Raw genomic sequence first — 72,089 nt, 5'->3', positions numbered from 1 at the left:
CATTGTTGCAAACAATAGTATAATAAGATTTGTTAACAACCCAACCCACGTGATAATTGTTTTTTTTTAATAAAAAAACTAATAATTATCAAATGCAACTCTTAATTACTTTAAAGCTTTCATTGAATAATATTTTATTAAATTCAAATGAAAAAATACATTCGTTGGAGTATGAAAATTGTTCATTTAATTATTTTAAGAATTTATATAAATAAATACTGGCTAAAATATTGATTAATATTTTTATTACTTTGACAACAGTAAAGTATAATCTAAATAGAAAAATAAATTCAATTTTTTCGTTCAGTTGTCTGTAAGAGAATTTGTATTACGTACGTACATTTCTGGTATAGTTATCTAAATTATCGTAAATTGTACAAAGTTTTGAGATTACTTAAGAGATCATTACGTTTTCTCCATAATGCCAAGCATGAAAAACGGAAAATGTAACGAGGATGAATCATTAGCGTCGAACTCACAGGCAAAGAATATTTCTAGTGGACATAATTCAGTTGATCCGAACACTGACCATTCCAACGGCAAAAGAAAAATAAACGATGATGATGAAACCACAGCTTTAAATTCACCGCCGAAGAAGTTAGCAACTGAAAATTATATAATTGAATCAAGTGCTAGCCATTCTAGTTCTAAAAGAACAATTAGCGATGATAACAATGAATATCAAAGAGCTGAAAAAAAACCGTAATTATATCAATTTATTAAACTATTTAATTTTCCAAAAAGAAGTTAAATGTTTAAAATTCTACTTTTTATTTGCAGTCAGTTTCTTTTAAGTATTATATTTAATTTTAATATTTTAATTTTTCGATATTAATTTCATTTCAATTATTTTTAATACACTGCAAAACAAAACTTGCACTTTTATTTATAAAACATAAATTTAACTATGATTAAAAAATTAGATGTTGGGATCATCAAAATAACGTTAATACAACCGCTTTTAGTTCAGTTTTAAGCAATTCACAAGATGAATATTGTCAAGTTGAAGAAAACGGCTGCAGTAATGTTTCGGGACAAAATCCAATCATTTTGGGCACCTTCAGTTTAGTTAATAATGAAGAAATATTTCACGACGAGATCATATACAATACAATCGATATGAACTCCGATGAAGATTCCACTTCAATATTAACAGAAGTAAATTATTATGAATCGGAGTCCAATGTGTTAGAAATGTACTGTGGTAGTGAAGTTGAAGAAAACGATCATGTTGTTCCTGAACATTTTCCAGTCATTATTCGTAGTTTTTCTTTGGATGATGATTATGAACATTCCTATGAAGCCATTCATAAGAGATCTAAGACGAACTCTGAAGATATTTCCTCTTCGATGTTAATAGAAGAAAATGGCTACGAATCTGACTTGTACGATACACTAGAAGATCAAATTGATCACCACACTTATTTAGAAAGAAACAGCTCAGTTGATTTCGTTGACCAACAACTACCTGTTATATTAAATACCTTTACTTTGGATGAGCATGACAATGTTGAGAACTTTGATGACAGTTTTTTTGGAGAAGATGATACAATGAGTTTTCAAATTGACTTCGACGATCCGCATGTTGTTGAAGATAACTATTATGTCGAGAATGATTATGACCATTTTAACTATATACATATCGACTCCGGATATGATTCGATGGTTCTTAATGATTCTGACAATACGGAAATGAACATTCCCATTCAACCATTTGAAAGTTACCTATCACAGACTTTGGTAGACGATGATTGGGATATAAGCAGTATAGATTCGGAAGAATCTGACAATGACTTCAACAGAATTTCACATACTGAAAACCTTATAAACGTTGAAAATGAAAACGTTATGGTTATTGATGAGTTCAATGAGACAATTATGAAAGATTAGTTAAATTCATATAACTTAAATCTTTTAAATACAATAGAAAAAATTTTTGAATTTTTATCAAAAATGTTTATTTACATTCATTAATACGTTCTAATGACATTATTATTTTTTTTATGTTTAATCGAACTTTTTTTAATCAAAAGTATTTATTTTTAATATCTGTAATATTCTTTAAGCAATACATTTTTGTTCCATATATTTCTTTTTAAATTATTGCACTTTTTAGTAAATTATATGTATTGGACAATTTTTTACTATACTTTGTTATATCTTAATAAAATATGTTTCTTTATAATTCTGTTTTTTTTTTTTATTATTGTAAGATTAACTTTATTTTTAATTTATATTAAAAATATTTATAATTAAAATAAGCCACGGGTGATCAATTTGTATTATATGTTATTAATACATTATACATTTATTATTAATAATGAAAAAGTTATAATTTTATTTCAAAATTAGCTGTTATTAGCATATGAAAAATATTGTATTAGATATTATAATGAGAACCATTTTAACTTTATTAAATACATTAAAATAGAAATTTTGTGAAAATTTGAGATTTTTAAAAAAAAATTTACTGGTTGCTCAACATGTTTTTAGTATTTTTATCAAAAATACTCCAAAAAACGGCTTTTGTTATTCAATTTTTGGTCAAATATTATGATTAATATATCAAAATAGTTTGATTTTTACTGTAGAGTTCAATTTTTTTAGTTTCAAAATTTTAAGTCGAAAATTGATAGCGAGGATATCATAATTAGCGTCATTATATGGTATATTTCTAGAAGGTCTCAAATAAACTTAAAATTAATTTTTTTTTATGCAGTTTATATAATTTTAAAAAGATATACCTTTTTTCATAATTATTGCATAAACTAAAATATATTATAATATATTGATGAAAATATTAATAAATGACGACTGTCTCATTAAATACTTTTCAAATATATTGTTATCATTAAATAATTCATTTTTTATTAAACATAATACAATATAAAAGTAAGTTACATTATTTAAGTAACATCAATACTGAATTTCAGTTTAGATAATCATTGCGATGCTTTTCTACAACTTGTAGTAAATACTTTCTTTGGTCCTCGTTAGTTGTTATGCAATTATTAAATTGCATCAATAAAGCTATCCCTCTTTCTGCTGGATCATTTACTACAAATAAGGATTCAACTTTGGTTTTTGTCACAATATAATTTGAATTTTGATGCCATTTATCGTGTTAAAAATCATAATTTATTTTAAGAGCTAAAAAAAATTGTTTAGTGTTTTCTGTGATTAATTAATTTACACTCTTATTATCTTTTACTGTTTCGATTCCAATTCGTTTTTTTTGGATGTGTTCTCCTTTTTTATTTAATGCTTGCACCATTATAATTTTTACGTCTGTCGATAAATCTTCGTCAAAAAATGATAATTCAACAATTATTTCATTGAAGTACCATAAATGCCCATAAAAAACTTTTATGGCTACCTCACTTACATACTTATTAATATTATTATATTGTTTTAGTTTGCGTAGTAGTTTTGTTATGCCACCGACTCGAAACACCTCTTGGTCGGGGCACTCAGTATTTTCGCCTGTTATGGACATGACTTGACTTTTACTTAACTAACAGTTAATGACAATATTCTTTGACAGAACAAATGTAAATTTTATTATGGATAAACACAATATTACATAAATTAATATACCATTACTACACAATTATATATTTAAATTTTTTTTACCATATTTTTTATGCAACCTGGTTACTTTGTTTATTTCGTCTTCATACAAGGACCAGACACGTTCTTCACAACATGAACCAGCGGATGGGCATCCAAAATTTCTCTTTGCTATCGAATTGGCGATCACGGAACTTAGCTGTGGGCTCTCAAGTTGAGGCACTCCACTGTCCGTCATAGGATCGTTTTAATAGCATAAGCGCCAAAACCAGACTCGCCGTACACACTCAACGCACAACAAAACTCGATCGCGTGAACGCAAGTGGCGCTATATCCGATCGGCGGCCAAACAAGTTTAAGGTCATTATTTGTGATTTGATGGATATGAACTTTCGAACAAATATCTTATATAAATGTTTAAAACAAATGAATTGAAATACCGAATACTCTTTCATTTAAATTGCGTACGGAAAATATAAATTTTAATACAATATATTATTTTTGCCATCCATTTTGCTCTATGAATTGCTCCTGGTGGATAGATTCTAATTTTTTGTTTTGTACGGTTTTCTAATGTATAACAAACAAAGTTCTAACAACTCTATAATCGTCCCGTGAATAATTTAAGTTTATTTTATTTTCACAAGATTGAAAAATTATCTCTATATCTGGTGCTAATATTTTTAACATAACATCAAATGTCAAAATATAACTATATAATTCTTTATTTATTTTTACCTAACTATTAGAAAATCTTTTGAATAGAATTATGTTTGGGCCAGTTGATGCAGGCATTAATTTATCAAACACTTTACTTATAATTATCTCATGTATGTGGTGCCTACAAGCAAAACTCAATAGTTTTTTATCAAGTTGTTTTTCGATTAAAGTACATGCACCGTGAAGTATACCAATGTTAGGAACTGTAGTATCAAAACACATCATAGTTATGCGTTCAATCAAGTTCCGATCAATTATTATTTTAATAACAGCATTCGCTTGAGATTGGCCAGTAGAATTCAATAATTTTGGCACTCCGAGAAGCAGGGCCGGATTTGACGGAGGGTTTTAAGGGCACTTGCCCCGGGCAACAGATGTTTGGGGACATCCGGATACGGAATACTATAAAAAAAAATTTTTTAATTTTTTAACCCTCGGCTTATGAAAAAATCAACTTTAAAAAATAAATATTGTTTTGTATTTATATAGTTTGGGGTGCAAAATTGATACCGACATACGTCACATGATAACAGAACGACATTAGGGCATACAGCAAACACAATATAATACTTTAGTATATTGGTACAAACGTTCGAGTGATTATGTCATTTTTTATTAAACAGCGTGGTGGTAGTACCCGTGTTTGATAAGACGTGACTTTGATTTCTACGAATCTCGATACCATATTATAATAGCGATTAGTGCAGGCTAGAGATGGGAATTATGGTTCACCTAAGTGATCCGATTCATTCGAATCAGGTCAACTAGAAGATCCGGTTTAAAGACCCGTTCGCGATTTAAAAGATATTTTGAGTCAATGGAACATTCAGTATAGTTTTGATTCTTTTGCGGTTCTCGATTCGCGAATCGCATGTATGATTCGCGATTCGGATTAGGGATGTGTCGTATAAACAAATGACATATGAATATGTTATCATGTTATCATTGATATTTGGTAAGCGATCAAATCGGTACAGTGTGATTTATACGGGAAAAAATTAGTTTTTGGGGGATCTGGATCACTACGGTTCGGCGATCTGAATCATTTCGTTCACTATTTTGACCCGTTCAATTCGATCCGTTCGTTCGCGAACGACACATCTCTAGTGCAGGCCGTCCGTCGTTGTGTTATTTTGTTTTCACGTATCTTGGTTATCCTTTTTATTATAAACAAACTTGAAATAAACACGTTTTAGGTAGATAGTTATAAAGTGCAAGTTTGGAAATTTTAAAACTTTTTTCCTTAACTACTTCGATAATGAGTATTTTTTTATTTTACTGTTAAGGGCCTCAAAAAAAAAATTTGCCCCGGGCATCCAAAAGTCTAAATCCGGCCCTGCCGAGAAGTTTAGTATTACCTTCACCAGAAACGAATACCGCTAAACGCTCAACGAAAAATTTTTTTGTTTTCTGACAGCAACATTTTTCAGTCTCAGTTGATCATTAAAGAAGTATCTGGTTGAAAAGATTTTACTATTTCATCAGCAATAATTTTCCTATTGGAAATACTAGCTCTCCGGATTGAATCTTTACTTGTAAAAAAAAATTATTAATATTTTTATCAGTAGAAGTTAAATCAGCCGCCAAAATAAACGTTGCATTACGGTTAGAAACGTTTGTTCTATTTAATGTTGACTTCATTTGTGTTGTCAAAATATTACTACGCATTTTACTTATAGTTGGTCGATCGAGACGACATTCAAAATCTGAACAACTAGTATCTTGTAAACTATCGTCAGCGCTATAAAGACTATAATTTTTTTCGTGTTCTCAGTTCAAGTTCTTAAAAATCATTATCTTTCATATCTCTAATCGAACGGATAGTTCTAATGGGAATTTTGTTTAATTTTGAAGTTGAAATACTAGAAACTGGTTTAGAAATAAATAATTAACAGTCATTGTTTAAATAATTGGCCTATAAAGAATTAGCGATTGAAATATTAAAAACGGTATCTAATGACTCCATAAATGTAACTTTTCTATTTTGAACAGAAGTATTTATTTTTATATATTTTTTTAACCTTATCCACTGCGTATAGACAAGTATTATTTGTGAAACGATTTTACATTTAAGTCTTATTGGGTATTAGTTTTTGACCACAGCTGTATTAATTACTCAGAACACAGATTACCACTAAAAGATATTGGGTTTTTGGCCACACTTTGAAAATATAAGAAATGAACTAGAACAACTTTTGATGGAACCTGTTGACTAATGTTTTTTTTTTCGCATAATCATAAGGCGATGCGTTTTAGTCTTTGAGTTTTCCAGTATACACTAAAATTAAATTGAACATAATTTTTACTATAAATTCATGTAATAATTGCCGTCAAATGTAATTCAATATATTGACTAAAAATTAAATTAAAATGGCATTTTACATAAAAAAAATAAAATGTTATCGCTTAAATTACAATTTATATTAAAACTGTATCAGTTTTAAATAGTTATATTATTTTAATAATTATATTTTTATAAGCAATAATTATATTAAAAATTATTTTTATTACAACTATATATGAGCTAATTTTCTTTACCTAATATTATAATGACCACTGGAAATAAAATTATGATTAAAAATTATTTAAATAAAACGTCCAATAGAGTACTAAGGTTACTAAGTATAGAGTACTACAAAGGTTTGCTGATCACAACTGATAGATATTAAATTGACATTAGATTCAATTCGATAACATTATTATAAATTTTTCAAAATTACAGATAGCACAATCTCTAATATAATTAGATATATATAAAGTGAAATAATTACGGTACTTGAATAAATATGAATCTTCATGGAAAAAGTTATCAATAAAACCCAATATTTTATTTTTCTATTTCATAATTTTTAATTAAATTTATATTGATGTATAATTTTATTACAACATAAAACTGTATTCTTATATTATTTATTACATATAACAAAAATCGACCAGTAAAATGTATTTTTTAAAATCTCAAATTTTTACAAAATTCCTATTTTAATATATATAATAAAAACAAAATGGTTTTCATTAAAATTTTGAAGATAGACTTTTTTTTATTCCACCCTTATATGTAGTCAATAACACCGTATGATTTTAGTATCTGTCATTTATTTTTTTCAGCTCTCACTTAAACAATTATGACCTATACATCAAAAGAACACGATTTGAATCATGTTGGCTTGATATCAGCTCAACTTGCAAGTTTAGAATTTATAACATTAAATAGAAAATTTTATGTGAAATAAAATATTGTATTTTTAGAAACCTTTGGGATTTAATCAATGAATGTGGTTTTATAGTAAATCAAAAAAACAATGTAAATGTAAAATGGTAGTTTTTCCAAAATTAGTATAAAATTAGTTATTTTTTGGTCTTGTATGAGTATGAGAATAATTAAGTTACTATATATTTATTGAATAAAATAATATAAAATAATTTTCTTTTGGGATATGAGTACGAGGGTTTCATGAGAAGATTAAAATATAGAAAATCAAAGTGATGTTTGAAAATTGATTAATATAATAATAATTTGAAATAGAAATTATAGTGATTAATTATCCCACATAAATTATCAACAACGCCACTCGTACCAGTAGATATCTAAGCATGTATTGATTGTGAGTTGTGACAATAAATACCTTAAGTAGTATAGTGTATACAAGTGGGTTATCTATCTTCGCAAGAAAGCCTTTATTTGTATTAACTACATAGGTAACTCACTCAAAGATTGGACTAGAGTGGCTAACTCGGTATAAACGTTATTGATTTTCTTTATTTATTTAAATAATATTTTATTCTAGAGATCACTTAATTGCTCTGGTTCCCTACTTAATTTATGTACCCATTATACTAAACTTTAAACCTTATAAATCTTCTGTGAAATATGAATTTACCTTAATGATGTCAGAAGTAAGGTTGAAAAATAAATATACTTCAATTTTCTGTGTGCAATCGTAAATTTGTCGAGCCACTTCTTGAACTTGTTGAAAGTTCATAAATTGAAGGAGCAGAGAGTCGAATTGACAGTTATTATGCCCTTTTATATAAAATTTAATTCATCTATATATGCAAGAAGTGTCACGACCTTTAACTATTATCTGTTTATTACTCAATTGTGTTAGTTATTACATATTATTTTACTTAAAATAGATGATTTGGCACAACTAAAGAATTTCTTATAGTTATTACATTAGATTTGTATAAATGCATTTTTATACATATTTCTCGGGATAGTTTAAAAGATTGAAAAGAATAATATATATTTGATTTGATGACTAATAGACAATAATTTATAAACTACTGAATAATGTGTGGTGTATGTATTATAACAGTTTTCTTTTAAGTATCAAAGACAATCCAATTTCTATGTTACAAACTTACAACTCTCGGAAATTATTAATATAGTTAAATAGTGTTTATAATGAGAAGATTAATTTAAGTATTTTAAATTAATTATTTGTATGAAATTATTAATAATCAAAATTATTTTAAATTAAAAAAAATAAATGGAAACATATTTTTTATCAGTGCATTATAAAAGTATTTTTTTAATTATATATTAATGGTGGCCACAAGGATTCTATTAAAAAGAATCCCATTTTATTAACTTTTTAACTAAAGAGTTTTAAGTGACTAGAAAAATAAACAAATAAGTTAAGTTATCCCTATCAATACCGCATTCAAAAATGCAGAAAAGAATTTTTTATAATTAAAATAGTATTTAAAATATAAAAAATATAATGAAATTCTTTATGAATCTTCATTTACTAAAATTAAGTTGTTGAGATAGTAGATACACTTGTTAACTTAAAAACTTATAATTGGTTGACTTTTTAACTTAATTATATCCATAACTGTATATTATAATATTTGTATATTGACATAACAAGAATATTAAATTATTTCAGTTAAGATAAATTTATATTAAATTTGAATTTCTTTAATGAAATAATGTTACAAAGAAAAATAAGATTAAAATAAAATAACAAAACAACAATTAAACATAGAAAAAGTAAAAAAAATGTTTAGTGGTATACAAATAAAAATTTCAATTTATAATGAATATTAAGAAAATTGATATAAAATACAAAAATAAAATTTCATTCATAAAAATATTAATAGAATAGCTCGCCAGCAATAATTTCATTTTTGTGTCTTAATCTTATAAAAGGCATAAAATTTGCATTTATTGGTGTTGTATCTCCTCGAGACATTTTTTCTGCCAGCTCAACAGTAAATGGCCCACAATCATGTCCATTGGTTTGGCGAGATGTCTCGCCTATTTGTAATGTCCATGTAGAAGCTTTTCCTTTTTTGTCCATCTCCCATTCAATTAAGAAATTTTTTAATACCATTGGATAAGGACCCTTATACGACTTAAGACTATCATATGATGTCACAGTCTTTTCAGGTATATTAACCACTGTCAATATCCAATGACTCCCATATACATTCATGGGCACAAAAAGTAATTTTATTGTGTGAATATCTTTTTTTATCCATCTTCTTACAGCTGGATAACCTCCTCGAAGATACGCTACAATAAAATCAGTGACAACTGCATAAACTTCACCTTCTGACCGTTTTACTATCATTTTAATGTACTCATTAATTGTGTCTGAAGTATACCATGATGTGGGCGATTTAAATGAAGGTGCATTATACTGATCAAGAGATTTTGTGTTCTGATCTTGCATTACTTCTGCAAGTGTAACCATATTTAAACATTTTTCATAAAATTAATAAAAGACTTTGTTGAACAGTTTACTATTATTTAGGTTTATTTAAGGTTTTGGAATATGAAATTAAACACGTATAATTACTTTTGTTTAAAACGTCCATGGACCCCCTTAATGACACGCCTCTGCAGAAGTTATATTAATTTAACTCGTATTATTATAATTAATTATGTTTAATAAATAATCTTTTTTTATTTTATTTTACATAAAATAAATAGATTAAATAACTAATTACCTTTTTCTTTCTCTGGTACTTTTATTACTTCAACAGTGGACAGAGCAAGTAAATTTACGTCATTCGGCGTATTTAAGGTCAAAGGATTAGAACTAACTTTTGGCTCTAAAATAATTTATGTTTTAAAATATTACATATTTGTTTCAAAAATCAAAACGTTTATTATATTATTTTTTAAAAATGAATTATATTTTAAAAGTTGTATACTTTTTATGACTTTTTCATCTTCTTCGGGTGAATGTCTTTTTAAATTTGGTCGAGCAGAAGTATTAGAAGATATCTCAAAGAGTTGTTTTTTTATTTCGGAATTTTTGCGTTCCAAAATTTTCTTATGAAAACTCTAAACGGATCATAAAAATATATTTAATTATTTCTAGGCAACCAAAGAGATATTTAAATAAACAAATAAACTATATTTAATATTATATTATTATCTTCGATAAAAATTGAATTTCCCATAAAAATCTTATTGAAAAAATAGCAGAATAATATTAAACATTATGTTATCGCATTTATATTAAGGAGGTTAATAGTTTATTTTATATTTTTGAATCAGACAAACTCCAATAACATAGCTAAATCGAATAAATATATTAATATATAATTATAGTTACCAATTTTTCTGGAATAATTTTATCATTTTTATTCGTTTTTCGATACGTGCGTTTTTTTGGAATAATGGAATTTGTTATAGGATAAATATTTTTATTAATAATTGCTGCAAATTGAATATCATTTTAATAATTATTAATTAAATAATCAATTTCGAAAAAGTTTTTTAATATTAAAATAGTTAAATTAAAGTAAAGCGACTGAATTATTGTTATATATGAATAAGAGAACTTATTATTAATTGTTCTTATATTTTATATAAAAAAACTTTTTCTCTATTCGAAATAGTTAGTTTAATTATTAATCTTAATAGTGTTTACGGATAATTCTTCCATCTTTAGATGAATTTTTTGATATTTGTCCTTTATTAGTATTATTTAAAACATTATTGGAATACATGAAACGACGATTCCATATTTCTTCAACTCTGCGTATGACCTTATGTAAGTTTGATTCATTTGTTTGACCAAAAATATTTTTTTCACTTGCCATATCAAGAACTAATTAAATAAATCTTAATAATTACACAAGACGATAGTTTATTCTTCACGGGAAAAAACGGAGTGAACTAAAAAGTCGATAAAATCAACATTTACATCTAATTGTCAAGGAAACTTAATTGTAAAAATTCATTAAAAAAATGTATAAGCCAATTATAAATAAATTTAGTATAAACAATAATTATTTATTTTTATTTTATTATTGGTCAAGGAATACAATGTTAAGAGTTTATTACAGAGAATTATCAAAATATGTATATATTTTTTAAAGATTTTTTGAAGAAAAACCTTTTGTATTTGTTTGTTCATTTATTACATTAGTTTACAAATGATACAGATTTTTTTATGAAAGTTCAAGTGAAATAAATTTGATATCGGTTAACAGAATATTTATACATATAAAATTTAATCTGTATGAAATAAAATATCAACGTTTGGGGATTTATTGTCTTATATCTATTAAAAATTTTACCAAGGTGATTGCTATTACCATTTAAGATCGTGTCAAGTGGAAGTTTGGGATAAGGGTGGCCGACCCCAAGTAGTTGAGATTAAGAAGAAGAAGAAGAAGATATAGGTTGACTATTTTCGACTGATGATGAATTTAACAATATCCATAAAAAGTGTTATGATTTATTTATTTTTATGAATTGAAACGGGCAAAATGTGCAATAATAATATATTAATTAAAGTAATATATATATTAATTGATAAGCGTTGCTAATATTTTTTTTTACTTTATTTAATATCAAACGCCAAAAAAAGCAATTTACAAAAATAATATACATGATAATCTATATCAAAAAACAAAAAATATTGTAATAATGATTATTTGACAAGAAAACGATTCTGTACTTAGTTTATTTTATCATTTTATTTGAAACCAAATAGAAAACATTAAATAGATTAATTTTAGAAATATCAAATACCCCTCCAATTAATTTACAAAGTATGATTAAATTAGTGCAAAGTATGTAATCGATGGAGGATTTCTCCTTTATATAGTTATTTGATAAATGTATCAAACAACATTTTTTTCCATTTTCTTATTCATTTTCCCATTCTAAATTTTGATAGAATATATCTTCAAAAAAAGTACAATCTTCTTAATCTTCAATCTTTATTTCTATTGAATTTGTACGCCATTGATCTTTGCAATGTTCACATATAATAAAACATTTAAGCCCTGTTTTTCGGCAGCCACAATTTTTACAAGTTCCAGCACCTGGCTAAAGGCCAATACGCTTTATGACAATTATCTTTTTCATTACCAGAAATTCTGGTGGCAATTGACATCATATAATTGTTGTTTGGGAATGTACAATTTAGCGTTTGGTTGGGTTCAAACAATATAGCGTCAAATCAATTATCTACTCAATCGGTTGTATCTTATTATACACTACACTTTAATGATACAATAAATAAATAAACTCATACATACGCGCATATGCATTTATAACATTGTGTCTTATGTCAGTATAACATGAAAAAAAGTAACCATAAAATGAAAAAAATGAAAAATAAATTTTAGTACTCATATTAAATATAATGTAACTCTAAAAATATTTATTTAAATGAAAAAATAAAAGATACCTTTTTTGTTTAAAATTGTCTTTTAAACAACTTTTGTATGAAACTCTTTTTTGTAAGTTAAATATTTTTTGAGAAAATTAAAAAAGCTCATATTTTTTAACTTTTGCAAGGCTGTAAAAAAAAATGCTCAATTCCAATCAATGAGGACTTTTACTATGTCATTATACATATCTTAATTCAACTTTTAAAAAAAAAAAATTTGGTTGGGAATTTTTTCCACATATTCGACAAAATTACTCCTTCGTTGACTGGCCTATTATTAATATATCTTTTTACGCCGTTGTAATGATTGTAAAAAAACCACAAATTATGTGAAATTTATATGGATTTTATATAGTTTGAATAAAAACTATATGTTTAATCCTGTACAGTATATAATAATTCTAATTCATATAACACATTATCATTATATACAACGTTTATGTTAAATTATTTCAATTAATGAGGACTTTTAGTATGTTATTATACATATCTTCATTCAACCTTTTAAAAAATAAAAAATTTGGTTGGGAATTTTTTCTGCCATTTTTCCTTTATTGACTGGACTATAAGGTCATGTTATTATTTTATGACACACCACATTTCATTTGGTTGCGATTCTTGGGAAATGTGAAAACATATATATATAATTTTTATTAATTAATATAGATATAAAATATAAATTAAAATAACTATAATAGTAATAATTAACATGAAAAAATATAAAAAAAGTCGAAATTAATTAATCGATCATACTTAAAAGTACGATGAGTTGCTATTATCAATCTTTGAAGAAATAATCGATGGAAAATATTATAGAGGAATACTAAGATTGCTATACATAAGTCAGATAATAGAAGATCAAAGATGTAATTCATATCAAAGTTGAATAGGAAGGCTAGTGATAGAGAAACATAGAAGTTGCTGCAAAACAATCATTAAATTGAATACTGCGTAAGAAAAAATTAAAATAATAAAGCGGCGTATACCGTAGGCATCGGGTATAAAGCAGAGAGCTTAACTTCTCCGTTTGCAATTTATTCCCCCAAAAAATTGAGTAAAATTATATACATTGTTATATAAAATTTATTTTTTAGGGAGGGAATAATTAAATTGAGTCACCATTAAAATACTGAGCACCTACTCTTATAGTGTACATAGAGGGTAAATATGACGTGTTTTGTACAAAAGCCACGAGGATAGTTGGGTTTGATTTGTTTTTCTAAGTTGGGTTGGATTGAGTTTATAGAGTGTAACGCCAAAAAGGTAACGATCGAAAATGTTCACTCCAGCGGAAATACTCAGACGTAACTTAAGATTTTTCCACATGAAAAATTATAGACCCGCTTCTCTTGTATTAGCCTTACTCGAGAATTTTATCAGTTACCTAAAAAATCATAGTAAAACTATATATTAATTATTTAGAATCGTATTCATTGTATTCGGACTAAATACTTATCGGAGTATTAGTACTCGGAATATAATAAAGTCGTGGCAGTACATAGAACCTTTTCCTTTCGTGTGTCATCGTTAGTTGTCGCTTTTAGGCTTGCAACAAAATTTTATTATCTCTACCAAGTACCAACATTTCCGACCACTACTTCTCCCCTATCCAACACGACACCTCTTGTTAGTTGTTCATGTCATAGTATATACATCCTTGTCGGCTTTATCTTTTTTGTTGTGTCTATTTTTATTTGTGAAAACATTAAATATTAACTTGTCATTATTTCGATCACCTACAGAGAATTTTATTTCCGTATATCAGTGATTCACATTTTAATGTCTGAAGACTAAGCGATAAGAAAGCAAAAATCACTCTAAATTTGTTAGTTTTTAATTCCTTCTTCTTAGTCAAATTTAAAGTGAGTTTTAACTTTAATTTATAATACAAATTTACTATTATAAACAGTTATTTAGTATACGAGTGTAGTGACCTATCAAATGTTTTTTTAATGATAGGAAATTCATATAATATAGAAGGGTTATATGTTTTTGGGCGTTTTAAATTGTTTGATTCTAAATATATCATTGATAACTTTAAAAAATATTCAAATAAATATCACAATAATATTAATATTTAAAATTACTTTTATATATTTTATTAATTATATTGAATTTTATTTGCAGATATATTCATAAATTTGACACTTGATCATTTGTGTTATGTTTGATAGAAAATTCCAATAGTAATAATATCAATACCTAAGAAATTTACTTAGGTATGTCACGTAAACAAAAATGGCGATCCAAATCAGAAGATTCTTTTGAAGATATTCCAATATCTCTGACAATTGAAACTTTGACAGGTACAGCTTTTGAAATAAGCGTATCACCCTCTGATTATGTAAGTTCACTTAAGGCAAGAATACAACGAGTTGAAGGTAAATTTATTGAATTATTTCTTGTAATTTGTTTTTTAAAAATTTTAAATTAAAATAATTTTAGGAATCCCAGTCAATCAGCAACATTTACTTTCAGGAGAGAAAATTTTATCTGACAATACTACAATAGCCTATAATAACCTTTATAATGGGGCAACATTGCGATTGGTATTGTCATTACAAGGGGGACCCATTGGAACAAGTCGAAGAATGTTACCTCTTGATAACGAAACCATTAAACAATTGGTGGATCTTAATAGGTGAATACAAAGTGTTATATTTTATGTATAATTAGTAATTATGGTATGATTGATATATATCTATTTTGTAGTTCTTAATTACTTACCTTTAAATTACATTTTTAAGAGATTAAGAATGATTTAATAGGGCAGGTATATACTATTTTAATTAAAGTAAAACTATATTTGATTTTGAAGACGCACCTTTTGAGCTCCCAAATCATAAAAAATGATATAATATTATTTAATAATTTATATATATTTTGTATATGTCCAATTAGACCAATCTACCCTTATATAAATTAAATTTAAATTAGTAAAAATGCTGAAAATCTTTAAACTCTCAAACATTTAGTAATGTTTGTCAATTATAGTTAAGTGAACTAAAATATTAATTCTGACTTATATCACAAGTTAAGTATTTTGTGACTTAATAAAATTATTGAATTAATTGCATTTTAATTTATTTTATTTCTCCGTTCTTTAAATGTTATTATCTGTTTGTGATATCTTACTTTATAAAATTAAAAAACTTTTGGGTACCAAATTCTACTGTATACTACATCAAAATCATATATCATTATATTTTAATTCTTAACCTTTTATTTATATTTAAATTAAATAACTGAGATCATATTGAAAAGATTAAAGAGAATTTTCAAAATGTATTTTTAGAAAAGAAATATTGGAAGATGCCCCTCCAGGAAGTAAACTTGCAGTATTAATTTTTCGTGAAGGAGAAGTTATTAATTTACTTCGAGTGATTGAAAACAATGATGGTTCTATTACGAATTTAATGGAATCTCCCAGGTAAGTTTTTATCATATTTACTTCCAAAATAAAAAAAGCCTTAACCTCATGTTATTTGGATTCAGAAAAATATCTACTGAACAAACAGAAAAGAAAAAATGTAAGCAATCTGTTGACAATAATGTAACATATCGAAAAATGATGCAGTTAAAACATAAATTAGAATCACTTTCTATTTCATCTAAAAGCAAAGTAAATATTTACAAAACCAAAAATTTTTATCACATCTCTTAGCAAAAAAAAAATTATATAACCAAATATAAATTTTTCCTATAACAGATTTCTTAATATTAAATTATATGTTGAAATGTTGAAAAATGGTATTCATGGTATTTTGTTCAATAGGGATCATATCATTTAAAATAAAAATGATGTATTTGTCGGATAGGTAAATTGCTAAAAGAGCATTCATAAATATTAAAATAAAATAGATAAGTGGTTTTAAAGTTCTTAGGTATGATTTAGAAAATTAAAAAGATTGATCAGTTGTTTTAAAACTATATTACTAAGAATATGTGTTCTAAATGAAACAGAAAAATTTTATAATATCTAAGTAAAGAGAGTATTGATGTAAAAAATTTTGTGTTGAATATTTTGTTATAAACATAAAATTTATTTTATGTAGAGATCTTATGATCTTAATTTAATTAAATTAAATTTATAATATACAGATAGCCTAAAACTATGGTTACTTTTGTTAACTTATATATCAATTTTAATTTAAAATATAATATTTTTTTAGAATGACAGTTATTTTTTCTATTCAATTAAGGTGAATCTTATTTTTTAATATTTAACAAATTTAAACACAACAAAACTGATTTCAGTTGAACATTCATTAAAATTAAAAAATTAAAATTACGTAATATACCTAAATTTATCTATGTGTTTAATATAAATAATTTAAGTATACAGTTATTAAGTATATTATAGAGTATAGTTTTGAATATTAGTTTTTAAAATTAAATTAAATATTATGTAGTTTGGTAGAAAATATTATGATATATTAACAATATATATATTTATTATTTTGTTACCATAACATAAATTTGTTATAAGTCAAAATATTTATATGCTTTATAGTTAAAATAATTTAAGTGCAAAAAAATTAATTTTAATAATTTTATTAAATAATTTAATGGCTTATTACTATGACCAAATTAAAATGGTAAATCTTTTTATTTTTCTCATTTTTCAGTGTAACAAACTCTAATTGCAGTGTAATATTTTTCCAAATCTCATTTTCACTCTATAGTTATTTTTCACTCTTAATAAACTTCTAACTCCATTAGGATTATGTGTGTTTAATTTAAAGTTTAACACCTCAAAGGCGTAATAAGTACAAATATTTAAAGTTTTAAAAAAGATTACCTAACAGCAACTTGTTAAACTTATTTTATGAGCATAAATATATTAATCTTTGTAAATTAATTTTTTTAGCTAAAAAAAACCAAACCTGAGAATCGAAAATCTATTACAACTTCTGATAGATCACAATTAAATACTGAAAAAGATAATAGTAAACGTCATACTTGGAGATTACCTAAAATTGTTCAGCCTTCAACAGGCTTGGAAAAATATGTGCATAGTGCAGAATTTTCAAGAATACCTGTTTTACCAACAATTGCTAGTGCATGCTCTGAAAAAAGTACAAAAACAAGTACAACCAGACAAATTTGTCATTTAATGAATGATCCTAGACACACTGGCAGTACTTCAAGTATTGACAGGTAATTTTAATTGTATAAATATTTTGACATAAACATTTTTAAAAATAATTTTATTTGATAGAATTTAAGTATTAAAATAGTAACTAAAAAATTTAATTAAATTAATACATAGTTATCAAAAAAAATTATATTAAAAATACTTAAATTCAATGAAAAAATGTTTAATCATATTATCAAAATTAAAATTGTATAAATTAATATTAATGTTTAGTGTACAATAAAAAGAACAAATAAATAAAATTTGAAGCATCATCATACTCAACATAAAAAATTATATAGGTTTCAATAATTTTTTTCTATAATGAATTTTTATTTCTTTATTAATTCAAAGATTAATTTTTAACAAATTGTTCACAATAAATTCCTTCTCCATTCTTCTCTATCATTTGTCATATTTTTGAGCTCTCTGTAAGAAGTGACTTCTGCATTATTTGGCTAATGTATCTTGTCCTAGGTCTTCCTTTTGATCTTGTTCCTTCAATTATTGCATTTACATTCAATTATATGCAATTCATCTCCATGTCTCAATGTGTGTCGTATCATCTGCCATCTCTTTATAATGTCTATCAATGTTTGTTTTTCATCTATTGTCTGCATTTGATTTTCTATCAGTCCAGCTTATTCTCTGCATCTTTCTCCAACACCACATCTCCAGAGCTTCTAATATATCTTTCTCATTCTTGTTAATTGTCCAGGTCTCACTTCCGTATAATGCTACACTCCAGACTTATGTTTTTATGAGTTTTTCTTTGTTACTATGTTCAAATTTCTTGATGTTACTATTTTTCTCTTTTTAAGGAATATATTCTTTGCTTGACCTATCTTGCTTTTGATTTCTTTGGTTGATTTTCCGTCATCTATTATAATGCTGCCTAAGTATTTGAAATAGTCTACTTGGATAATTTCTTTTTTTTCTAATGTTATACTTCTAGATGGTATGTTTTTCTTGTAGCATACTAGGACTTTGGTCTTAGCTGCGTTTATTTTCAGACTATAATCCTAAAATGTAATATTCATTACATTTAATGCTGTTTGTAAGTCTTCCTCAGATGTTGCAAGAACGACTATATCATCAGTAAAGCGAAGTATTGTTTTATTAGTACCCCTCCTATTCACTCCAATTTCTTTTTGTTCTAACCAAAGCTTTATGGCGTTTATTGCTTTTTCAATAAATACGTTGAACAATACAGATGAAAGTGGACACCCTTGTCTCACACCTTTTTGGATTCTGGCACTCATTGTTGTTGCATTAATATTAATAATTTAATGTTAATTTTTTATTATATGTACTTATTTAAACATATTTATAATATGTTTCTTGTTCTTCATAAATCTTATAGAGAATATGTCTGTCTTTAAAATCTAACTCTGTTTCTTCCAAAATTAAAGAGACTTCTGTAATGAATTATATTGATTATTCTTTTCAATATCAGTATTTCAGAATCTGGTACAGACGTTGAAGTATCTAGTGCTGATTGGTCTAGACGTCCAAGTACCTCATCATTGCTGTTGTCACATAATATACATATTAATGTATCTAGACAAACATCACCGACTGAGCAAATGGCAACTATGTCTCTTACTAACAATACAGGATTAGGTGCTATACACAGAATTTTAAATAGGTCGGATATGCCTATTCAATTGGATGATAATGATGAACCAATGGGAACTGAGCATAAAAACGAAGAAAAACCTACTTCAATTGCTGTAGTAAAGGATCTAAGCAATACCACTACTGAAACTCAAACTGTTGAAAAAAAGAAAAAGCGATGTGCCCAATGCAATAAAAAACTAACAATTAGTGCCCAATATACATGCCGATGTGGACTTATATTTTGTCCAGAACACAGGTAAATAAAAATTAAATTTTATTCTTGTATTTATATTCTTTATTTGTTTGTAGATAAATTGGTTAGATTATAATTAAATCTTATTCATTAGTTGATAATATACATAAGAAAAAACTGAGCTTTCCATAAATGAAATTAATTTAAAAATAATAGAACTAATTTTATTTTTATAATAAAAAATATTTATTGAAAATAATGTCAAATACATTTACTGATAATAAATAGCAATTATCATAATTCCTTTGTTTTATTATAGATTAGATTTTTATTAATGTAATTGAGATAAATTACAAAAGTATAAGTGAAATAAAAAAAAATTTCACAACCATTCCTTTTCTTTGGAATACTATATATTTTTTGTTATAAAGTTCATTAAAATTATAAGATGCATAGTTAAAAATAAAAAGTATATACAAATTCTTAACCAGCATAACTAGTTAAAAAAAGTCCCACCATAAATGTGTTAACTTCAAGTTCTTTAAAATGAAAATATATTACTAAATGATTTTTATTATGTATCTCTCGTTGTCATACTTATCATAGCATGATACCCAAATATTAAAAGGTTTTTTTTTTGTCAATAGCATTAATGTTATATTAACTTTATTCATACTATAATTATTATCATCTTGGTATATTTTTTTAATTCTTTGAATTATTTTAGGTATTCAGAGTCACATAATTGTTCTTATGATTATCAAAAAAATGGTCGTGATTCAATTGAAAAGAACAATCCATTAGTTGTGAGACCAAAGTTACCAAAAATTTAATAGATGGTTGAAAATACAATATTTAAATATATCTCTGTAGTTAATAGCTGTATAGATATACACTGACACGCAAATTTGTATGAAAATTTATTTGCAAATACGAGTTATAAACAATTCATTTATCTTGTTTATCCTTTTTCTTGACGCTGCAATATTTATTGAGTATTATATTTGTGTAATCACTCAAAATGTTGTAAGTGGATTCTAAGAGCTTTTTATTGTGTTTAACACCAATCTACTAATTTAGTTATACAATGATTATCTTCCATTTAAGCAATTTATAACTATTTCTAAAAATTAATTATATTTATAGACATTTTTTGTTATTAGGTATATACATAACGGGTAAAAAATTAATTATACTTGAAAATGTATTTTTATTTCTAAACCTCAAATTATCCTGTATTTCTTTGAGTATAAAAAAAAGGGCTCGTTATTTATGAAATTATATATTATTATATTTTGTGTATTTGAGTACAACAAATTATAGACATACATAAACAATAGATATTGATCAGAGAAGCACATGGCTTCAATTCAATGTCATAAAAAAAAAGTATTTAAATTAATAAAAAAAAAAAACAATTTTTATCACACTTCAAATTTTCTTAAGTTTTTATACATAAAATATAGATTTCAAAAAAAAAAAATTATTTATGCTACTAAAATTCAAAGTATAATTATTTTTGGTAACTTATAACTAACAAGAACAAAATGAAATATATACATTAAATAATAAAGATATGTTATTGTAATTGTTATGTCTATCTTAGGATATTAACTAAAGATATTCAACTTGAAGTAATATGATAAATAAATACAAAGCTATTTCTAGGTTAAAAGAACGGTAGCGAATAACAGTGTTAAAATTAACATTAACGTTAAAATTAAAACTAATGTTCTACTTTGAATTATATTTCTCTAGCTCTTGAAGTATTAATCTTGCTTCATTTGCACACATATATTTCATACGAACTTCAGGTGTTAGTAGAGAAGCTATATATTTAGTATAAGTAGATCTAGCGACATGTCCTGAAACAAATGGAATATTTTTTGTATTAATGATATAAAATATTTTATATAAGTGTTGTGCTGTAAAATTTTGACTTAAAAAAACTAGCAGTGGATTACATAGTTATAATTTATTAATTAATGCAAATTAAAGAAAACTATTAGAAATTGATAAAAATATTATGTCTTAATTTTATATACTATATTAGATAAAATATTTTCTGAAGTCAACAAAACTCATAGTACTTAATATACAACTCAGAATAATGTATTGTTTACCCAACAAAGTTTCTTAGTTTATTTAAACAGTTTAATTTTGAAAATTAAAGTATTTATTTATATGTTTTTATTAAGAAAATTTAATTATTAACATCAATTAGTTTTTACCTATAAATATTTTTAAATTGCTTTTACTGTAAGCAATATCTAGAATATAATCAACTTAAAAAAAAAAAAAAATTATAATTATTATATGATTGGCTATTTAATCAACTAAATTTATCTTGTCAACAATTTGATTCGACAATAAAAAACAAAAGGGCAAATTGAGTTTGATGTTTTGGTGACTTACTAACAAAATATAGGTCTTTTTCTAAATATGAGATTTATTGAAAAAAAGAAATCATTATTAAAAGATTTTAAGTATCAAATAGGTTATATAAACAGTTTGCCTACCTTAAAAAAACAATATATACATATATATAATAAATAATATTGAATTTTTTAACTGAATATATTTCATGATTAGCTATTAATTACTTTTCAGGATTATCTCTTATAATGAATAAAGGTGTTAACATCATTTTTTAAAGGATAACATACATATTCAATTAACTAATTAATAAAATGACTGGTTGATAACAAATTTTGGACAAATAATTTGAATGTTATTCTAATTTTTATACCTAGATGAGACGAAAAGTTTGATTGAGAAATGATTTGTAATAAAAATAACAACACCCATTACTCACCTCTAGTAATTATTTTAAATTATTTATAATTTCTAAAATACTGGTCTAAATGTTGTTATCAACCAGTCATATATTTAATTAGTTTATTTTCTATTTTTAAAAACTGATTAAATATGTATGTATTACCATTAAAAAAAAAATTGACAAACCTATACGTTATAAGAGATGATCATAAAAAGTAATTAATAATTAATAAATCAAGAAAAAATGTAACTAAAAGAAATCAAAACTTCTTTTGTGAATATTATATTTATTTTAGAGTAATCGAGTGATTTATGATAAACCAACTACCATGTATATATATTTGATGTCCCTGAAATATTGTGATTTGAAAAATATCAGAGAAAAAAATAAATGGCATCTTATTATGTTATAAAAATTTTTATTCTTGAATTTTTAAGGAACATGAAATATTTTTTTGTTGAAATAATTTGATTTTCAAGTTTAATTAATTTGAATAAACAATTCTAAGCGATCTTTTTTTTTTAAATATCAAATGTATACCTACCATGATTATTTTTGAAATCTAACCATAATTGACTAATGTTTGGATGCCCAATTTTCTTTGCACATTTAAAAATCTGAAAGAAAAAAAATTTAATAATAACATTAAGAATGGTATTAGGGTGTGTATTGAGTTTATTACTTTCCTATGATCAAGATTTTGTATAAATGATCTACATTTGTCAATTTGTAGCATATTAGGTATTAAATAATTTCACTTTTTTAAATTTATAATAAAAAATACAGTAATACTTACTGATGGAGATTCCAAAATAGAGAAAAAATGTACTTTGATTTTTTCTTTTTTTTCATTAGATATAGTTAGATGATTGTCATGTCTACCACGTTCGTCATTAGGAAACAAATATTTTGCTTTTATTTTTTGACATAAATTACGTACCAAAGCCATTGTTGTGCCATGTAAAATAACAAATGCGTTTTTACAAACATCACGAAAGATACCAAATTCTTTTACTCGGTATTGAAAAAATTTAGATGATTTTCCTTTATCGTAGTAGTTTAATTTCTTTTGTTCGTTCATTGATATTAAAGCGAATAAATAAATTCGTTTTTCTGACATTGTTAACTTCGACATTTCTGTTTTAAGACGAATTCGAAAATCATCTTCAAACATTTTTAAACAGTTGCATGAGCAACACTGTTTTTCATTTATTTCATCATAATTTAAGTCTTTTTTGTCATCTAAATTTTCGTATTCATCAATTACGAAGTCTTCATCTAAACAAAAATGATCTTCATCCATTTTATATTTTAAAGTTTTACAAAATAAATCTGAAATTAGTTTCGTTGATTTGAGTTAAAAAAAAAAAGTTTAAATAATTCTACAACCTAATAATAGAAATTAAAAAACTCTAGACAAAAATGAACAACAAATATTTTTAAAAATTACAAGCAGCAGATTTGTACAAAAATAACGTCTATTAAATAAAAAAATATTTAAAATTGATAAGATGTAAACTTCCCTCGTATTTTAATAACTACGAATTTATGATAAGAAGAAAATTTAATGTTCATAAGCTACACATGTTGAACACGATATCACTAATTTTATTTTATTTATATAACAATAAAATGAGTGAAATATTAGTTAACAAAATAGAACCATATATGTATAATCAAATCGTCTTAATTTACTATTGAGTAATTTTATTTATTTTGTTTTTAATACATAGTTTGTAGTGTAGAATTTTGTAACAGTTGGTAATATAACGTTTCGATTTTATAATACTTAAATATAAGTAGCAAACCCACAATATTTATCTGAATATCTTTTCAAGTGAAAGATTTTCTCTTCTAAGAAATAAAAGTATGTAATTATTAAAAAACATAAATTTAATAGTATATATATTATTACATATTTTTATATAATCAATAAAAACTCAAATAATTGATAAAAAAGTAATTATGTTCAATGCTTTGTTGAAGTATGCCAACCTATTATGGTTCATATCATTTAGGAATACTCTATGGATTATACGCTTAATATTCACTGATAACAGATGAAATTGATAACACTGCACAATATTTTACTCGCTAAGAAAATAAAAAACCACACATGAAACGAGTGATTTCGGTCTCTGCATCAGACGTGTGTTCGTCGTGTATTCTCTCAAGTCTTATTAAATTTACATAATTTTTACAAAAAAAAAATGTTAATTTCTCTTCCCTTTCAATTTTTTATTTGTGATGTAATAATGATAATAAATGATAAATATTTTATTTAAAAGTATGCTGCCTATTAGGAGTTTTTCTAATTTTCAAACTATTTCTAGTTTCATCAGTAATCACAAGTGATAGAGTCACATGTTATATATTTTGAAGAACGGCTACAGTTACCCATGTTATAAACATTATTGTCAAAAATAATTATGGACGGAAAAATAAAAAAAATCTACAAAATTGTTTTAACTGGTGGTAAGATTATTTTTTTATAAAAAAAAATTACTCTTAGCCTATACAAGTCAAATTACTTTGCACTCTAGAAGTGTTTATATTTATTATATAATTCAATTTATAAATTAAAAAAATTACTACATCAGTAAGAGTTATCAATATAAAAAAAATATTTTATACAAATAGAGTTGAAACTAATAACAATACTTGTATTTTCATTTAACTAGTTATGTTTAATGTTATCAGTGATAATTTAAATGATGTAACACATGTTTAATAACGTATAAAAATTACATAACAAAAGTATTTAAATTTATCTTCATAACTTATAAAATGTAATTAACGTTAAAAATTCATCATTAAAAATTAGAATATTTGTTAATATATTTTTAAAATAATTTTTTATGCATTGAATAGTTTTTAAAACGATTTAATAAAAAATGATTTTCAGTTAAAAAATTAAAAAATGGGTAACTATTAAAAATGCATGTGTTTATTAATTAATTAATAATATTTAGTCAATTTTCTTAAAAAAAATACGTAGATAAATAAATCTACTGAAAAAAAAGTAACTATATAGTTTATATTTGATTCAAGTTAACTAAAAAAAGTACATTATCTTACAAAATTAATGTAATATTGAATTTGACTTAATAATAACCACATTAAATTTTTTATCTCAAAATTTTTTACTTATATTTGCATATAAGATCACCGTCAGTTTTTATTTTTTAGAAGGTTATAAAAAATGTATAAATTCTCCACGAAAATATATCATGTTTAACCTTATAATTATATGTAATTTTGATCAATTTCGGGAAGGACATACATAAAGTTTTAAAGGTCGAAATATTTCGGGGTGATATTACTAGGTTATGTATGAGTAGTTCTGTTAATTTAATTTGTGCTTGTAAATATTAACTAAATTATGTGCTCTGAAACGCATTTGACGGGTTTTTATGTTATTACAATTATAAAATCTTGTTATTTAATTAGTTATTAATCATTTCTAATAAACATCAATAATTCTGTTAATTTTATTTGTTAATTGTTTAGTCGATTTTCATATAACTTGCTCTCACAAAAGATTTGATTATGTGTTATTCATCTAACACGTGGATTCTAGTTGTACAAAATNATTTTATTTGTTAATTGTTTCGTCGATTTTCATATAACTTGCTCTCACAAAAGATTTGATTATGTGTTATTCATCTAACACGTGGATTCTAGTTGTACAAAATGATAAATATTTATTAAGTAGTTTTGTAACCGATTTACTATCAATATTAGCAAAAGCAAAGGTTTAATAAACAATGAATGGTGCTATTTCATTGTACTTTTAAATTTGTATTTAAGAGTAAAAGAGTTGATTACAATAAAAAAATGAACAGTGTAATACACTATCTGAACATTTGCGTAGTAATTAAAAAATTGTTGACTTAAATTTAAATATGTATTCTTGATGTAAAAACGACGCAATAGTTATTTTTTTCGTATATATGAAATTTAATCATAAAGTCATATGTAATACTCTTCTGCAATAAGTAAAAAGCAAAATAATTTTAAACTCTTCTTTTTTTTTTATAAATAATATAATTTTTAAGTCAATGCAAATTAATTTAGTGGTTTATAAATTACCATGCTATTTGTTTTCGTTTAATTTTCAATCGTGAATATTTGATTTAGGAGCTCCTCTAGGCGTAGTTCTAGGTAGTTCTGAGCACAATCCTTAGGATGTGTTAACCAAAAGCAGGTCTTCTCTATAAGATTGTCACCCAAACAAAATACTTTTTTTTTTGGTCCCCATAAAAAATCTAGATCCGTCCTTGTTTTGGTATTTTATTTTTTGAACATAGCTGTAATCCAATTTTGATTGGTTGAAAGGACATGTGCAATGATTTTCTATAACCCTTTACATTATGATGTTAGCAGTTATTATAATTATTTTTTAGTGGCCCATATGAATGTTAAAAGGACAGTTTTTAAACATTTTGGAAGCTTTTATGTATTTATTGCGTGTTTCGTGACCCATTATTGACTATTATTTAACAGTGAAAAATTAAGGTTACTTAAATAATTTGATTAATGTGGTAATCATATACAGTAGTCTTACATTAATTTCCCATGACACCGTAGTCTTTATTTAAGGATAATATGAAGCCTTATATTACCTATTTGATTTGTTAGGTTCAACTTTCAAGGATTATATTATGACAGCAAAGTTCAAATTAATATAATTCTACTTATAACAAAGTTTAAAAAAAATATTAAAAATAGTTGGTATGTATAAAAAAAATTATATTAAAGAGACTTTTTGATGCAATTTTTACTTTTATTTTGGGATTAAAAGGTTTTTATTATGAAATTTAATGTGTTTTTTTAGCTACTCAATTTTGCACGTGTAATAATTAGAGTAAAAATATTAAAGTAAATAAGTTGAATAATGTCTGTTAAATATGTTAAATGAANGTAATAATTAGAGTAAAAATATTAAAGTAAATAAGTTGAATAATGTCTGTTAAATATGTTAAATGAACACATTTGTAAAATGTTTACAGTTCTTCATAATTTGCCCAACTATTACTGAGTTCTGTAGGTTTATCTCATTTATATTTTGGCACTTGAGGCTGTTATTATTATTCCCTTTGCCATAAAGACATTAATCATGCATCGTGATTTATGGCGGTTGCGGAAAAATAATAATTAAAATAGGTCTTAAGGTACGTAGTGGGTATTTTTATTAATAAATTTTAATTTAAAAAATAATAAAGAAACGCTGTTATTTAAAAAAATCTTCAAGTTTTAGAATTCTTTTTAAAAAATAAAAACTGTTTTCAGTTCTCTATTTTTTTTTTCAAATGACGAATTTTGATTAATCTAAAAAAATGTTAACAAATTTCACATATCAAAATGTTTAGCTGAGACGAGTAATAATTTTTATGTTAAATTCTATGTTCTATATATATAAGCATAGTTATATAATATATATAATTTTATATAATATATAAATTGTCAAGGTATCAGTAGACATTTAAATTATTAAATGGTGTTCTAAACAGTGGTGCGTTATTACATTATGTATGATACATGTCTTAATAGCTTTAAGGAATGTATAAGTACTATGTGACTGAATATCTTCCTTTTCCTCATAAAAAAAAACTGGACACTATTGTTGTAAAATACGATAGATAATGAGATTCGACGGATGATTGGGTATCAAGATACTGGTGTTTTTTTTTTATTTCTATTTTAATAGTAATTATTTAACATATCAGTGAACTGATTTTAAAATTCACTATAATTGATTAACTGAAAATTACAATATTTAATGAACAATATATAATTTACTTTTATATTATTTTTAAAAAAACTTCATATTGAAGTTGAAAAATATTATTTTTTAGAAAAAGCTGTATCAAAATTATCTCATTTTACGTTAATGGATACGGTGTTTTTTTACATTTTTGTGTACATAATAAAAAATATATTCGTTAGTCGGTTTGTTGATGAGGTACCTATAGCCACTACGAATCAATATTTTTAAGGTTGTATACGAACTGGTGTTCTACCTTTTCTTCTTAATGTTTATACATATGTTTAAAACAACAAAGAACCATCTGTTTTTTATAACTATAACAATAAAAAAGATATTGTTGACCATCCTAATGATATATTATGTACCTAAAACAACCATTACTTGTAAATATATTTTTTAGTGCATCAATATGTGAAATTTACATAACTAACATATTGTTTTTAATTGTTTATAAAAATGTTAGTATTGTAAATTTGTTTACTTAACTCCAAAAAATTTTATAATTTTATAATTTAAGCAGTTTGTTGTTGAATAGAAAAATGAGTGTTTTTAACTGTCATGGATTTTAACAAGATACTAATAAACTATAGTTAACAACACGTTTTCAATTTAAAAAATATCAAAATAATAATAATTCGAATGAATTCATTAAAAATTTACATAAATTTGATCATAAAACATATTAATGTAACATTATTATTATTATATTAACAAAATTATAACAATAATACGTGTGATAATAAAATTAAGTATTTTTTTCTAAATAAATACTTATACTCTTAATGCATTAAAATAGATAAAAAAAAATTATAAATTGAAAATCTAAGTTTCACATTAGCGTAAAGGATAATTTTCTTTATTCGACTTATACTAAACTCTAAACTGGCACTGCACTATTATTTTTTGTATTTATAAACTGAAAATTATTCTTCTGTTTTTTTTTATCTAACCAAAAGTAGTTGTATTAATTATTAATATTGTATAAATATCAAGAAAAGTTGATGAATTAGTAATCAGTAATCATTATCAGTATTCTTTGATATGATAATGCTTACGATGCAATTTTAGTTAGTTTCTTTTTAATGAATTAACTATGTATAATAAAAATTAATTGATGTATAGAACTTATGATACAATGTAGTATACTGTTGTTTTAAAAGTTATTCTAGACGTGTCGTAGGTATATTTAAAGGGTTATCTACGGCCAAAGAGATATGTTTTGACTTTTTACAAAGTAGGTTATTTTTTTTCTTGGCGTCAGTGACAATCATATTACCAGTTATATATTATGCCTGTAGTACATAATACTTTAGTATTCTGCAAAGAATCACATTTATTTTTATATGAAATAATGCCACATAATTATACCGTATAATTATACGCCTTTTCTCAATGAATTTTTATAGTTTGAAATTTTAATCATGAGAATGTTATCCTAACCTAACCAAAAAAAAATTGTTGATTTTTTTTTTATTAATCTGAAGGTTTAGTTGATACTTGCTTGCTGTTTTGATTTTAAGAAGTTCAATTTATAGAAATAAATTATTTAGAAAATTAGTAAATTAATTTTGCCTTTTCTTACTCTAACGGTTATGATATTTGCTACTATTAAAACTCCCTTACGATCAATCACCAACAGTGGCAGTTCGTATCTGTTATGTTGTAGATTTTAATGTTCTAAAAATAACATATAAGTGTGTGCTGTTATTAATACATTAGAAAAAATAAATTTAAATTATTCTCAGGCTTCTTAGTGAATAATTTTTTAATTGTTCAGCTAATTATAATAATTATATGTTAATTGTTTATTCTAAAAAATTCTATGTATTTAACAATTTATAATTAATTTTAAATTCAAACTTCCTTGAATTATGATAGACTGTGCGTGTTATGAGTAATTTATTTTGATATTTTACTTCAAAATAACTGTATATTTACATATAGATATTATAATTTATTTAAATTATATTAATAAATAAAATTGGCAAAAACATTTAATTTTATTCATATTTAGACTAACCTAATGATGCAAAATCACGCTAAAATCATAAATTTTTTGAAAATATGTAAATTATGAATAGGATTTTCATGCCAATTTAACATTGTAGTTTTAACATAATTGGTTATTATAATTGATTTAGAATAATATTAACAGCCTAAATATAACAAAACCATTTTAGTTAGTTCCAATTTATTTTTTAAAAAACAAACAATGTTTGTGACAAATAACTCAATTTTTTAACAAGATATCAATAGACATTTTTATCATGTGTCAGGAATTAAAGTATGTGTATATTTTTGGAATACTCAAATATATCATCATTTAAAGCTTAGTTGCTCGTGATTATTTCTAAATAATAATTATATATTGTAAATTATAATTTTTTATCGATGTTTAATTGTAAAAAAAAAAGTTTAAATTACATTTGTAGCTCATCCGTATTTTTTTTGCTGAATTCACTGCGCATTAATAAATAACTAAGTTTCAAGGTTTTTGTTTCAACTACTTATTTTCATTGAAAATATTAAGGCCGAAGTCAAACTACTATTTAAGTCTTTTATGACTCATTTATAATTTAAAAATCTTTAAAAAAAGTTAAACGCTATAATATCAATTATTTTTATAATTCAAAAATATATGTCGAATAGAAATTTTATATTTTAATTACATTTCCAGTCACAGTGTAATTAATCAATTTTAATCTTGAAAATTTATCTCTTAGTTAATTTACCAACTTGTATCAAATTATTATAATTTATTTTTGGTCACCAAATAATATTGTTTACTATATTATTAATCACTTATTGAACGAATGATTTTATTTTGTGGATTTCAAAGTTTGTGTGTATTATTTTTATATTATTATATATTTTTAGTAATTGCCGTGATAATTAAACTAAATATTTAGACATTAAATTATGTGCAGTACGATGAACCATGATACGCAATATTATAAAACACTTTATAATAGTGGATCATATCTTTGAACATAAATAAAACTTAATTCCTCGGTAATTATTACTTGTAAAAAAAACATTTAATTATTTTTTTTATTTATTAAATAAGCAATTTTTCTTGTTATTGAAATAATTACTCTTGTTGATACTAACTTATTAATAGCTTCTATATGCGAGAACACAATAGAACATTATCGCCTCATTTTATCTTAATTACATTTCCAAAATATGACCAATATTATTCAATTAGATTATTTTTATATATAAATTAATAAAACATCTGCTCTAACACTCGGAGACCAAACTTTTAGTTTTAACCATTAATTAAATTGAATGGAGATTTTTTTCAAGATTATAAATATCAATATTTTTATAAAATAATTAACATTTCTGCCATTCTTGTGGGAAATCCCAAATAGTTTAGATAAAGGCGAGGAAGAAAAATGTGCTTGCTAAACTAAGCATGTTTCGTAAAACGAGATAAATATTATTCAAAACATGAAAACATGTAATAAATCTTATTAAAATTTGGTTGAATAATTGTTTCAGGTCCATGTGGAGGTAAAACTACTGGTCAATCGAGATTAAGTACCTTTTTTGAAAATTTAGGATGGAAGGTAAAATTTAGTCATTTATATAATATGTACTTTAAAAAAATTAGTTATATTTCGTCTTTTATCTATTTAGGTATACAGAGTTCCAGAAACTGCCAATGTCCTTTTAAGGTAGACTTTATTTTATTAGTTTAAATTTTTACTTTTGTATAATGTGTATGATTCAATGGCGGCCTTTAAAGTTAAAAATATATAAGAGAGACATAATTGTTTCACTATCTAAAAAATTTTTTGGAGAGTTAAATAAAATAATTTGATAGCATAATATGTATTGAAAAATCAACGATTTTTAGTATATATATTTATATGTAATAGTGTTTTAGTTAATGTCAAACTTCTTATATTTACAATTTTTACTCATAGAGCTTATTTATGTTCATATTTTTTCAGTGGTGGAATCAAATTTTCGGAGCTTAGTGATTATGAAGGTAATTTTAATAATGATTGTATTTATTTTTCAAAAATTTTTCCTTATTAATTGTTTAAATTTATATAATGGTTATATTTTAACATAAAACTCAAGTTGTTTTTCACTTTAAACTAAATATATTTTATGAAACTATTTAATATAGAATGTAATCTGTACTTTAATACATAATCTAATGAAAATTGAACATTTATACTTAAGTTTTGTTATAAGTTATAATTTATAAATGCATGATAATCATATTCTTTTGATATCATATGAAGCCAGATATTAGGAACTTAAAACAATTACTATTTGAGGTTATAACATGTTTTATTTTAGGTTTTATTGTTTTAAAATCTATTTATTTGTTGATATTAAAGTTTTTTTTGTTAATGGCAAATTAAAAAGAAATTATCATTTACCTTGAAATTTAGCTATTATAAATAGTTAATTTAAGTAATATCAATATCTTGTGAAAAATCATATTTTATCTTATTTGTGTGTCAATATGAAATCGTTCTTTTCTTTATAAATTTATTTAAAATAAAAACAGTGCTCCTCTAATTCATAAATGTCCTAAAAGTATGTTAATTAGTTTTTTTTTCAAATTTAAAAACACTTTCTGGTCTGGTCTATAAGTCATTCATTTTATTTTTATTCTTTTAAAAAACATTTAAAAATAAAATTAAACAACTCTTCTAAAAAGTATAAGCAAAATGTATTTATAAAAATATTGAACAAATTAGTAGTTAGATGGATTTAAAATTAAATTTAAGTTATAAAATAAAGTTTTATAAAAAATATTTAACAATAAATTAATGAATTTTATTTATTTAAATAAAATAATGAATAAATCATCTAATTAAACCTTAAGTATATTAATATAAAATAGTTCTGGCTAAAAGCCATCAATAGATTACTGTATGAAATATGATATAAGCTCATATGAAAGAAACTATAAATTTAAAAAAAAAAAAAACACTACAAAAAATACTTATAAAATCACAACTAAAAATTTTTTGGTAAATATAAAATTAGGCTAAAATAACAATTTAATAAAAGTAAAATAAAAATTTTTATAATTTTAGTGAAAACATTTATTTTACTCGTACTATTCAATAATTCTATTTTATTCCAGCTACAAAATTTCAAGAAAACTTGCTGAGATCTATGTTACATATAGAAAATACATTTTTTGAACTTGGTGAAACATGTGAACAAGATTGTTTAATTATTTGTGATAGAGGAGCTATGGATGCAGCAGCATGTGAGTAATTTACAATTTTTTTTTTAATCTTTTATTCATTGTTATGAAAATGTTCGACACTATATATATATATATATTTTAAATTAATAATTTTATTAAAAAAAAATAATTCAAAGCAGAATTATTATTTAAAAATTACTTTAATTTAATATTAAACTAATGTTTGATAAATTTATTATTTAAAATACGACTTATTACTTCTTTGTATGATTGATCAAAGTTATGTGTAATTTTTAAACTGTATGGTATTATTGAGTAAACAGAACTTGAAATTCATTTTTTAGATATAGCCAGCAGTAAGTGGGACCAAATTTTGAAAGACAACAATTTAAACATGGTTGATTTACGGGACAATCGTTATAATCAAATAATACATATGGTTTCTGCTGCGTGTGGTGCTGAAGATTTTTATACAACTGAAGTAAAAAACATAATTTTACTTTTAAATTCACATTAAAAGTTTATGTATTCAAGGATCATTCATGCAGAAGAGAAGATGTATCATTGGCAAGAAGTTTAGATACTAAAGCTTCAGCAGCATGGATAGGTCATCCTTACTATGATGTCATTGATAATTCATCTGATTTTGAAAATAAAATATGTAGAATGATTGCAGTAAGTATAAGCTCATTAGTGTACCAATCTATCATATTTAAAAAGTATTTTTATAGGCAGTATGTCAGAAATTAGGCGTTGACACAGGTGATCGTTTAGCAACTAACTCAAAAAAACGAAAATGGTTAGTAAAATATTTACCTAGAGATCAATTGTTTCCTCCATTTCAAGATTTTGATGTTGTTCATAATTATTTACAAACATATACAAAAAACATGCAAGCTCGTTTGCGAAAGAGAGGTCAAAAGGGTATAATAATAAATAAATAATAAAGTATAATCCATGTGTGTTATTAGTATTTTTTTAAGGTCATTGGAATTATACTCATACTATTCGTAGACCTAGAGTTAGAGGCCAAGTGATTGAAGTGAAAACCCAACTAAGTCACAGAGATTATGTAAATTTACTATCACAGAAAGATGAAACACACTATCCAATTTACAAAAAAAGACGTTGTTTTATTCATAATAATCAGTATTTCCAATTAGATATATATTGTAAGCCATGTCATCCCAGGTATAAAAAATAGATAATGTTATATTTATTTATTTTTCTAGTACATTCAATATATTTTTTAGGTGTGAAGGATTAGTATTGTTGGAAACCTATTCTGCTCTTGACGATCAAGAACTTCTTGATCGCTTACCTAAGTTCCTAGATATTGAGGCAGAGGTGACAGGAGATGCAGCATATTCTATGTTCAATTTATCACTTGTTGAAGAATGGGACAAAACTAAACATTTCTGTCACTATTTAAAAGGTTCTTAATTGTAAATTTACGTTTTATTTTAAAATTTTATTTTTGTAAATTGTTTGTATTAGGACCTGATGAAGATCTGAATATTGAACATAAAACAAATCAAGTTAGTTATAATCATACTAACGGAAAGATCAGGAAATAGTATCATTCTGAATTATAAAATTCAATATAGTATAACATTTCAGAATATAAATATTGAGAAATGTTAAATAATATGCTTTTAATATTCATGCTGTGTTATACAATATAACTGTTATTCAATTATGCTTTATTTGCCATATAGTATAAAATATTATTTTCTAAAAAATTATTGTTAGTCTATATAATTTTATTTATGTATTCTAAAATACTCAATATTTTGATGAATATTATTGTTCTTTTACTCTGCCACTGTTAGTTATTTATATTTCAATGAATAAAAATTATCACATATAAGAAGATTATTTAAATCTTTTTATACAACATTGATATACTAATTTACTAGTTTAATAAAATAATAATTAAAATTTTTAATAATTTCAATATTTAATTTTTCTTTCCATTATAGTGTTTCTTTTAAAGTTTTATGGAACAATACCTAAGTCAAATAGCTTTTTTAAGCCAGTATTCTCTAATATAAATATTATTATTTATATTTACTATCTTCCTATTTATTAATACCTAAAGATATATCATGAATTTAAAGTAAATAAGTAAAATTAATCAAATGCATGGACATGGTTCTATAGTTGTGATAAGTTAATAATTATTCAAAGAAAATTAACTTGTATTCATTTTATTCAATAAAATAAACATTTTTTTTTATATTTTCCAATATTTTTTTGATGGTAAACTAGCAATACAAGCCTAATAATATTTTAGCATACAACTCAAATTTGAATTTTTTAGTTACTATCTTACTTATTAAATACAGATATCTAATCATTATTTAAAACTAAGTAACTAATTATTTTCAAATACAAAATGTCAGGCTAGTATTACTGCTGTTAAACTCTAATTCATTTGTATAACATTCTTTATTTAAAAAAAGTGATTTTATTTTTTTTACATATTTATGATTAAAATAACTACATCAAGTCATGATACATAAGTGTATTATTTTTAAATATCATGCAACATACTTAAATATAATGATATAATTAAGAGAAAAAGTAATCTTTTATAATTTTCTAATAAAATTTACTTGACAACATAAGAACAAAAATTAGGATATCATGTAAATATGATAATATATTAGACAAACGTTATTCATTTATACATTGTATTTTTTCATTACTTTTAATGTAATGTAACAACTTTAAAATAGTACTTGGTTTAATTCCTGGTATTCGGCTTGCAGCTCCTAACTATAAAAAAAAAATTGTATTCATTAAATATATGATTTGTTTATGTTTGAATCTTTAAATTTAATATTTTTAAAACTTACAGATTGAGGTTTAATGTAAGAAAGTTTCTCAATTTCTTCCGTTGACAAACTCAATGTTTTCCTATTAACAGTATCTCGATAATTTATTTAAATAGGAAAAACCAGTATAAATAAAGTAATTATTTGCATAAATAGATTAAAGTTTATTGATTATACATGATAAAATAGCTTTTCAAACTAAAAAACCAAGATAAGTGTAGTCAGTTAGACATTTCTAAAATGGAAATTTAAAATAAATGTATTAAATTGTTATCATGATAATTTAAAAATAGTTTATTGATCATTTTTAACACCAGTTATAATTAAAATGCAGATTTATTTGTATCTAAAAAGTTAAATTTATATGTTTTATCATAAAAAAATCCTTTAAATATGAATGTAAATTAATAAAAATTTTCACTAATAATGCTTCATGGTTTTATATATAAAAAAGTTACTCAAAATAGATTCCACTCTCAAAATTTGGGCTATTTATTATAATTTAGTACCTTTACAATAAGATATTTTACAGTCTTTTATATTTTATTCTAGCTTCACTATGATACTTTTATATTTATTGGTATTTAATAGAATATAAATTTTAAATAAGAAACTCATCATGATTTTCTTTGTGTTGCTTTTTTATTATGTAATTTTTTTATTACAGGTGATTCAATATTTTTTAAATACTCATTTTAAGAAGCAATTAAAATATAAAAATTAACTTACTCTGAAAAATTTAGATCTGACGGAATAATTAATGATTGATCAAGTTCCATCCGGGCTATATCATCTTGCTGTTCACTTACTAACAAATGATACATTGCTTCAATTTTTAAACGTGTTTCTAAATTAGCATCATTTATTTTTTTAATAAACTGAGCAGGAAGAATTGGTTTAAGCAGATTTAATGTAATACCTTCATTAGCTAAACCTAAAATTTCAAGTGCTCTAGAAAAATGTAATAATAATAGAAATAATTAAAAATGAAATCTAACTAAGAAAATTTGATTAATATCACTCGTTAATTTTAAAATAAATAAAATTTTATTTAAAAGGTCAATTTCTCATAGGAAACAAATCACAGAAACGTTTTTATTTTTTTAATTACATATTATGTTATATGGAAATATGCTTTAACTTGAAATAATTAAAAATGATGCAAGTTTTCTCTTACTATGAATAAAATAAAATTTTTTTTTTACAAAAATTGTTTGATTTTAGGCTGTAATTCCCAATTATTTCTAGAAATTGAGTTTTTTCTTTTTCATTTTAAAGAACATTTTAGTAACTTTAATTTAATGTATATTTAAAGAAAACAGGATTTTTGAAATATTATCATAAATTAAAATGGATTTATTTAGGATATAGTAATATTGTCTACTAATACAAAAAAAACACGTCAGACTAAAACTAATAGCTTCTCAGATACACATGGACACTAAAATAGTCAAAAAAAATTACATACGTTTTAGATTCAGGATTTTTAGAAGTCTTTCTTCCTAATAATTTATTCCATTTATACATAGTCATGGAGATGGAGTTTAAAATATTTTTACCATCAGACAATTCTGAAAATATTTTTTTAGTTTTATTAAAACGTGCTTGACTTACACAACCAACTGTAAACCCTATAAAAATAAAATAATTGATTAATGCATTAATGACATAAATACAACAATGTAGCAGTTTCAATTATTTTTAAAATTATTTTGTTAAGGATTTTATATTGAAAAAATTATGGTAATTTTTAAGTAACAATGAGATAATATTAACAAATAACATTATTTTAAATTGTACATGTTAATAAGTTTCTAAACAAAATTAATAAAATATATTGCATTCTTCAGAATTTTTAAAAATGGATCTGTCACATTATTATACTGGCTTATAAGCCATTATAATTTCAATAATTGATGTCAGTATAGTTGTAATTATTACAAAAATTTGGTGATACCCTTTTCAGTAAGTCTTATGTCTGCATTATCCGGTCTTAAGAAAAGACGAAATTCTGCTCGACCTGTAAACATACGGTATGGTTCATCTGTTCCTCTTGTTGTTAAATCATCTACAAGAACCCCAATGTAAGCTTCTGTCCTACTCAAGGTTAAAGGTTTTTTGTTCATTGCCTGTAATAGATAAGAGATATCTTTTTATTTTAACTGTTAATATTAGGTGGTAAGCACGAGGATAAGTAACAAACATATAAAAGGGAGTATAGAAGTAGTGTCAATTGCAAATAAGATAAAAGAAAATAGACTTAAAGGTTTGGTCATGTTATGATGACAGACAAAACAGAAGCTGTGAGAACAGTTATGAAAATTAATGTCAAAGAAAGAATAGATAGAAGAAGACCAAAAAAGAGAAAGAGAGATGTTATAGAATGCGATATGAGGACAGCTGATATGTATGTAGATGATGTGGGAGATCATATCACATGAAAATTTAGAATAAGGATGGCCGACCCCCAAGTAGTTATAATTAAGATGAGAAAAAAGAACAAGAAGAATATTAAGTGACAGGCATGTACTAGATCATTTTTTATTAGAAAAAAATTTCTTCTAATTTAACTGTAATAAACACCAATTTTTTTAATTTCAAGAGTTTAGAGCATAGACAAAAATAGTGTTATGAGCTGAGGGTACTAAAAGATATAAAACATATAAAATATGAAAAATAAATTTTCTCTCCTCTCTATATGATATATCCAATTTACCTTTTATTTATTTATAAATTATATAGATAGAATATTTTATTTTAAACATATTGCAATGTTTAAAGTAAAATACACATACTACTGGGATGATAATGCACAGAAACAATATTAAAAAACAAGATTTCCAAAGAATAATAATTATTTATATAATAATAAAAATAATTATTTTATTTTTCTTAGAAAATTTAAAAAGAATGATGAAATTTGCTTGAGTTGTATCTATGCTGTAGTGGCCCTACTGCCATTCTTACGGTATCCTAGCAGGCTAGTATGTGCCTGTTATGTAGTGTAACATACCTTACAAGCCGCATTAATTCCTGCTAAAACACCTTGTGCAGCTGCCTCTTCATATCCAGTTGTACCATTTATTTGCCCAGCAAAGAATAAACCAGGAATTCTTTTTGTTTCCAATGTAGGATATAATTCTCTAGGATCAACATAATCATATTCTACTCCATAGCCTTCAAATTAAAATAAAATAAATTTTAAAACAAAATTTAACTAGTTTATACTATACCAAATTGAATAATATTAGCATTTTCTAATCCATCTATACTTCTTATAATTTTTATTTGAAGTTCTTCTGGTAAAGTACATGATAATCCATTTGGATAAACAACATTACTATTAAAACCTTCTATTTCAAGCCAGATTTGGTGATTTCTATCATAATATCTAAAATTTTGTTTAGTATTATATAAAAAACTACAGATCATAAAATTTTAATGCTTGTTTGGATTTTAAATAAAATGAGTTACAAAAAGGAGAGAATATTTTTGTTATAATCAATTCTAAGACCATTTTCCAAAAGTTTTTATGTCAATTTTAGAAACTTTTCAGATAACACAAAAATAAATTTAAAATTTCATTGGAGTCTTTTATACAAAAAAAATCTTTTCGAAAAAATTGAAACAAATTTTTTTTTCTTTTTTACAATAGAAAACATTTTTATCTGTATAAGTTATAAAAATCCTCAAAACCTATATTATGACATTAACTTTTGAATGCAAAACCATGATTTTATTATATTCATTGGTAACAATTCACAACAAGCACTGCAGGAAAGTGAGAAAAAACTTACTTCAGTGATTTGGATTCGAGTGATGGACAATATCGAGGACCTTTAACTTCTTCTTTTATATGTCTATTTACACTTAGATTATCTAACACAATTTGATGAACTTTACTATTGGTATAAGTTATATATGTTTTAATTTGTTTTTGAGGCTAAAAATTAGATTAAGCTAATGAAAATTACATCAAAATTTTAGTAAACTTTTTTTTTACATCAATCCAAACTGAATCATTTAAAAATGAAAATGGTGTAGGAACATTATCACCTGCTTGAAAGGATAAATTAGAGAAATTTATAGATTCTCTTTCAATACGAGGAGGAGTGCCTGTTTTCATTCTACCAGTTTTGAATTTAAATTTTTTCAATGTATTAGCAAGTTTTATTGAAGGTTTTGAATTAATTCTACCACCTGGTTTCACAACAATACCACTATACATTTCTCCATTTAAAAATGTTCCAGTTGTTAAAACAACACATTTAGTTTTCAATTGCATTTCATTTTCTAAACAAAATATTAATAATGATAAATTATTATTTATTTAAGAAATGTATGATAATAGTTAGTACTACTATAAGGTGTGATGGCGCCCTAGGCCAAGTGTTATGTAACACTTTTTTAAAACTTATAAAACAACAGTTTTAACACCAAAAGTAATTAGCTGAACCATATATACTTAACTTGGCTTGAAAAATAATAATAATTGTTGTATTATTACCTAAAATTACACCACTACAATTATTATTTCCATCAAGTTCGATATTCTCCACAGAACTTTCAATTACAGTGAGATTTGGGGTATTATAAAATAGTTCCGCTTGCATATATTTTTTATAGAGCTCTCTGTCAATTTGAGCTCTTAAGCCCCATACAGCTGGCCCTTTTCTTCGATTGAGAACCTAACATTTTTCTTAATATTATAAATTAAATTGATCTTTTTATTAAATAAATATTTCACTTTATAATGTATGCCTGATAAATCACAAATTTTAGCACACAATCCATCAAGAGCATCTATTTCTCTCATCAAATGTCCTTTACCAATACCTCCAAATGATGGATTACAAGACATTTCACCTAAAAAAAATAAAATTGAGTTATTCTAAAATGGTTTGTAAGATTTAGATCAAGATGCAATATTAAATTGACTAATTAATTAAGGTAATAAAAAATAAAACATTGTATTTTGGGTAAATAAAAATTAATGAATGACCACAGTGTTAACAAAATAATAAAAATAAAAAGGGTTCTAAAAAGATTTCTTTATTTAGTTCTTTTTTTTTAATTATAAAGCTTAATACTTTCTACTAAGTCTCTGAATTTGATAAATTCTTATTGTAGACTTAAAAAACTAAATGAAAGTATATAACAATTTTAAAAATAGGAATAACTTAAGAATTTTCAAAGTGGTCCAAGCATAATTTATAAAAGTATACATTTTATTTAATAAAATAATTACCAACTGATGATTTTGCGTGAGTAACTAGTAATGTATTTGCACCCATTCTGGCTGCAGCTGAACAAGCTTCTACTCCAGCATGACCACCACCTACAACAATTACATCAAACTGTTTTGGACAAAGACAAAAGTGTTTTTCTCCTAAAAATACTGTTGTTCTTGACACATTTAGATTAAAGCTTTTAAATAATAAAAAAAACATTTTAACGATGACAAAAAGATGTTGATGAATTGATTATTTTTCAAGGATAAAAAATTATCATTTCATAAAATTTAACATAGTAAGATATTTTTCAGATTTCAGATAAATTTTAATGAAATAGTCTTAAAATTAATTTATAGAATATTGTAGTACTGCCGGCACAATTTGTGATAACAAATAATGCGATAATGGCACACTGGTGATAAGCTCGTAGATAACATTGTCACCATTGACCAAATAGCTGACCCATCAGTATTTTTTATCAGGAAAGTTTTTAATAAGTTTAAAAAATTTTAAATAAAAAAATAATTGTATTTGCATAATTATTTTTATATAATTAATTGAGGAAATTAATTTTTTAAGTATTTATTAAATCTTTAATTATTGTTACTAAAAATAAAAAATATTATCACTCGATTACCACTACATGATAGCAAAGATAGGTTAATGGACGAAAAATAAGTAACATATAATAATAATAATAGGATGTTTGAAATAAAAAAAAAAATTTTTAGTCAGCATAAATTAATATAATATAACAATTATAATTCATAGGGAATGGTAAGCTCCTCAAAAATAAAATTAGATCTCTCAATTAGGTAATTCCTAATTATTTTTCATTCTCTTATAACTAAAGCTAATTATCATTTGATTTATCAGTTAACCGTCTAAAAGTAGTATTAATTTGATAAAATATGGTTTTTGAAACATTGTTTAAAACGATTACAGGCATTTTTTTTTATATAAAAAAATGTTTGCTTACTAATGTATTTGGAAAATTCATTGATAAATCTAGTATAAAAAATTAGGGTATTTGGACAAAAAGACTTAACATGGGACGAAATCCACAAAAAGATAATAAATCCTTGTAAAACAATACGTCTGATTACACTTTACAAGAATAAAAACATTTCTAAAATTTAAAACAATGTAAAATAAAGAATTCCTATTCAAATTCCATTTGTTGTTTATTTAACGATTAAGTTATCCTTCTTCGAAAACGACTCAACAATTATTACATATAGTGTTTTAAACTTGGCAAAAAATGGTTTATGGATGTAATATGCAAGGTAATAGTGCTAGGAAATGAGTGTTTNTCTAAAATTTAAAACAATGTAAAATAAAGAATTCCTATTCAAATTCCATTTGAGGTTTATTTAACGATTAAGTTATCCTTCTTCGAAAACGACTCAACAATCATTACATATAGTGTTTTAAACTTGGCAAAAAATGGTTTATGGATGTAATATGCAAGGTAATAGTGCTAGGAAATGAGTGTTTGCAGGTAAATCAAAAAGCGGAATAACCTCCATTTGCTTTTTACGCTATGGTATACCTAATCTTTTTTTGGTAATTGTTAGGTATTGGAACATTCAGATTTCACGTGATTTATAACTTAAAGAACAATTTTCTCAGATAAGTGTACTAGAAAATACTAGAGGAGTACACTAAAAATTTTATCATAAGGATAATAAAGAAAAAAATGTCTTCTAAAAATTAATTTAATTTTGTTTTGTTTTAGTAACACATTATGATATTTTAAATACTTTTTTACATTCGGTTAGAATTTTAGTTAAATTTTCTAAGGTATGGTTGATGGGTCGACTCTCATCTTTGATGTTTGATGAAATGCCAATTTTAAAAGTGTGTGACCATTTAATTTGTCTTCATAGCCATAGTCTACAATAAATTGATTAAACTTTTTCATGTACAGTCAACTATACATGGATGAGTGTGGAAACATATTGAATCTAAGTTGAATGACCTGACGGTGAGTTTTCAGTCTGTTGAAAATTTGGCACCTCGAGTTACGATAAAATGCATAACACTTCTACATTAATAGTTTCTCTTTTTGATACACTGTGGTTGTATACCTAGAATGAAAAGGACGGGAATTAAATAAAATGGTGTGTTCACGTTATTGTAAGTATGAATTAACAAAAAATTCTCCGACCTGAGGATAGACTAATCGAATTGCAATAGCGGAATCAGACCAACCGCGCGATTTTTTTTATATTCTTTTGTGCTGCACTAGTCAGCTACCACAGTAGCCTGGAGGCCGTTCCAAGTAGACGCATAGTAATCATAATAATGATACTTTTAATAACTATCGCAACCGATTCAGTGGCGGTTGATAACTATTTTACATATATTTGATGTATTGTTATTGTGATGTTATACAATAATAAGGTGTTTCCATTGCGTGTAAAAAGAGTACGCTCACTCAGATTTCACGTTATAAAAACGGCAAGAAGGAAAGAGGAGATAGAAACATTCGGTGGAATGGAATTGATGATGATGAAAACAAAAGGATCCAAGAGGAATGAGAAAGACGTTCTATTGACAGTTAGTCTCGTTGCGAGGCTTACAGACAAGATTGGCGGGATTTGTTATCGAACGATTCCTGGAACTCAGTCGCCTATGAATAGCGCTTACGGCGACAACGGGTTCGTTATTATATCATTCGAGTGACGTATTCCCGTTCATGATCCTCCATACCATACCATCAATGGTGAATTTATGAGAGAGAGGGGGTCTGGACCTCTTCCAGGCATTGTTGTCTTTTACATTAAATAATACGTGGGAAATTTCATAAATATTTCCAAGAAAATTTGTTTTTTTTCGGACCTACTCCCAGAAAAATAATGAAAATCCCCCACTGATCACTGGTTATTAAATTTATTATTTTTTACCCTCCATGAAATTATTAGCGGTGTTACGATAACCTTTTTTTTATGCTATTCAAGTTTTTTTAAATGACATTACAGAGTAGAAAACTTTTGTTGGCCAAAAAGAAGTAATCACTCCGTCCTCTTAACGAAAATTATTTTCTGGTTTCGCCACTGCGCTGAGGTATATTAATTACGAAGTATATTTTTAATATCACTAAAAATTTAGTTTCTAAAATATTTGTAAAAATCAAGTCGCACCATTAAAAAATAATTCCAATCTAGAAGTGGTGGGTTGTATTGATCACCCAATGAATAGTATGGCGTCCGCAGTAACTTATTTGCAATTTGTTGCATCATTTCAGCCGTCTAGGTGGCCAGTTGTAGAGATGGCCGATTTGAACGTGGCTGCTCCCTACGAACCCGCTGGGTGTTCACACGTTGGCTTATCTTAGTCATTCTATAACAAAAAAATATTAATAAGCTTCTGAAGTAATTTTATGTTCGCAACGTAATGAATAATTTAATGAACTCTTGCTTTAGACACGAACATAAGTGTAAATTTTATGTATTTTTATACAAGAAAAATTTAAGTTTTAATACTTATAAAAAATAAAACCTCAATCTAAATATCAATATAGCATTTCAGTATAACTGACTTATAACATAAATATAATGTTCATATTTATATTCATATTAGTATTTGGATTGTCATTTGATATTCTACAGAGTTGGAGGTTTTACGTTACATTACGTTATAACGTTGCACTACAATCCTTGATTAATTAAGATTAACTCCTATTTACTAAAAATTAAACCAACTCACCGAAAGATTCTCTTCCCATTTCAAAAATATTAATTATTTAACCGAAAACCGGAAGTTTGGATGATTTTACCGGAATTTTGGTAAACAATTATTTTGCGAATTTCTTTCGGTAAAATTTATCTTTTATATTCATTTCATATAAATTTCTCCCATTAAATTGTGCTGTTTTCCTGTGAGCTTTGCGCCGATTTACGCTCTGTAAGTGTTCGTGTAAAAAAGTTTTTTGTGAATATTTACTACAAATAGTTTTGTTAATTTTTAATTTAATATAGAAGTTTTAACTTTTCCTGCAAAGAAAATTAAGTTACTTACAGAGACAAGACTTTTCAGTAATTTATTTTTGAGGGGAGGGGGTGAGACTTATTTTATTGGAATAAGATGAATTTTAATCGAAAGAAAAATAATGTACATAACAGTAGTTCTTTAAAATTGTTTATATTTTATCAATGAATTTTGAATTTGTCCTGATAATAGGTAAGGTAGAAGAGGAAGAGAAAATAAAATTGTTCGTAGATTTATACTATGATGTTAGATTTATATCTCAAAATGGAATGTTTTCTTTGTTTATATTCTTTTAATATTAAATAAATTTATGTAAAAATTTATTCAAATCTTATTACTAAGTTCTCTTCTTTTTTTAAAGATAGAAATATCTTGACTCTATATAAGACAGTTAGATTAAAGCGAAGTAAAAGCTTTTGAACACTATAATAATCCATAAAAAATTATTTTTAAAGACTTTCAAATTCCTCGCCGTTCTTTCTATTTATTCAAATTAGCTATACTTATTTTTGAAACTTATTTTTTTTACTTATTTTTTAATCTTCATATCTGATATATTCAATGAGTACACATAAGAGAATCATACTATTATGTTGACTTCTAATAATAAAATTTATAAAACAATAAAGTGCGGTGATTACGTGATTGAGTGTGTAATTTTAATACAAACTTTGTTATATCTATATACGTGTATAAAAATGTATTACATACAGTGTGGCCCACCACTCACTGACAACTTAAATAACTTTTGATCCAGTTAATATTTTTAGCTGATTTTTTTTTTAAACATTAGTTAGACGTTAGGTCTATAGCTATATCTCAATAATTAATTTTTTTACATTTTATTAAAAATATTAATTATTTTTAAATTTTAAATAAAATGTAAAAAAAAAATCTAAGATAGCTATTTTGTAGAGTAGAATTTAAGAAAAATTTTAGTAAAAAAATATCTTATTAATATTCAGTAGTAAATATTCTGTAGCGTTTTGAAGTTTGTGAAAATTTGAATTTTCATGTACTATTTTACGGTATTAAACATTGAAATACGTATTGAGAAAAGGACAGAAGAAAACGCTATCTTTTCAATATACTTTTGAATGAGAGTGATAAGTAATAATTGCCTTATCTAATTTCTTATCATGGTATTTATGCCAAGTTTGTAATGTATACACACTATCATCATATGTATACACAGTAATCATGAAAAGATAGCGTTTTCTTCTGTCCTTTTCTCAATACGTATTTCAATGTTTAATACCGTAAAATAGTACATGAAAATTCAAATTTTCACAAACTTCAAAACGCTACAGAATATTTACTACTGAATATTAATAAGATATTTTTTTACTAAAATTTTTCTTAAATTCTACTCTACAAAATAGCTATCTTAGATTTTTTTTTTACATTTTATTTAAAATTTAAAAATAATTAATATTTTTAATAAAATGTAAAAAAATTAATTATTGAGATATAGCTATAGACCTAACGTCTAACTAATGTTTTAAAAAAAAATCAGCTAAAAATATTAACTGGATCAAAAGTTATTTAAGTTGTCAGTGAGTGGTGGGCCACCCTGTATACTCCAAAATATATTGGTGAAATAATTAATATTGAATAATTTTTTTTGTTGGAGTCTACAAGTAATTCTTTGTTCTAATTCATGACTACGAAATAAAATGCTATCTATCCAACAAAGAAGGATAGCTAAAGTTACCATTATTTTTCTTTTCAATCAAAAAAATTGCAGTTAAATCTTCATCCTATAAACCTGCATCAAATAAATGCTTAATAAATCTAATTTAAGATTAAAAAAGATGTATTTATTGACTTATTTCTATGTAAATACGTTTAACAATGGAAAAATATAACATAATTTCTTTAATAATTAATGGTATATCAATTTTTGAAATAGTTATGCAAAATCTGCATTTTTTTAATTTGTATAAAATTAAAGTTTATTTATTAAAGATATGTTAATTAACAATAATTACTTTTATTTAAACAAATTTTATCTTGATTTTTCCGTTGCCTTACCTACTTTAACAATAGTTCGATGGTTCAAAAAGTATATTATGATAATAAGAATTTTTTGAAATAAGTGACATATATTGTTTTTCCCATGTAGTCTTCATATTTTTCATACAGTTTAAATATAATTGCCATAAATACAATTTGCTATTGAGTGTCTATAGTAATTTTTCCTTTGTGAAAAATATGTAAGTAACAAAACATAATTAAAAAATAAAATTGGGAAATTTTGAAGGCAGTTAAAGGGTATCCCAAAAATCTTCCATTTGAATACAAAAGAACTAATTGTACCAATGGCAATTGCTTTTCACAACCATAAATGAGATACAATTGAAATCACAGATTTAAAGTTGTGATGTAAATTTTGGAAATTCAAAGTTTATTAATTGTGTTTTATATTAATAATATTAATTAAAAACCATTATATAATATTAGATACTAGTGATCAATTATTTTTAGATTATTAATTTTATTTTATTTATTGTCCAATTTTCATCCCCGAGTAGGCACGGATTAAATTGTCTATCAGTCTTAAAAATTTTTCTAATTCATTTGTACATTTATATAAACAATTTTGAGGGGCGAGGCCAAAAATTTTCAAATTAAAATAATTAAGACCACCTTAATATTTACGCCTAAAATAAAAATAATTCAAACATTAAACAGCCCTTAAAAATTTCCTATGAACTTTAAAGGCATAAAAATTAAATTATTTTACTAATATAAATCTTTATTTTCACCATGATAATTCAAAAATAATAATAATGTAGTCATATTTTGTAAATTAATTGGAGGGTATTTGATATTTCTAAAATTAATTTATTTAGTGTTTTCTGTTTGATTTCAAATAAAATGATAAAATTAACCAAGTACAGACTCGTTTTCTTGTCAAATAATCATTATTACAATATTTTTTGTTTTTTGATATTGATTATCATGTATATTATTTTTGTAAATTGTTTTTTTTGGCGTTTGATATTAAATAAAGTAAAAAAAAATATTAGCAACGCTTATCAATTATTATATAAATTATTTTAATTAATATGTTATTGGATATTTTGCCCATTTGAATTCATAAAAAATAAATAAATCGTAACACTTTTTATGGATATTGTTAAATTCGTCATCAGTCAAAAATAGTCAACCTATATCTTCTTCTACCTCTTCTTCATTTTTCATTTCTATAACTGTTCTTACAGCTTCCGATTCTTCTCTCCTCATAACATGACCAAACCATCTAAGTCTATTTTCTCTCATCTTATCCACGATTGACGCTACACCTACTATACTTCTTCTTATACGCTCGTTCCTTATCCCATCTTTTCTAGTCACTCCACTCATCCATCTAAGCAATTTCATCTCTGCTACACTCATTCTCTGCTCTATTTTCTTATCAACCGCCCAACACTTTGAACCATACGTCATAGTTGGCCTTATTACAGTCTTGTATAATTTACCTTTCAGCCTCATTGGAATTTTTTTATCGCATAAGACGCCAGACGCTTCTCTCCACTTCAACCACCCGCACTTAAATCTATGTCTTGTATCCTTATCAATACTACCACTCTTTAGCACAACTTAGTCAACCTATATTTATGGGTTATAAATTTAATATTTGATAGTAAAATTTTTAGTCAGTTAAAGTATTATTCCTACTACTGTTATACTATTGTACAACGTAATGAGACATCCATCCTTGTTTAGTATAGCCAAATACCAAAAATTAAATTTAACACATAAATTAGTTTAAATAAAAGTGTACTCTGATAGATTGTGACTTAGAATAGAAAGTGTAACTTGAAAATTAATACACAACATTTGTGTATTCAAAATAATATAAGATATTTGTGTATAGCATATACACAATGTATTTAGGTAATTTATTCTAATAACGTTTAAATTTTAAATGGTAATAGCAGTCACCTGGGTAAAATTTTTAATAGATATAAGACAATAAATCCCCAAACGTTGATATTTTATTTCATACAGATTAAATTTTATATTTATAAATATTCTGTTAACCGATATCAAATTTATTTCACTTGAACTTTCATAAAAAAATCTGTATCATTTGTAAACTAATGTAATAAATGAACAAACAAATACAAAAGTTTTTTCTTCAAAAAATCTTTAAAATATATATACATATTTTGATAATTCTCTGTAATAAACTCTTAACATTGTATTCCTTGACCAATAATAAAATAAAAATAAATAATTATTGTTTATACTAAATTTATTTATAATTGGCTTATACATTTTTTTAATGAATTTTTACAATTAAGTTTCCTTGACAATTAGATGTAAATGTTGATTTTATCGACTTTTTAGTTCACTCCGTTTTTTCCCGTGAAGAATAAACTATCGTCTTGTGTAATTATTAAGATTTATTTAATTAGTTCTTGATATGGCAAGCGAAAAAAATATTTTTGGTCAAACAAATGAATCAAACTTACATAAGGTCATACGCAGAGTTGAAGAAATATGGAATCGTCGTTTCATGTATTCCAATAATGTTTTAAATAATACTAATAAAGGACAAATATCAAAAAATTCATCTAAAGATGGAAGAATTATCCGTAAACACTATTAAGATTAATAATTAAACTAACTATTTCGAATAGAGAAAAAGTTTTTTTATATAAAATATAAGAACAATTAATAATAAGTTCTCTTATTCATATATAACAATAATTCAGTCGCTTTACTTTAATTTAACTATTTTAATATTAAAAAACTTTTTCGAAATTGATTATTTAATTAATAATTATTAAAATGATATTCAATTTGCAGCAATTATTAATAAAAATATTTATCCTATAACAAATTCCATTATTCCAAAAAAACGCACGTATCGAAAAACGAATAAAAATGATAAAATTATTCCAGAAAAATTGGTAACTATAATTATATATTAATATATTTATTCGATTTAGCTATGTTATTGGAGTTTGTCTGATTCAAAAATATAAAATAAACTATTAACCTCCTTAATATAAATGCGATAACATAATGTTTAATATTATTCTGCTATTTTTTCAATAAGATTTTTATGGGAAATTCAATTTTTATCGAAGATAATAATATAATATTAAATATAGTTTATTTGTTTATTTAAATATCTCTTTGGTTGCCTAGAAATAATTAAATATATTTTTATGATCCGTTTAGAGTTTTCATAAGAAAATTTTGGAACGCAAAAATTCCGAAATAAAAAAACAACTCTTTGAGATATCTTCTAATACTTCTGCTCGACCAAATTTAAAAAGACATTCACCCGAAGAAGATGAAAAAGTCATAAAAAGTATACAACTTTTAAAATATAATTCATTTTTAAAAAATAATATAATAAACGTTTTGATTTTTGAAACAAATATGTAATATTTTAAAACATAAATTATTTTAGAGCCAAAAGTTAGTTCTAATCCTTTGACCTTAAATACGCCGAATGACGTAAATTTACTTGCTCTGTCCACTGTTGAAGTAATAAAAGTACCAGAGAAAGAAAAAGGTAAATAAACCTAACTAATTGTAAACTGTTCAACAAAGTTTTTTATTAATTTTATGAAAAATGTTTAAATATGGTTACACTTGCAGAAGTAATGCAAGATCAGAACACAAAATCTCTTGATCAGTATAATGCACCTTCATTTAAATCGCCCACATCATGGTATACTTCAGACACAATTAATGAGTACATTAAAATGATAGTAAAACGGTCAGAAGGTGAAGTTTATGCAGTTGTCACTGATTTTATTATAGCGTATCTTCGAGGAGGTTATCCAGCTGTAAGAAGATGGATAAAAAAAGATATTCACACAATAAAATTACTTTTTGTGCCCATGAATGTATATGGGAGTCATTGGATATTGACAGTGGTTAATATACCTGAAAAGACTGTGACATCATATGATAGTCTTAAGTCGTATAAGGGTCCTTATCCAATGGTATTAAAAAATTTCTTAATTGAATGGGAGATGGACAAAAAAGGAAAAGCTTCTACATGGACATTACAAATAGGCGAGACATCTCGCCAAACCAATGGACATGATTGTGGGCCATTTACTGTTGAGCTGGCAGAAAAAATGTCTCGAGGAGATACAACACCAATAAATGCAAATTTTATGCATTTTATAAGATTAAGACACAAAAATGAAATTATTGCTGGAGAGCTATTCAATTAATATTTTTATGAATGAAATTTTATTTTTGTATTTTATATCAATTTTCTTAATATTCACTATAAATTGAAATTTTTATTTGTATACCACTAAACATTTTTTTTACTTTTTCTATGTTTAATTGTTGTTTTGTTATTTTGTTTTAATCTTATTTTTCTTTGTAACATTATTTCATTAAAGAAATTCAAATTTAATATAAATTTATCTTAACTGAAATAATTTAATGTTCTTGTTATGTGAATATACAAATATTATAATATACAGTTATGGATACAATTAAGTTAAAAAGTCAGCCAANTCAATATACAAATATTATAATATACAGTTATGGATATAATTAAGTTAAAAAGTCAACCAATTATAAGTTTTTAAGTTAACAAGTGTATCTACTATCTCAACAACTTAATTTTAGTAAATGAAGATTCATAAGTAATTTCATAACTTATGTTTATATTAAAAATACTATTTTAATTATAAAAAATTCTTTTCTGCATTTTTTATGAATGCGGTTTATTGAATAGGGGTAACTTAACTTATTTGTTTATTTTTCTAGTCACTTAAAACTCTTTAGTCAAAAAATTAATAAAATGGGATTCTTTTTAATATAATCTTTGTTTCCACCTTTAATTTTTTAATATACAATTAAAAAAAAAGTGATACAATGTTTATTTTAGATAATTTAGGAATAAAATAATTAGTCGATTAAAAGTCGAACAATTTATTTCTATGTTTATATATCAATTGTATTTGACACAAATTTTATTTTGATAACAATTAATACTCTAGAATTAGTTGTTTCGATTTAATAAAATGACGATTAAAAATTTTAATGTCTTTATTTATCAAAAATATTCATTAAATATTGAAATTTATTATAAAATGATAAAAAGTTCTTTTCTTAGACTAGCTTTTGAAAATAAACGAATAGAATATTATTAAAACAAATTAATATTTTACATCCTCCAATTTGATTAGAGATAACAGACAATTATTTATAACAATAATTAAAATCATTATATTACAGAACACCAATTATTAATTAAAATTTAGTATTGTGGTTAAAAGATAATAATAATAATAATAATAGTAAATTTGTTCAGCTTGAAGTGTCAGATTTGTAGATTTTTTTTATCAGAAAAGATTGTCTCATGTAGATTAATATTAAACTGTAATTGAATTATTGTAAATTACAACATATATTTAGTATCAAATAAAATATAAAATGAAAATTTTAAACTGCCATACAAACATAACAATAATTTCTGCTAAAAATAGAACAAGAAAGAGAAATAACAATGTAATAAAAGTGGCGCTTGAATAATGTGTACCAAAAATTGACTAACCGTCATAATTAACAACATACATTTAATAAATTCCATCTATTTACAACACTAATGGACGATATATAATAAATAGAAAAATAAGACAATCTGGAAGTTCTATTAATATCAATAATTTAGGCTTTTGAGCGTCAAATTCAGACAATGGTTTTTAGAAGAAGGAAATATAATTTAAAAACAGCGACAAATTCATTATTAACAAATTAACATAACAAATTATTTCTAATTTTTTGTACAGAAATTTGAGAAAATGAATGAGAGAAAATGAGAGCCAGGTAATAAATGTGTCTAATTCAAATATTCGATAAGTTTATAGGAAAACTGGCATTGCGTTATTGATTGTGATTAAGCGCCGAGAACATTTTGTATATTAAGTCCCTTTCAGTTATTCAGACTTATCAAAGCAACGTTGCAAGTTTGCTTATTAACTTATTACAATACCGCGGGCAACGAGTGAACGAAACTAAGTGACTATTGGGTAAGATGGGAACTTACTATCTTACCATTTCGTTGCCGAATATTATTCACCATACTATACATTTATGCAAATCTTCATCCGATTATTTGAATTCATCGCTTTTTCTACCTGGTTCGATTGACTTTAGTATTCAATTTCTGAAATATCTGTTCATCGAGTTAAAAATAATCAATAAATTTGTCGCCAATATGTTGTATAGTTTTCAAATTATTGTATTAGTAGATTAGTTTGATTATTTTATTGTTATAAATTTCTGGACCAAACTTTCTCATCTGATTTGCTATAAAAATGTTAATAATTTCCAAAGTACTAGTTTAAAAGTTATTATCGACGAGTCATTTTTTCAATTAGATTATTATTTATTAATTAAACTTATATAATTACTATTATATAACTTATATAATCTTATATTAATTAATTATAATATTTTATACTCGTAAAGGGATAAAAGACGGATCTAAAAAGTATTTAACCTCTTATAAATCGAGAGATAAATATAATTACGGACTATAATGTGAGATAATTCTGTTTTATATCTTATATGTATCACTTTTTTTATAATTGACTAACCTTAGAATTAAAAAATAGAGGAGATTTCGAAATTGTTTTAATTATTGGATAAAACGTTAATGTATCCAATTGCCGAAACGTTATGACTACAAAATCAATCTAGACCTTCAATGATGAATTTAATATAATTAAGGGATTATTATACAGAACAATTAAGTAGTTTTTGTACAATTTTATATTGAAGCATGGAAAAACAATTCTATATTAGTTATTCTGAGAATCGTTGTATGAACTACCTACTTAAAAGTTTAGTTATTATGGTAGAGCAGATGCTTTATATTAACTAGAATAACAAATTGGTAAACAAAATGAATTTGATTTATAAATTTCCCGACAAGGTTTGTAAAATTAAAATTATAAATAACTAATTTTACAATAATGGCGAGACGAAATGATTAAATGCTTATTATTAATACAAAGCGTTATTTTCAACAATTTTATTGGTAATTCGTAATTTGGAGTGTTGAAAAATATCACAACATACTGTTTTTATAAACAATTTAATCTACATAATTTATGCAAATTTTGATTTTATATTTTTTACATACAATGTTTATTGAAATTACTTATTATAATTCTCTGTGTTTAGGTCTATTTAAAACAAATGTTTAATGGTCAATTGAATTGTTACCTTTCATAGATAACTTTTGCATGAATTTGTACAGGTAACAAAAACATAAAAGCAGGTAATATTTGAGTATTACCTTGTAGTATGAGTGTATGATCTTTGTAAAAAAAATGCAGTACATAATAACAAATGAAGAATAGCTTAAAAAAAATGTTGAGACAGATATTTTTAAAGAAAAAATAATCCTAACTGTGTTAATTTTATTCATTTGGGAATATACAAAGGTTCAAACAGTGAGGAACAGGTTAATTGTTACAAACAATGAGAACAATTGAAACCCGTATCCTTAATTACTGAAAACTAATACTTATGAAATCTAATAAAAAAAGGGCTTTAAGATCAATCCTATAACGAGTGGTTCAAAAGCTCTTTCTGTTTCAATTATTTTCACATTTGAGTAGAAAATTGGAGTAATAAAAAATTGAGTTGTTATCATGTTTTAAGTTAAATTTTAAATGTTTTGCTCTATAGAAGCCATTGTTTCAGAATGTGAATAAATTATCGTTGTTTTATGATTCATTATTCGTAGATGATTAATTGAAAAATCTACAAACAATAATTTTAGTAACTAAATTAAATAAATAAATATTGCTTAAACAAAATTCAAAAATTGTTAATGGAAAGTCAACGCGGCGTCCAATGATTGTGTACTAACCGTTAGTGTGGTCGACAGGCCGGACGGTTAGTCAGTCAGTATCTCTTCGTGCGTCGTTCTATTAGCGTGCGGGTTGTGTGTTGCTACTGAGTTCTCACGCGCACCATTTGCACGTGCTATGACGAGACACGAGTAGTTCGAAGACCGTTTTTTCTATTTTTAGTTTTCTTTTATTAAGTTTAATTTTCATGTGATATTAATTTTTGAGGTATTGTTTTTCTTATTTTTTCTATTAACTTAAAAAAAAAAATCGTTTTAAATATTAAATATAGTGAGTATTACACTAGTTTGGACACACAGGTACTGTAAGTTTATTTTTAACCTCTATAAGCAGGCAATTTATCTAGATATAAATTTCACGTACAAAACCGATCAAATAACACCGTTATTTCAAATTTGATGTTTGTATTCTTTAAGAGGGGAAAAAAATTTGAAAATACAATGTCATTTTGTTAGGTAGTGTGGTTAATTTAAAGCGTGTTGAAAATCTTCGCGGATTAATCGACCTACAATTCTAAGAAGATTATACTCCAGTAATACGTCCAGTCATCTCAACAGTAACATTCTGCATTAATTAATTTTTATACATATAGTGTGATTAGTTTATGTTTTGTTTTTCGAAAACAGTATTTTGTTGGTTAAATATTAGAGCGTGACTGTTTCTATCACGTGTATGGAGTTGCGGTTGTCCGGTTGATGATGATTTTCAAGACTTTTTTAATTTTTTAATGTTTAGAAATCGAAATACGTTTAACTTTAATGAGGAGTAGTATTTTTTAAATTACTTGAATTTAATTCTAATTATTTATTTTATCATTATAAGACAAAAGATCTAAACATAATTTTCATTGAAATAATAATCATTTTCGGACATTTTTTTGATAGAAATTAATTTAATTTCTCATTGAAATAGTAAATTATAATACATATTTTTACTCAAAAATTTTGCAATATTCTATAAAATTTTCCTGGTTCTGCTTTTATTGAATAATTTATAGAAAATTTTCCGTGTATAATATTCAAAGATAGACAATTTATGTTTTGTATAATTACTTTTGCTGACTTTTTTTTCCATTGGTTTTATTTTTTGTAACTGAATCTGCTGTAAATAAAATATACTTACACCCAAAGAAAAACCTCAATCAATTTTGATAGAGAAATTTTATCAAGGGTTTATGATAATGTTTTATTAATACGAACAAAATAATTATTCTTATGAATAATTATTGTTCAAGACAAGAAAAAAAATCATCATATTGATAAATATATCATAGATTCAATAGTAATGATATATTTATCAAATTGAACAATAAATTTATCATATAGATCGAGGTTTTTCTCTGGGTGTAAGTGTAATTAAAAAAATATATCCTATTTTAATTTAATTACTTCTTTCGTTTTCAATAGTTCATTTAAAGCGTTGCAACGCTTTCTACGTCCAGTTTATTCAAATTTCGCATGTGAATATTAAGTAAGAAAGCTAATTTATTATTTCACCTATCAAAAACGTAAACATTTATGGTACAAAATTAAAAAATATTTAACATTTCATGAAAATGCGTTTAATAATTTGTAGAATTTCATTTTTTTATGTTCATATCAACGTTAATGTATGATTTAACTTTATTGAATTTGAATACCGCCCATTAAAAAATATTAATTTACCACTTAATTTTAACAACATTAATTTTTACTCTATTGTGATGTACTAATGTAAATAGTATTTCTAGAGTTCATTTTTTCAATCAGTTTTATGTTATGATATTATATAGGTAATATTATTCTTTTATATTATTATCATTCTCTTCAGCTCGCGGTCGTCAACCTTATGTATTGTCGTTACGCGGAGTTCTTTTTTAGTCTCTCCCGCGTTTCATACACTCAGTTCCTCCACATACGAACGGATTACCGAGTGCGTATCGAGAGAGTGGTGTGTATTTAATAAGAATTGTGTTCCGAATTAATTCACTATATCGTTCCCGGAGCGCTACACAATTAACTTAAATAATTGTACGAGTACATTGCTTATCTATAACATTGATTTCATTTTCCAACAAATAATGTTTCATGTGATAAAAACAAAAGACACGGGCTACTATGAATACTTGACGTGCATAAATGAATTATTTGAAATTTTATAAAATCGAGGGTACAATGTTATTTATAATAATGTGTTCTGTATTGTAATTAAAAGTGTACAAGGGGTTCGTTTTTTTGCCATCTTAACGTCTGCTGTCTTCTAATGGTGGTGCAGTTTGTGCGTTGAGATATCAGCAGGTATGTGTAGTGCACTCATGACAATACTCGTATGGTCGCTGAGGTCGTTCCATAAATCAAGAGTCGTTTCACGAGAGATGGTACCTCTGAGCAGGTCCACCGTCGTGAGATTTCGCGAATAGATAATGCCAATCTGAGGTACAGTTTTACTTGAAGGAGAGGGTAAAATACCGTGGCTTGGACATTGTTCTTGGGGGTATATGAATTGATTTTTATGATCTGGACACATACGACGTCCTTTTTTTATTCTTATCCTTATTCCAAGCAGTAACAATAGGTGTGTCCATAGTGTACGAGATGTTGCTTTTTTCATAATTCGACCAACACTATTATTTTTCCGGACGTGTACGCAAAAAGATACGATATAAATCCAGACAACAAAAAGAAAAAAATTAATATGTACCCAACGTTGAAGACATCACTATACTTAACATTATAATGGGTCTATTTTACGAGCTAAGGTCACATTTGTACGATGTGACAGACAACTTACCTAGGTACGAGAGTACACTAAAATACCGGATTAGGCCTAAAACCTCAGTATCCTAGTTTCGGATTTATTTTCTTACTCGTATGAATTATGTTTAACCTGGTTTTGGTCTTGTATAAAACTGTAGATCATAAAATAGAATCGAAAGTATCTTTCTTGGAAAATAAACCAAAAAATAATTATCTTTCGTGTTATAGTTTAACAATAACAGTGTTATTTATTGCTTTTATTTGTATTATGTTTTAAAAGCACTAAAAGGACTTCCTCGATAAAGACATTCGGTTACTAATTAAAATTCCTATACGATAGCGTTAATACGCGTGTTAATGGGTATATTATGCGCAATCTGATATGAGCAAATCGTGGTTCAAGAAGTCTCACATATTCCGAATGGGCCGTGGATTGTGTTTATGTAATAATGCATACTATATAATTACACTTGCACATACTCGTATGCGATTAAGTGAGTGCAGAATTATTAAAAATTTATGAGTTTCTTTGTAGTTGAGTGTTGAGAAAATTTGCGAATATTAAAATTGTAAATTGTCGTGTAAAAAGTTATTTCATTTTATCAAACTCTTCAAAAAGTTATAAAACTAAATTATCAAAAAGCGGTAATAATATTTTTTTTTGTTAGTTCACATAAAACATATATAAATCAAACATTTTTAATTATTTAAAAAGTATTCGACTCATAAATCCTTACTGTTACAAAAAATACAATTTTTACTTAACTACTTTGAAGTAAGGCCAACAGGCCTTTAGTTTAAATATTACTGTTAGCCATAAGATCTTTTTATAAATTTACAGTCGGTCAAATCAAATATTAAAAAAACAGACGATCTTGAATTGAGCTACTTCAAATTAGTTAAGTGATGCCTTTTGTTATGTCTATGTTTGCAATGTTTCATTTCAGGGGGAATTACATAGGAACATTTTTCGATACCTTCCAAACGAAAAAAAATTGTATCTTCACTATATAAATATATCTGCCTTGAGTGGAGTATAAGAACCATATCCTCTTCTACAATAATGCCAGTGTTAATTATAAAAAGATAATCTAAGGCTTTATCATTATCGTTTTGTAATTATTTTCTTTTCAAAAAAATTTACCCTTCATTTTACCCTCTAATAATTCAATAGATTTTAATTATTAAGTAAAAAAAAATATTGAATGAACTAAAATCTTATTTGTCAGTATTATCCAGAATTTTTTTTCTGAGTGTATATAATATATATGAAGAGTTAATGTGTCAAACGTTCAATGTGCCAAAAACATATTTGTTCAGAAAACACAAAAAACGATGGTAACATGGGCATGTCTCACATAACGAACACCATCTATGAATGCAATTTTGTACAAGTAAAAAATTTAATTGACATTTGAAACACATACAAGATTGTGGCCTTTGGCACATAGAACATAGATCAGAAATAAAACAATTTTTCATTTTTTTGGCACATAGAACGTTATATATATATATATATATACAGGTTATGTATGTATATAACTTTTTTGGGGTATGTGGTTACGATCTCCTACTCGCCATCGCTACTGTTATTAATTTTGTGAGGTTTTATCAAATGAGACAGAAGATATGGCCGAGTCGGTAACGCAGCAGTATCCAATGCGCACTGTCTTGGGTTCGAGACTAGTCTCCGTTTATTGAGCGAGAAATAAGTTCATTAATTGGTGTTGCCATCTCTCTTCGGACTGTCTGTTCCGGAATATCCATGGTTAAGAAATCTTTTCTTCGGGAAACCTTAATGGGCTGAAAAAACGTAAAAAAATAAAATCATCATATATACATTTTTATATTCTGAATATAAAACAACTTAAGGCACAGAAAGTAATTACATTTAATAGCGACAATATATTTGTGGCTGTATACATGGATATTCTACTCGGTCGAAACAATGAAATAAGATCAATGAATTGACTTTTGTCGAGAACTCCCTCTATATTACACAATGCATTATATATTCACAAGCTTAACAAAAAACGCAATACAACTAATCTCCCGTCGGTTCTTCGATGTCTCGACCCTTTCGTCTTCTCTTTCAGTTCTTTTTAGATAATTTTTGGAACATTAGCCATTATTCATTTAGGTGTTTTTAATGTATTCAGTTGTTTGTGTATTATCAGTCATTGACACCATCTGTGTATTTTTTGTATTTTTTATGAATGCGGTATATTGAATAGGGGTAACTTAACTTATTTGTTTATTTTTCTAGTCACTCAAAACTCTTTAGTTCAAAAATTAATAAAATGGGATTCTTTTTAATACAATCTTTGTTTCCACCATTAATATACAATTAAAAAAAAAACCTTTATAATACAGTAAAAAAAATATATTTTTCCATTTATTTTATTTAATCTAAAATAATTTTGATTATTAATAATTTCATTCAAATAATTAATTTAAAATACTTAAATCATAATTAATCTCCTCATTATAAACACTATTTAACTATATTACTAATTTCCGAAAACATTAAGCATTCGTATATCATATTCACTTGTATTCTTATCAAAAATTACGATTATGTCGAATGTCGTTTTCCTCTTAACGTACTGTTAGTTTTGCGATCAACACTCGCGATTTTTCTGTTCGTTTTAACTATACTCAGCTGGTCACTACTCACGAATTCTACGAAGCATAAAAAAGTCACCATTATACTACACATACCGAGGTGCTCACATTGTAGAAAATCGACGTTGGAAAAAAATCACCAAGTCGCCTAGACGATTTTATCTAGATCATCCTTAATAAGACATCGTATTTACATATAAGAACCGCAGGTCAATAAACTTTTCCAATTGTCTGCGAAAACGTCGGATGTGCATCAAAGATAGTTTTACAGATTTTAAGACACTTTTTTTTTTAAATAGTTATAGATAACAAGTTTTCCTTTGTGTACTGTCTGTTTGATCCGATGGTGAAGTTTTTTTTTAATTTTATTGCATTCAATATTGAGAGTATATAATTATAATATATTGCTCTGTTCAATTTTTTCAATCAATTAATCTAATGATCTATGTATGCATATAATTATTTAAATTAATACTGAATTTTTGGTTTAAATTAATTATTTATTGATTTCATAAAAATACCATATACTTACCTATGCAAAGTACTTGTTGGTTTTGCAAAAATTTTCCTATCGATATTACAGTTATACACGTTAGTGTATAATTATGTATTCTTATAGTTCATTGAATTGATGATTTGTTACTTACTAAAGTATCTGCTTTTTGTTGAACTGCGACTCGATTTGCAGTTGAGGCAATTGGGCTGTTATTAATTCTCTCGATATTTGGTTTTTTCTGTTTTAATATTCCTGGACGTTACCGATCACATAAGTCGGTTACCAATGATTCAATACCTTATTAAATTACAGGCAATCAACCGATCAAAAATTTTGATTATATTTTAATTAACCACGTCAAACGATCATGGTACTCTATACGACAGTGGTTTATTAAAAAATTTTCTATGAGGTTATTTATTTTTCCCTGTACTCATTGAAATACTTTTAAAATTAAAAATAGTATATTTAAACTATGTATTTTTTTATCATTAAAGTTCTTATCATATTGCCCTATCCGTTAATACGTTACTAATATCCGATGAATAGGCTAAATATCTGCACTGACACAACTGACAAGTGACAATATATACAGATTAAAACACCAAAAAAAACTCTGGCCTTCTCTATTTTTTCATAACTTCGTTAATATCCAAAAAGGAATACTTGAATACATTACCATTATTATTATAAAGAAGATACATGTTCTTACAAAAGCGGTAGGCGAGAATCCGGTTGCCGTTCTTTCAGAGTCAAATCGATTATGTACGCGTACACCAAAATTGTGCGTGTGTTTATAAAAAGGTAAATATATTATGTATAAAATAAAAAGGAGGGTACAAGATAAGTACGCGTACATTACTGGCGTCGATTGTGGCTTATTTTGTTGATTTGAAATGGGATAATAGTTCAAAATATTATTACACAACAGCCGGTCCTTGGTGACCTTGCAACAGGCTCATTTCCCATGGTAATCATAATATTATAAATGTATCATACATATTATTCTGACACGTCCAGACATAATAGTACTTAGAAAGGTTTATCATCTGAATACAGCGTACATGCATAAATATCCAAGTAAGCATAGCTTTTTAAGTCAGCTATAGTTTAATTGTATAATAGAACCGTTTAAACTGCAATAAACACACTCATCTTGGTAGTCAATCAACGATATTACCTATTTGTTTATTCAGTAGTGTTATAATGTGTCAATTATAAACTTTTTAGTAGTGACATTACAGGTATGATGTCACACCTCTTCCAAAATTCTTGCGATACCTAATTTATTACTGAAAATGGTATTTTAGAAAGTTTATGAGCAAAAAAAAAAGGTCATAAAAATATATGCATCATACATTTCTATTTGAATTAAAAAAATTGTTCAACTCTCCCCCTGAAATTTATTTTTTATACGTGCTTATTACTGATCACTAATCAATCAATGTACCTATTACGTAACACCTCCCTTACTAGAACATTAATAACTTTTATTAATAACATTAACTGTTTGTGATAAGCCTGAAAATAAGCAGGTAATATATTTTTTACTTTTCCTATCCGCGGATTGTACAAAGCTGACGTAATTACTTGCGGAAGTAACGCTTCTGGTTTTTAGAATTCTGTTAGTAACAGTTGCCACAGATTCTATTTTATATTGATTAAAACTAAAATTCGAATTAAAATACTTGTTAGCTAGGACTGTATGTTTTATGTCAGTGACACAAAAAAGCTTGGGGTGCAATAGCACCCATCTGGTTATATGTAATATAACATTGTTGGTCTATCAAATGCATAATCACTAACTCCTTTACCATAATAATTAGAGTGCTGTTTTTCTCGTCATTATAAAATTGAATTAATTACTCGTTAACATTTCTACCTTATTATTTGTTACAAATTAATTGTACGTCACTGTAAGAAATAAAAAAATAAGGAAGTCATTCGTATTTAGGTAATGTATAAAAAGGTAAAATTTACACGTACGGAATCAGTGTTCTCACACATTGTTTGGTACAATTAATATCTCCAAAAAAAAAGTTTTGTGTGTTATAAATTTTTAACAATTGTACAGCGTGTGAATCACATTGCACCTTGTAATTCTTTAAGTTTTTAATGACGGATATTTGTGATAGACATATTTTGGTTTGTTTAGTATGTTTTACTTTAATGTGATTCTCATACAATATCAGATTTGGTGTCAATATCCGTTCTACTCATAGAATTATTGTATCTAAGAGGTGCAATAATTCTTGCGTCAGTGTAATGTTTATGGTCTTGCATTGTTTCTTTGTTTGTCATGTTCACACATTGGATATAAGCTAATTCGTAATAAAAATGTCTAGTCTAAGGAATTCACCTACCCTGTCTGCTTAGCGTTTCGGAGTGTTTCACAACATTGGAATCTGTGCAATATGCGTCTGGGGACACTACGTTACAATAATTTATACTCGCTCACAAAAGAGAAAAAAGAAAAAAAAATTAACTGACCGCCGCCGTGGACAATAGGTCTACGTGCGTACACATACATAATTTATTTAAATTTAATGATAATCATAATAATCATACTATTACACTTGCAACATGCGCTTTCACCTGTTATACATTGTGATGTATAAATTTATTCTAATGTAAGTTTATGCGTGTGTGCACAGTGTAGGTGTCGCTCGCGCCCCAGCAACATAATCCCAACGTTTGATCTGCTCCGTAGCCTTGACACTGGAAGTGATAAATATTATTTACTATACGACTCCCTCACTATCTACAATCATCGTAATACAAATGTAACAATAAAAAAGTTACTCGTATTGAAAATATTTTTTCTTTTATGTTATTTGTAAATCATAAAAGGCCTCGCTTTATTGTTTAAAGAGTAATCCTTAAAACTTATTAATCAATTTAAGATCGTATTTATTCATATCATTTTTTAAATATTTAAATATATAATACTTGTATCATTGATTATGACGAAGCGAGGGTAGCTGCGTATACGTTGAATAGCTTAACTTTCAATAGTAACAGTCAGAGATGCATTTACGGTTGGTCTGAGAACACTCGATGCTCTCCAAAATATTACTATTTTTTGATTGATTATTTAATAATATTAAAGCTTGGCCAAGTATTACTCATCGCTGGTCTGAGGTTTTTTCGGCTCCAACAAAAATATTTTCCACGTTTTATTCATAAACAATTGGATTCGTACTATAATTCAACTGAATTGATTAAGCTAACTAAAATAGTATTTTAATATTTATTTCAAATTCATTGACAGTTAACATTAGTTTGTACATTTAAGTGTCTAAGTAATCTGAGTTAGACATAAAAAGAGTTTATTCGCATTCAACTTATTAGTATAATAATAACAACAACGAGAACAAATAATTTGTAAATATTATAAAATGCAAATTATATTTCGAACAAAATCGTTGATCTCCCATGTTGTTTGAGCTGAAATAGTTACTGTTATGTACGTGAAACGGTTTTATGCGAGTTAACGACAAAAAGATGTTGGAGAAATAAAAATCAATGAATAGCTGTGTGAAATGTATATTTCTACATATTATTCACACCAACCGGTTCATCAGCGTCAGTCGATGAGCTATTTGAAAACGCACAATTATATACAGTCACCCGCTGTTAATTTGTATTAATTTGATACGTGTCGACCAGTAGACTGTGATTCAGTAGCTATAATCATACACATGCAAGCCGGGCGGTACTACCCTTAGGATATTTCTTATTGTATCAGAATAAATATTTATGCGTGTGTATATACGCTACCATTATAAATCGTTTTTTATAATTCGACGCTTATATTGTAATTTCTTTTACGTATAAGTGCTCTTCGTTCTATTGAGAATGTTGTATTAACTGTTTTAAAAAATTTATTGCCTAAAAAAATAAATAACATTAATGATTTAATATACCCTACAGTTTATTAAGTTTACACAAGTGAATAAGCAAGTTTGTTTGTTTAGCAAACATAACATATATTTTCGTAGTTATATATCACAACTTTTAAATAAAATAAACGACCGGCCTAATAATTGTAAATTGCCAGAGTTGACACAATATGCTCATCAATACTATTTTACTTAGTACATTTAATTGAAAAACATGATTAACGCGAATAAAATATAGAACTGTTTGATATTTGAATCGATTACCAGGCATACATGTTCAGTTTGATGTCAAATGTCTATGTTTATAAAAGGACATTTAGATTTTTTAATCTTATTTATTAAGGTTTGTGATAAAAAATCATTTTTAAATCGCCTTTTTTATACTTTCATTGTTTTGAAATATTTTTGCTTTAGCTTGGTATAATCTTTTATTATAAATTAAACATTTTAAAATAAGGCATATATGAAGTTATTGATATTGCGTATTATAGAATTAATTATTTGTTTTGAACAATAGCCTATAAAGTTAATAGATTAAAAGCTATACAATGTACATTGGTAATGTAAAATCCGGTTTTAAAATAATATTTTTAAACTAACAGCTTAACTACTGTATTGTTGTTTATAAATTGCTTTCCATGTAAATTACATGCGGAACCAGCGATTCCAAATTGTCGTACTTAGATCTAATGTTTGGGCGCACTTTGGATAAACTGGGTTTCCACGGTCTAATAAACCGTCAGTTGTTCTAGTTCATTAAACCATCACAGTATAAGCCACTGCTATGTGTGTTGGATAATCTGAGGCGCCATTGTATTTTTTCCGTCATTTCACTCGTTCATCAAATTCAATTGAAGAGTTTTTATATTGCAATAGACGAGATTTCTTCACTTTAACCGGTCGCCGGCTGAAGCATTTAACGAAAACGAGAGTAGTATAAGCGGTCGGTGGCAGCAATTCATGAATGAATTCATCAGGAACAATTCAAAGTCGCCAAACGACAGTATTAGAGTTCTATCAGGCTCTACGACACACGTTAATGACTTAAAATACTTGACTTGGTTACAGCTGAGCATGCATTCTATGTACTGCAGACCGTGTTAGGCAGCTATTTTTTTTGCATTTTTATTTGCTTCCTTACATGCAGTATCTAATAGCCACTATTGTGTTGCATAATATACACCGGAGAACAATCTTTTAAAACCCTTAACAGACTCCTTTATATTGTTTTACATACAAAATTCATTGACCTTTTGTTCTGCGTTCGGTTCGGCTCGTTTATATTTACTTACTTGTCTTTGTATGTGTTCGTATTTTTCTTCTCTTGCACGACAAATCGCTGCGACCGCTATGCGAACTGTTTAACATTGTTGGAAACCTGATTTTTCAAACTCCGTATGTTATTGCTAGTCGGTTGTGTTTTAATACCAGAACTGCTACGTCTTAGACGCTGTCGCTAACATATACCATGCCTGAACTCAAGGGCGCATTTTTTATTTAAGTGGTGTATCCCAAGAATCTTATGTGTCATAGGATATATATCCAAGAATACAGGGTGGCCCACCACTCACTGACAACTTAAATAACTTTTGATCCAGTTAATATTTTTAGCTGATTTTTTTTTTAAATAATAGTTATACGTTAGGTCTATAGCTATATCTCAATAATTAATTTTTTTACATTTTATTAAAAATATTAATTATTTTTAAATTTTAAATAAAATGTAAAAAAAAAATCTAAGATAGCTATTTTGTAGAGTAGAATTTAAGAAAAATTTTAGTAAAAAAATATCTTATTAATATTCAGTAGTAAATATTCTGTAGCGTTTTGAAGTTTGTGAAAATTTGAATTTTCATGTACTATTTTACGGTATTAAACATTGAAATACGTATTGAGAAAAGGACAGAAGAAAACGCTATCTTTTCATGATTACTGTGTATACATATGATGATAATGTGTATACATTACAAACTTGACATTAATACCATGATAAGAAATTAGATAAGGCTATTATTACTTATCACTCTCATTCAAAAGTATATTTTTTGTTTCGTTTTAATAGTAAAAATGTAATTAAGTTATGATATAGCATTTAACAATAATAAATATTTAAATATGAATCAACAAAATATACTTCATTTATTTGATAACATAATATAATAGTTTAATGTAATACTAAATATAATTTTTATAAAAACTAATTGTAAAATTATAATTATAAATTGATGTATATAAAAACTTATGCCATATTAAAAAGTTTAGACACTTTTTGAACACTGTCTTGATATAATTTTACTAAGACATTATTGTCAGGTATTTCCTTTGAAATGATATCGTGCTCCCATAAGTCATCATTTATAAGAATAGCATAGTTTTTTTTTAAATGTGCAAGTTTTCTGCATTCTAATAATTGCGCTTTGTATTTTTCAATATTATTTTTTAGAATTGGTATACCATCAATGTTATTTATTACGTCATTTGGATAAATTTCCTTCAGAACATTCGAAATACAGTCGTATTAATACGATTAATAATTAAACAGTAAAAAAATATCTTATTAATATTGAGTAGTAAATATTCTGTAGCGTTTTGAAGTTTGTGAAAATTTGAATTTTCATGTAATATTTTACGGTATTAAACATTGAAATACGTATTGAGAAAAGGACAGANNNNTATTTTACGGTATTAAACATTGAAATACGTATTGAGAGAAGGACAGATGAATGAGAGTGATAAGTAATAATTGCCTTATCTAATTTCTTATCAAGGTATTAATGACAAGTTTGTAATGTATACACATTATCATCATATGTATACACAGTAATCATGAAAAGATAGCGTTTTCTTCTGTCCTTTTCTCAATACGTATTTCAATGTTTAATACCGTAAAATAGTACATGAAAATTCAAATTTTCACAAACTTCAAAACGCTACAGAATATTTACTACTCAATATTAATAAGATATTTTTTTACTAAAATTTTTCTTAAATTCTACTCTACAAAATAGCTATCTTAGATTTTTTTTTTACATTTTATTTAAAATTTAAAAATAATTAATATTTTTGATAAAATGTAAAAAAATTAATTTTTGAGATATAGCTATAGACCTAACGTATAACTATTATTTAAAAAAAAAATCAGCTAAAAATATTAACTGGATCAAAAGTTATTTAAGTTGTCAGTGAGTGGTGGGCCACCCTGTATATATCCTATAGATATATGCAGTATGTGTAGATATTAATTAAACATTTTTCTCTTAGTGCATACATTTTTTTTTTTTTTATTACAATTATTGTTAATTTAATGGAACTTAAAAGTATTTGGCTGAATGGATACTTTTATTTTTTTAATATTTCATTATTCTATGTTATATAATAGATATTATGAATTAGCTGTGATCGATAATGCTATATAAAACTAAATTATGATTTTTATTGAAATAAATCCCAAACAAATGGGAATGCTTTTTATAGTGATAACTTAAAAAAATTCTGCTTAGACATGAAGCACGTGTCCATAGTAGAAGGTCAAGGAAGACCGGGCCCGTACTCGTCTAGTTGCCCACAGCATTATTTAAGATCACACCAACAAAAAAAGAAAAGAAAAATGAATCATATGCTCTAGACAGTTCTTTAAACTGATGCATTTGCATAGCGACGGAAGACCGTCTCTTATGTCTATTTTTAATAAGTTTTCTTCTATTTTTACTTTTGTCTGTAGGCTACACGAATATTAGTTATATTAGTATACAAAAATGTTTTCGACACTTAAAATTGACTTTAAAATATAATCAAAACCTCTACATTTAATTTGTGTATAAATAAAAAAAAAAAAAATTCCCGACGATTTATTGCTTATGTGCTATATGCTTTTTGTATGGAAATCCAGACTTTATAAATTATATTTTTAAATTAATATTGCCATAACTTTTTGAAAAATGTAATAATGAAAAAATGTAAAAATGAAAAATACAATTATTTTTGTAAGCCTCTTACGTAAGTCTCTTTAAATCGACATACTTTTTTGCTAATTTCACCTATTCCCTTTATGAAAAATGATTATTATTTTATAAATGTACAAAAATTCTATGATTTAGCATAAACAAATGATGAAACATGTTACCCTAGCCATCAACTTTGTCAAGTTCAATTATATTTGAGTTGTATTGCGAGCTGGAAGTGTACTAAAAAAATTCCTTTAAATTTGCTGTAAACATTATGTATGAAATCATAATCATTCAACTTGAATACAATGCCAAGGAATGAGAAGAACTTGTTAATAATTCCTGAAAAGGATCACTAAAAATCAATCAACATGAATATCATTGATTTATGGAAGTTTTATGCAAAAAAAATAGGCGTAGCTGAATTTCAAAGTAATGATCGTTGTGAAAAACTTAAATCATTTGTTAGAAAAACTTGAAGGCACGCTTGTCCCAAATTCCGTTGAAGACAAAATTAAAGGATGTTCTAACATACCAATATACATGAAACCCATTAAAAAGTAATATAGGGCTTTGTACAGTAAAGAAATTGGTTATGACGATATTATGAGATATGTAAATGTTCTCTGAAAAATCATATAAGATAACGTTGGATTTTATTGATTGTGCTAATAAACATTTAGAAAATGATGTTATAACATCACAGGATATAAAGCAGATATAAGAAAGAATTGATGCATCTTTTAGAGTTGGATGACTACCAAAAACCTTGTACTCTGTCTAATGAAAATGTCATTAGATTTTTTTTATTAACATTCTTTTATAACCAGCATATCCAACAAAAAATTGAAGAAAGAGTCTTCAATATGACGTTTAAGCGCGTAAAACAACTTTAAACAAAAAAGTTGTTTAGACAAATTAATTATTAGGTCGATAAAAACTAAGTGAAAAGTATAGTATCTGATAAATAGAATTAGATTTATCTTTTTTTTCTTTATAATAGTAGATGTTGACGAGTATTGTAACCCAGTGGTCATTTTAAGTTCTTCTTATAAGAATTTCGCAAATTATAACTAACTGCCTTGACTAATGACAGTTAAGTTTAATTATTAATTGTCATGGTTTTCAATAAGTATAATTTTATGTTTTTATAAAATCTTTTTTGTGTACTTTAGAGCTCAATGTAAGAGTGAATTTTTATTTAAATAACCATGTGAATAGAATTGAAATATATTATTCTTATGCGCTCTAATTTTGGAGATCTCATATTTTGAAAATGTAGTATGGACGTCTTAAATATCTATAGTTCATAAAATAATAATTTCGGTAGAAAATTACTTCTTTGAACTACCGTAAAAATATTCAAAAATGTTGTTTTTGGCTTTATTTTAATATGTACGTGGTTAACGCAAACGTATTTATGACAATACAAGCTGTCCTCATAATTTTCGGTCTAATATTTTATGGCATTTAATTAAAATGCTACAGGTATCATCACTAGTAGAAGTGATCTATAGTTACAAGAATTTTATGTCTAACCAAATCGTGTGTTAGTGGGATAAGAAATAATATGAATCCATTACATCAAATAAATGGTATTATTAGTTTTAACCGCAGAATAAGGCCCAAGGGTGTTTATAATTTTAAGCCGTTTCATTGTTATTATTATTGTTTTCAAAAGTTTATTACTCTCGTAGTAAATATGCAATAAATATTGGTACATAAGTAAAGCTGACATGATTTATACGATCATAGTGTAGGCTACGATATAGTGACGATAATAAAAGCAAAAATCAAAGTAAATAGTATAAAACGTATCCTGGTGGAATGATTCTTTTCAATATTAAAACACCAATGTATATAAATAGTGTTTCAATCGAATATAATTATAAAACTAAAATCAATTCTGATATTTGTGACTTGTTTAGCTACTTGACTAGTTATATATTGGATATTCCTAGTACTTTATCTATTAAAAGTGTGTATAGAATATATTGCTTAGTTTTATCTTGTTGATGATACTCGTTAACAAATTTACAACGTAGTAAAGAAGTCTAATGACTATATTTTTATTATAAATAATTTTAATATTAACATATTAGCCATATTAGTATTGAGCGATATCTATCATATGCTTTTAATATAAATAAAAGATGTTTATTAGAAATATTATAAAATATCTAAATTATTATTTACAATAAAGTATTTGAAATAAATAATATTATTAATTAATTATTTAAAATAATTTATGTTTTTAATTATTTTATAATTGGTTAAAGCATTACTTTATTCTGGAAAATTAGTCAACATTTATGAAATAATAAAAAAAAAACATAATTTATTAATCTCAATACGTTATAAAGAGAAAACTTTAATATTGAATAAAGTTTGACTTTTCATTTTAGATGTTTTTGCTCATAATTTATTTTTATATTTTGTTTTAGAAGATTGTGAAATCAAAAACCTCAACGAAGATTATCATAGACTACGTGGTGGTTAGTTTTTTTCAAAACGACCTAACATAAAAAGTGAAGGTGAGAAGTAAACATATTATTACTTAAACTATTATATGAACTTTAAAGTCATGGGAATACATAGACATAAATTATTTGTCTTTATTGAAACAAAGAAGGCTAATTTATATATTTATAATTCAGTCAATAGTACTTAGTGTTGGAATCAATCGACATTAAATTTTACAATTTTTGAAAAAAATTCATGTGGCATATGATATGTTATAATAATAATAAAATAGGAATGTTTAATTAATGAATGACTTTGTAAAAACAATACAAAACTATTTCAAAATACTTA

General features: G+C 25.3%; 7 protein-coding genes and 2 long non-coding RNA genes across 14 annotated transcripts in view; 5 read left to right on the top strand and 4 right to left on the bottom strand.

Annotated features, from left to right (window-relative positions):
- Window positions 1-9,233: 9,233 nt before the first annotated feature.
- On the bottom strand, window positions 9,234-10,355 carry LOC126907066 (sentrin-specific protease 1-like). The gene is made up of 2 exons (XM_050688094.1): window positions 10,252-10,355; window positions 9,234-9,979 (listed from the first exon to the last, which is right to left on the bottom strand). The coding sequence occupies exon 2, from the start codon at window positions 9,972-9,974 to the stop codon at window positions 9,393-9,395; it is 582 nt and encodes a 193-aa protein (XP_050544051.1). The 5' UTR covers window positions 9,975-9,979; window positions 10,252-10,355; the 3' UTR covers window positions 9,234-9,392.
- Window positions 10,356-10,380: 25 nt separating this feature from the next.
- Window positions 10,381-11,225, bottom strand: LOC126907082 (uncharacterized). Its single transcript, XR_007704415.1, has 3 exons — window positions 11,184-11,225; window positions 10,866-10,969; window positions 10,381-10,591 (listed from the first exon to the last, which is right to left on the bottom strand). It is a non-coding gene; the product is annotated as an uncharacterized LOC126907082 (long non-coding RNA).
- Window positions 11,226-14,527: 3,302 nt separating this feature from the next.
- Window positions 14,528-20,839, top strand: LOC126906981 (AN1-type zinc finger protein 4-like). Its single transcript, XM_050687969.1, has 8 exons — window positions 14,528-14,800; window positions 15,066-15,319; window positions 15,384-15,579; window positions 16,234-16,368; window positions 16,434-16,560; window positions 17,809-18,098; window positions 19,532-19,951; window positions 20,616-20,839. The coding sequence occupies exons 2-8, from the start codon at window positions 15,160-15,162 to the stop codon at window positions 20,719-20,721; spliced, it is 1,434 nt and encodes a 477-aa protein (XP_050543926.1). The 5' UTR covers window positions 14,528-14,800; window positions 15,066-15,159; the 3' UTR covers window positions 20,722-20,839.
- A 364-nt stretch (window positions 20,840-21,203) lies between these two features.
- On the bottom strand, window positions 21,204-24,182 carry LOC126907037 (uncharacterized). Its single transcript, XM_050688042.1, has 3 exons — window positions 23,464-24,182; window positions 23,212-23,284; window positions 21,204-21,753 (listed from the first exon to the last, which is right to left on the bottom strand). Exons 1-3 carry the CDS (start codon window positions 23,968-23,970, stop codon window positions 21,623-21,625), a joined length of 711 nt encoding a protein of 236 aa, XP_050543999.1. The 5' UTR covers window positions 23,971-24,182; the 3' UTR covers window positions 21,204-21,622.
- A 579-nt stretch (window positions 24,183-24,761) lies between these two features.
- On the top strand, window positions 24,762-35,498 carry LOC126907014 (TRPL translocation defect protein 14). Of its 4 annotated transcripts, XM_050688006.1 has the most exons (12): window positions 24,762-24,916; window positions 25,001-25,142; window positions 31,945-32,012; window positions 32,083-32,120; window positions 32,400-32,437; window positions 33,557-33,685; window positions 33,970-34,106; window positions 34,160-34,300; window positions 34,357-34,549; window positions 34,609-34,816; window positions 34,879-35,060; window positions 35,123-35,498. In XM_050688006.1, exons 2-12 carry the CDS (start codon window positions 25,097-25,099, stop codon window positions 35,200-35,202), a joined length of 1,260 nt encoding a protein of 419 aa, XP_050543963.1. In that variant the 5' UTR covers window positions 24,762-24,916; window positions 25,001-25,096; the 3' UTR covers window positions 35,203-35,498. The 4 variants fall into 4 exon arrangements, with proteins under 4 accessions (XP_050543963.1, XP_050543981.1, XP_050543972.1 ...); XM_050688015.1 differs by lacking the exons at window positions 24,762-24,916; window positions 25,001-25,142 and adding an exon at window positions 25,573-25,591; XM_050688033.1 differs by lacking the exons at window positions 24,762-24,916; window positions 25,001-25,142 and adding an exon at window positions 31,431-31,449.
- A 394-nt stretch (window positions 35,499-35,892) lies between these two features.
- LOC126906920 (protein MTO1 homolog, mitochondrial) lies at window positions 35,893-42,069 on the bottom strand. 3 transcript variants are annotated; one of them, XM_050687868.1, is made up of 12 exons: window positions 41,714-42,069; window positions 41,213-41,331; window positions 40,973-41,153; window positions 40,469-40,758; window positions 40,263-40,408; window positions 39,699-39,856; window positions 39,479-39,642; window positions 38,423-38,594; window positions 37,934-38,096; window positions 37,195-37,416; window positions 36,487-36,547; window positions 35,893-36,406 (listed from the first exon to the last, which is right to left on the bottom strand). In XM_050687868.1, the coding sequence occupies exons 1-12, from the start codon at window positions 41,913-41,915 to the stop codon at window positions 36,305-36,307; spliced, it is 1,980 nt and encodes a 659-aa protein (XP_050543825.1). In that variant the 5' UTR covers window positions 41,916-42,069; the 3' UTR covers window positions 35,893-36,304. The 3 variants fall into 3 exon arrangements, with proteins under 3 accessions (XP_050543825.1, XP_050543833.1, XP_050543839.1); XM_050687876.1 differs by lacking the exons at window positions 35,893-36,406; window positions 36,487-36,547 and adding an exon at window positions 36,555-36,700; XM_050687882.1 differs by lacking the exons at window positions 35,893-36,406; window positions 36,487-36,547 and having other exon boundaries at window positions 37,259-37,399.
- An 8,188-nt stretch (window positions 42,070-50,257) lies between these two features.
- LOC126907085 (uncharacterized) lies at window positions 50,258-51,103 on the top strand. The gene is made up of 3 exons (XR_007704420.1): window positions 50,258-50,299; window positions 50,514-50,617; window positions 50,892-51,103. It is a non-coding gene; the product is annotated as an uncharacterized LOC126907085 (long non-coding RNA).
- Window positions 51,104-51,127: 24 nt separating this feature from the next.
- Window positions 51,128-51,989, top strand: LOC126907058 (sentrin-specific protease 1-like). The gene is made up of 2 exons (XM_050688081.1): window positions 51,128-51,231; window positions 51,318-51,989. Exon 2 carries the CDS (start codon window positions 51,323-51,325, stop codon window positions 51,902-51,904), a length of 582 nt encoding a protein of 193 aa, XP_050544038.1. The 5' UTR covers window positions 51,128-51,231; window positions 51,318-51,322; the 3' UTR covers window positions 51,905-51,989.
- Window positions 51,990-55,598: 3,609 nt separating this feature from the next.
- LOC126907008 (uncharacterized) overlaps window positions 55,599-72,089 on the top strand; it is a 42,154-nt gene continuing 25,663 nt past the window's right edge. Inside the window, exons 1-2 of the mRNA XM_050687993.1 lie at window positions 55,599-55,877; window positions 71,720-71,809. The gene's annotated coding sequence lies outside the window, so the exon portion shown is untranslated. The remainder of the gene's footprint in view (window positions 55,878-71,719; window positions 71,810-72,089) is intronic.

Source organism: Daktulosphaira vitifoliae, unplaced genomic scaffold (assembly GCF_025091365.1).
Source record: "Daktulosphaira vitifoliae isolate Bord-2020 unplaced genomic scaffold, ASM2509136v1 Scaffold_1, whole genome shotgun sequence".
NCBI classification, from domain to species: Eukaryota; Metazoa; Arthropoda; class Insecta; order Hemiptera; family Phylloxeridae; genus Daktulosphaira; species Daktulosphaira vitifoliae.
The sequence above is the reverse complement of the archived record's forward strand: the minus strand, read 5'-3'. Positions and strand labels throughout refer to the sequence as shown.

Coding starts and splice junctions, on each gene's coding strand:
- LOC126907066 (XM_050688094.1), bottom strand. CDS start 9,974: ATGCAAGATCAGAACACAAAATCTCTTGATCAGTATAATGCACCTTCA.
- LOC126906981 (XM_050687969.1), top strand. CDS start 15,160: ATGTCACGTAAACAAAAATGGCGATCCAAATCAGAAGATTCTTTTGAA. Junction 16,561..17,808: donor CTATTTCATCTAAAAGCAAA/GTAAATATTTAC, acceptor TAATTTTTTTAG/CTAAAAAAAACCAAACCTGA. Junction 19,952..20,615: donor ATATTTTGTCCAGAACACAG/GTAAATAAAAAT, acceptor GAATTATTTTAG/GTATTCAGAGTCACATAATT.
- LOC126907037 (XM_050688042.1), bottom strand. CDS start 23,970: ATGGATGAAGATCATTTTTGTTTAGATGAAGACTTCGTAATTGATGAA. Junction 23,285..23,463: donor CTATTTTGGAATCTCCATCA/GTAAGTATTACT, acceptor TTTTTCTTTCAG/ATTTTTAAATGTGCAAAGAA. Junction 21,754..23,211: donor AGATTTCAAAAATAATCATG/GTAGGTATACAT, acceptor CATTTGTTTCAG/GACATGTCGCTAGATCTACT.
- LOC126907014 (XM_050688006.1), top strand. CDS start 25,097: ATGGACGGAAAAATAAAAAAAATCTACAAAATTGTTTTAACTGGTG. Junction 25,143..31,944: donor CAAAATTGTTTTAACTGGTG/GTAAGATTATTT, acceptor TAATTGTTTCAG/GTCCATGTGGAGGTAAAACT. Junction 34,301..34,356: donor AAATATGTAGAATGATTGCA/GTAAGTATAAGC, acceptor GTATTTTTATAG/GCAGTATGTCAGAAATTAGG.
- LOC126906920 (XM_050687868.1), bottom strand. CDS start 41,915: ATGTTTTTTTTATTATTTAAAAGCTTTAATCTAAATGTGTCAAGAACA. Junction 41,154..41,212: donor TATCAGGCATACATTATAAA/GTGAAATATTTA, acceptor GAAAAATGTTAG/GTTCTCAATCGAAGAAAAGG. Junction 40,759..40,972: donor TTGTAGTGGTGTAATTTTAG/GTAATAATACAA, acceptor TATTTTGTTTAG/AAAATGAAATGCAATTGAAA.
- LOC126907058 (XM_050688081.1), top strand. CDS start 51,323: ATGCAAGATCAGAACACAAAATCTCTTGATCAGTATAATGCACCTTCA.